The sequence below is a fragment of the Hemicordylus capensis genome, chromosome 2 (genome assembly GCF_027244095.1).
Source record: "Hemicordylus capensis ecotype Gifberg chromosome 2, rHemCap1.1.pri, whole genome shotgun sequence".
Lineage (NCBI taxonomy): Eukaryota > Metazoa > Chordata > Lepidosauria > Squamata > Cordylidae > Hemicordylus > Hemicordylus capensis.
The window spans coordinates 356,822,699-356,894,787 of NC_069658.1; positions in this window are offsets into that span (position 1 = coordinate 356,822,699).

Here is a 72,089-nt window from a genome sequence, read left to right on the forward strand (position 1 = left end):
ACTAATTGGGTTGGTGTGTCCACTATTCCAGCTAATTGTCTCAGTGATATGCAAAAGCCCATCAGGGCAAGCTTTACATCAGTCTAGATTACTGTCCTTAAAAATATTGTCCTGCTATAAGAATAACAGTAAACACATAGTAAGCTGCCTTACAATAAACACATCGAAAGTTAGACCACTGGTGCATCTAGCTCAGCATTGTCTCTAGACTGATTGGCAGAGACCTTTCCCAGGCTTACCTGGAGATGCCAAGGACTGAAACTGGGACCTTCTGCATGCCAAGCAGATGCTCTACCACTGAACACTACTACTGGTAGTTTCCTGGATTCCATCTGCCTAGAGCTGCCTGCTCAGGGCTATATGGGGTACTGCCAGTGACTTTAGGTCCATTCCCCAGAAGCCTGCAGGAGAGAGAAGAGGAGGGACACCACCATTTACCCCCAGGGAGAAGCCAGGGTGAGAGACTGGGTGCCTGCCTGTTTGCTTCTCCTGTTGCCCCCTGTTTGTTATCTGCCCCCCAGGACTGGCCTCTGTGCTGAGGTGAGGTCTTGCAGGATTGGGGCCCGGGGAGGAGGGTAACTTGGCAGTTTCCTGGATTCTATCTGCCTAGAGCTGCCTGCTCAGGGCTATATAGGGTGCTGCTAGTGGCGGCGGGCCTGCCACTGAAGGGGCAACACCAAAGGGGGTTGCCCTTTTGGGGGAGCCCCTTCGGAGGACAGCGAGGGTGAGGGCCATGGCTCCTGGCCCAGGTATTTGTATCTTGAGGGGGCATAATAGTTGGGCTTCTGTTTTAATTAGCCCTGGGTGAGATAGAATGCGTCTGGGCATATCTGGAGATGGGGAGACAGGGGGCATGTCCTCTGGCTGTGGGGTGGCCATTCCGGTGGTGGTGGGGAACAGAAGAAGTAATGTTCCCCACCACCACCAGAATGGCCACCGCACAGCCAGAGGACACGCCCCATCTCCCCATCTCACATGGGAAGTCAGTGGGCCATTACAGGGGAAGGGGACTTGGAAATCTAATAGCTGTTTCCCCTTCTGGGTGTCTTTCCAGCTCTTTGACCTTGGGGAGCAGTGCCGACCACCCTTGGAACCTCACCTTGTTCCTTTGTAATGCCAGGTCAGTCCAGAACAAATCAGAAACCATCCATGATTTGATTCTGGATGAAGGTGCCGACCAGGTATGTATTACAGAGACCTGGCTGGAGAAGGCTGGGGGCCCAGTGTGGTCCCAGCTTCTTCCTCCAGGGTACTCTGTTGAGGAGCAGGTGAGGGACCGTGGGCGGGGAGGTGGAGTGGTTGTGGTCTATAAGAATAACCTTTCCCTTACCAGGATCCCTATTAGAGTGTCGGACCATATCGAATGTGTATACTTACGTTTGGGGACCAGGGATAGACTGGGACTTCTGTTGGTGTACCGATCGCCCCGCTGCTCAACGGAGTCCCTAACTGAGCTGACGGACTTGGTCTCGGACTTGGTGTTGGAGTCACCCAGGCTTGTGGTGCTGGGGGACTTCAATGTTCACTTTGGGACCAATTTGTCCAGGGCAGCTCAGGAGTTCATAGCGGCCATGATGACTATGGGCCTATCTCAAGTAGTCTCAGGGCCGACACACATTGTTGGTTACATGCTTGATTTGGTCTTTCACTCTGATCAGGGTTGTGTTCCATGGGTGGGGAATCCTGTGATTTCCCCATTGTCATGGATGGACCACCATCTGGTTAAGGTTAGACTCACAGGCACACCCCACCTTTGCAGGGGTGAGGGGCGATAATGATGGTCCGCCCGAGAAGGTTATTGGATCCCATAGGATTTCAAGATGCCTTGGAGGGATTTAGTGTTGGCTCTGCTGGTGATCCTGTTGATGCCCTGGTGGAGAATTGGAACAATAAACTCACCAGGGCAGTAGACATGATTGCTCCTAAGCGTCCTCTCTGACCCGCTTCAACTCTGGCCCCTCGGTATACAGAAGAACTATGGGGGCTGAAGCGGCGAGGTAGATTATTTGAGCACAAGTGGAGAAAGACTTGGCTTGAATCCGACAGATTGCAACATAGAGCTCATTTGAAGACCTATGCTCAGGTGATACGTGCGGCAAAGGTGATACGTGATACTTTTCTGCCCGTATTCATCCACAAGTTCATGTCTGGCGGAGTTGTTCAGGGTTGTGAGAGGGCTAGTATGTGCCCCTCCTCCCTTGAATCAGAATATGGAACAATCAATTACCTGCTGTGATGTGTTTAATGAATTCTTTGTGGGGGGAAATCTCTCGTATTCAGGCCAACTTAGATTCCATCTCCACAATTACTTCAGTGCCTGATGTGGAGGTGTCCAATGACTCCTCTGGTGTGATTAGGTTGGATCAGTTCAAGTTTGTGACTCCTGAGGATGTGGACAAGCTGATTGGAACAGTGCGGCCTACCACATGTTCTCTTGACCCTTGCCCGACATGGCTTATATTATCTGGCAGGGAGGTTGTTGTAGAAGGCCTGGTAGAGATTATAAATGCGTCTCTGAGGGAAGGTAGGATGCCTCCTTAAGGAAGCAATTATTAGACTGCTTCTGTTCAGGGTGGTGTGAGCACTGTAAGATATTCCCCTTAGGGGATGGAGCCACTCTAGGAAGAGCAGAAGGTTCTGAGTTCCCTCCCTGGCTTCTCCAAGATAGGCTGAGAGAGATTCCTGCCTGCAACCTTGGAGAAGCCCCTGCCAGTCTGTGTAGACAATACTGAGCTAGATGGACCAAAGGTCTGACTCAGTATATGGCAGCTTCCTATGTTCCTAATTGGAAATGGACAAAGGAAGTGTGACTCTGTTGGTCCTTTTGGACCTCTCGGTGGCTTTCGATACTATCGGCCACAGTATCCTTCTGGAGCATTTGAGGGGGTTGGGAGTGGGAGGCACTGCTTTGTGGTGGTTCTGCTCCTTCCTCTCGGGCAGGTTCCAGATGGTATCCCTTGGAGACTGCTGTTCTTCAAAATCTGAACTTTTATATGGTGTGCCTCAGGGCTCCATATTGTCTCCAATGTTGTTTAACATATACATGAAGCCGCTGGGAGAGATCATCAGGAGATTTGGTGCAGGGTGCTATCAGTATGCTGATGACACCCAAATCTATTTCTCCATGTCAGCATCATCAGGAGAGGGCATAATCTCCCTAAATGCCTGCCTGGAGTCCGTGATGGGCTGGCTGAGGGATAACAAACTGAGACTGAATCCAGATAAGATGGAGGCATTCTTTGTGAGGAGTCTGAACTCGAGAGACTATTTTGATCAGCCTGTCCTGTTATGGGTCACACTTCCCCAGAAGGAACAGGTATGCAGTCTAGGGGTGCTTCTGGATCCAAGCCTCTCCCTGGTCTCACAGGCTGAGGCGGTGGCCAGAATTTCCTTCTATCAGCTTCAGCTGATATGCCAGCTGTGTCCATTTCTTGTGATGAATGACCCCAAAACAGTGGTACATCTGCTGGTAACCTCCAGACTGGATTACTGCAATGCGCTCTATGTGGGGCTGCCCTTGTATGTAGTCCGGAAACTACAGTTGGTCCAGAATGTAGCAGCCAGGATGGTCTCTGGGTCATCTCAGAGAGACCATATAACTCCTGTGTTGAAGGAGCTACACTGGCTGCCAATATGTTTCTGGGTAAAATACAAGGCGTTGGTTATAACATATAAAGCCCTAAACATCTTGGGCCCTGGGTATTTAAGAGAACGTCCTCTTCGTCATGAACCCTACCACCCACTGAGATCATCTGGAGAGGTCCGTCTGCATTTGACACCAGCTCCTCTGGTGGCGACTCAGAGACAGGCCTTCTCCGCTACTGCCCCAAGGCTTTGGAATGCGCTTCCTAGTAAAATAAGAGCCTCCCCATCTCTGACAGCTTTTAAAAAGTCTTTAAAGACACATCTGTTCACCCAGGCTTTTTAACTGATATTGTTTTAATGGTTTGAATGCTGTTTTAAAATATTGTTTTAAAATTTTTAAATTGTTGTAATGTTTTAAACTTTTTGTTTTTGTTTTAACTAATGTTTTACTTTCTGTTTTTATTTTGTTGTAAACCGCCCAGAAACGTAAGTTTTGGGCAGTATAAAAATATGTTTCATATATATATGAAAAAATATTGTAATTGAAGCTGTTGTACTAGAGGCTAAGTAGGAACCAAAGGAAACTGACAACACAAATCTAAAGTAGTGAATATCAAAAACAGTAAGTTTTAAAGCCACAAATAAACTTTTTGGAGCCAGCCATTAAAGGGCTTATTCAATGACAACTATATGAAATATTTTACAAATGGGATGGAAGCCAATATAAGAATAGCTGAACCAGATTGTGAGATCACTGGCAGGAAATCCCATCAGTTAGCTGAGTTCCATTTACATTATCAGCAATACTTAACATATGAATTTTTCATGATCCGTCTAAATTTCAGAGCTTAGCTTGCTTTCTCCCTCTCCCTCTGTAGTACTGGCACATTTATTTAATCAATACTCCTGTTAGAGATTTCATGCTCTCAGTCTGTGTGTGCAACTCCATCCACTTATCACTTGGGATCTTTTGAGCCATATCAACAGAAGTAACATGAGAGTCTGATTTAGTTCTTTGAAGCATTGCATCATCTGCCATATTTTGTTGTCAGAGACTGAAAAATATTTATCATCCCATTCTAGTGAATACAGGAAGACAGGCGGTTTTATAGACAAGGAGCATACTTTTTGTTTTAAATCTTGCTGACTGTTTCTGCTTTCTAGTCAAGTGGCTTTTAGAATTTTGTCTGTTCCCTTTATCTTCATTGTCAAATCAGGCATGTCACCAAACTGAATGAAAAGGAGAATGTCATTGCATAGCAAGAACCAACATCCCAGTATCCTGATATTTCCCTAGAGCTATAAACCAGAGAGCCATGACTCTCAGAAAGTCATTCATTCATATTGGAAGCTCCTGCCTTAAAGGGAAATGAGCATACTACGTAGCAGTAATTAAAATGGAGGGGCTCCTTAAAGGGCCTTCATAAATTACATACCTGTGGCCACCATTATTGACAGTGAAATTTATTGACATGCATGCATCATACAACAATAAATACATAATGCTTGGGGGCATGAAATTGTACACACTTGATAAATGTATACTATATTTCATTAAAATCATGGCAGTGATGGCTAGTAAAGAAGTCCATATTTCCCCTCCTCTCCACAGCAATTTGCTACAAAAGGCAGAGGCCTCAATGTGCTTGAACCAGGATGCCAAATGCTGCTTCCCTCCTTGTTGTGTGTGCTTCCTGTATTTGTTTGTGTCAGTGGCAATAGTTGCTGCTGTTTCACTAGATATATGCATGCACACCCATGTCACTGCTGCCTCCTCCTCCTCCACAGCAGTGACACCTGTCTCCACCTAACTCAGCAGTGTGCATCCTCCTAAGTTTTTTGCATGTTGCCATGAGAGTGGTAATGGAGAAGAGAAGAGAAGAGCAGTTGAGTACTGGAGACACTCTACAAAAAGGTCTTCTGTGCTCTGATGTTCTTTTCACAGAATACTGGAAATGCTGGACCAACTCCCCTTTGAAATGCTGAACCAATTCCCCTTTCCACCACCCCCCCCGCCCAAGTTAAGATATCTAAAGGATAGATATCTTAACTTGTCATTCCTTGAACTCTCTTGTTTTCACCCAATTGGCATCTGTTTCCACCAAATTTGGCACCCAAAAAATTGGGTACTGGTGTAGACATGCTTCTGTGATTCAGCAAAATAAACATCTTCTTCAGCTAACAATGCTTCTTCTGAAATATTTGTCTGAATTTGTCTGCTGTAAAACACTCTTGAATTTCTCGCACAAAGTGGTACAAGTGACATTAGGCCTGCAACTGACTGAAAAGGTTTGTCACAGCAAAGGGGAAATGCCAAGGATATAAAAACCATAACTGATGAGAGCATTCTATCTATCTATCTATCTATCTATCTATCTATCTATCTATCTATCTATCTATTTTATTTGTATGCCGCCCATCACCAAAGTCTCTAGGCAATTTACAGTAATAACAAACCCAGAAATTTTAACAATTAAAACATATAAAAATATCAAATTAAAATACCCATACAAACTAAAAAGCTAAAAAGCTTAGCTGAAGAGATGTGTCTGTAGCTGCTTCCTAAAAGGATATGTATGCAAATCCGCATGGTGCAAATACATGAACTAGGCCTTATTCAAGTCACTCTCTCTATATTACATGAATGTGGAAAAAGGGAGTTGAACCAGCCTACTGGTTCTGCCTGATCTGGACACATCCTCTGATTATTATTATGCCCCCCTCTCTGGCCACACGCTAAGCATACTTATGCAAGGGGGCATATGTGCATACACCATAGAAGGAGCAATGAACGTTTGAAAGACAGGCCTCAGTCCAAACATGCAGCCCTTATCCATTTCATATACTGGAAGAGAGATTTTTAAAACAGTCATATACTATAGACAAGGACTAATGCATTATTTAGAAAATGAGGCCATAGCACGAGGATCGCCGCTAAAGGAATTGGAGGCAGGGAACTTGCACTTGGTTGCACTAGCTTATCATGACCTTTGTTACTCTTGCTCCCAGCTATGTTCAGCCTTAACTCCTGAATTAATTTTAGACTAAGCCACTTAATTAAAGGTTAACACTGTGAATTCTAAATCTAATTGTTTGTGAAGCTGTGAATTATCTGGCATGTTATGAGACTGAGATGTTTATAATTTGCTTTCAACAAATCTACATTGATTTGTAGCTGGTTTTCCCCCTAGATGTTTATCAGCTCTATGTCTTACTATTTATTCTAACAACCTCACAAGGCTCAAATGACTATATTGTTGAAAATTCTTCTTGCCCCCTCTCCTTGTACAGATTGGAGGATCTCCCATTGGGCAACTGTGTGTAGTGAACATGGGCCTCCCAATGGGGCCAGAGGAACCACATGGCACCTGTCTCTGCAGCTGTCCACCCATCCCTCCCTCTCTCTCTCCCTCTGCCTTCATTGCTGGGGTGAAGAGCCAAGTGGCGAGGTCAGCCTGGGCACCAGCTTTTTGTTACCAGAAACAAGAGCTAATGATGTCACCACCTGGCAACACATGCCATGTGGTAACATCATTAGTCTGTGCACTGGCAATGATAAACAAAGGAGGTGGATGGGCAGGCAAGTGGGCAGGCGGCAGTGGTGGAACATAGGAAGCTGCCATATACTGAGTCATACCATAGGTCCATCTAGCTCAGTATTGTCTTCACAGACTGGCAGCGGCTTCTCCAAGGTTGCAGGCAGGAATCTCTCTCAGCCCTATCTTGGAGAAGCCAGGGAGGGAACCTTGAACCTTGATACTCTTTCCAGAGAACCTAGATACTCTTCCCAGAGCAGCTCCATCCCCTAAGGGGAATATCTTGTGGTGCTCACACTTCTAGTCTCCCATTCATATGTAACCAGAGTGGATCCTGCTTAGCTAAGGGGACAGGTCATGCTTGCTACCACAAGACCAGTTCTCCTCTCCAGGAAAGGATTTTATTGTGGCTTCCACAATAAAATCTAGCCAGAAAAGCACTGCCCATATTGCTATGCTAGTGCTTTATTTATTATTATTGTTGCTCTTATTATTATTGTTGTTGTTTACACAGTCAGACAGGTATTATTGACTGGTTTGTTTTATCCAGACATCGAGTCCTTCTCAAAGAAGGACTCTCACACAACACTAGAACCAGGGGTCACTCCATGAAATTGATTGCCAGGAGGTCTAGGGCCAATAAATGGAAGTACTTTTTCACACAACACGTGATCCACTTGTGGAACTCTCTGCCACAGGACGTGGTGACAGCCAACAACCTGGATGGCTTTAAGAGGAGCTTGGATGACTTCATGGTCTATCAATGGCTACTAGTCGGAGGGCTGTGGGCCACCTCCAGCATCAAGGGCAGGGTGCCTCTGAGTACCAGTTGAAGGGGAGTAATGGCAGGAGAGAGGGCACGCCCTCAACTCCTGTCTGTGGCTTCCAGCGGCATCTGGTGGGCCACTGTGCGAAACAGGATGCTGGACTAGATGGGCCTTGGGCCTGATCCAGCAGGGCTGTTCTTATGTTCTTAAAGACCTGGGATGGCTAAATTTTATTATCAATTTTGTTGCTGTTATTATTATAGATATCGCAGAATATAGGCTGTTCCCAGTAAAGTTGCTTTTTGTAATTGGCTGATGGTGATTTCTGTGGCCCCTATGGTGTTGAGGTGCTCTTCGAGGTGTTTTGGAATTGCACCTAGGGCGCCAATTACTATTGGGATTATTTTGGTCTTCTTCTGACACAGCCTTTCAATTTCAATTTGTAGTTCTTTGTATTTTGTGATTTTCTCTGTTTCTTTTTCTTCTATTCTGCTATCCCCTGGTATTGCTATGTCGATTATTTTAACTTGTTTTTCTTTCTCCTCAACTACAGTTATATCTGGTGTACTGTGTGGCAGATGTTTGTCTGTTTGTAGTCGGAAGTCCCATAATATTTTTGCATCTTCATTTTCTACAACTTTTTCAATTTTATGATCCCACCAATTTGTGGCTACAGGTAGCTTGTATTTTTGCAATGTGCCAGTGTATCATCCCTGCTACCTTGTCATGCCTTTGTTTGTAGTCAGTCTGTGTGATCTTTTTACAACAGCTGATTAGGTGGTGGTTGTTGTTGTTGTTATTTACACTTTTGTCCTGCTCTTCCTCCGAGGAGCTCAGAGGACATGGTTATTGTTATCCTCACAACAACCCTGTGAGGTAGGTTATGTTGAGAGATACATGACTAGCCCAGAGTCACCCAGTGAGTTTCACAGTTGAATGCAAATTTGAACTCAGCTCTTCCTGGTCCTCATCCAACACTCTAACCACTACACTATGCTGGTACTTTACAAATAGGTGCAATATTTACTTTTTTGTCTGATTGATGAAACGTCATCTGTTCTGCCGAATTTCTGAAAGAATCTTCAGCTTTGTCTCTTCAAATAGTTCCTTCAACATGTGTCGCTGTACTGGTTAATGAAGGCATGCTGCATTGGATTCAATCATAGAATTAGTCTAAATTCTTAAAACATAATGAAAGAACAATATTTTCTAAGCCAATTTGAGCCTCCCCATGCCCTCCCTTCTCCCCAACAGCCTTCCTCATCCCCAAGAGCATGTCTGACCAGTCTTACTGCCCAACACACACACACACACACACACCTCTTCCCTTTACTCACCAATCAAGTGATGCTTGTGGGAGCCACATAAGCAGGGAGAGGAGAGAATGAAAATTTGTCATCTCCCTGTCTACCATTCTGATGCACTGGTAGCTGCATACTGGGACAAAAGCCGGAGGATCATAGGAGCAGTAATTCCCCCAAAGGCTATTGCAGCTGCAACAGCCTTTGGGGAAGCTCCTCTCTCATGGTTCCTTGGTTCCATGTGCCCCTGTGCTTTGCTAACCAGTGCATCAGGGAATGGTGAGGGAGGCAGCGTGGGAAGGAATAAGGCCACTTTTGTCACCCCATGCCACTGCTAGTGCTTTCATCTGGGTTTGTAATTGTTTAATAAACTTGACTGACTAACTATTGCTTTCACCTGTTGCGTAGCAGGAACCTAAATTGAAGGAGTGGTTTTTTTTCATGCTTGCAGTGAAGACATTTGGAGAAGTAGAGGGGTGGAGGTTATGGGAGTAAGGATTTTGAGAATTCTTTTCCAGATTGGATGTTGATCCAAAATGGAGAAAATTTGGCTGCCTTAAAATTCACCTCTTATTTGAGGCTGGCTATTATAAGCACCCAAAGTTCTTCTCTGAGTCTGACCCTGAAGAAATTCACAAGCCAATCTAGTAATCAAGATAATATACTCACTATATGTACACACTATTATTAACTATGTATATATACATGCCAGTTCATGTACCAGTTCCCCAACTTATGTTCTTTTTAAGGAAATCAGCTTCTGAAGGAGGAATTCAGAGCAGAAGAGGGAGGTTCCCAAAGAGACTATTGTGAGTGAAATGACTTGGGAGCAGTTCTTAACTCTTTCTCCACTGACTGTTTTCTCACTTAATCCTGCCCCCCACCCGCCCCAGTTGCTCTCCCCTGATGTATGTTTATAGCACTCCTGTGAAAATACATTTAGAACTCTAGGGAAACGAGTTGGGGGGCCATCCACAATAGAAAAAGGATAAGCAAGGAAAAGTTTAAGCAACCTCTTCTGCTTCACTCAAAATTGCAGCCTTCCAAGCTGCTTTTCTTCACAAAACAACACAGAAGATTATCATATGCTCATCTATAATAAGTAGTTTGCCTTTTTAACAGATTATATAATTTGTTTTCACTCTGACAATACATTGTTTGTGTCATAAGAACAGCCCTGCTGGATCAAGCCCAAGGATCATCTAGTCCAGCATCCTGTTTCCAACAGTGGCCCACCAGATGCCTCTGGGAAGCCCACAGGCAAGAGGTGAGGACATGTGTTCTCTCTGTTGCTCCCCTGCAACTGGTATTCAGAGGCATCCTGCCTATGAGCCTGGAGGTGGCCTGTAGCCATTAAGACTAGTAGCCATTGATAAACCTTTCCTCCATGAATTTGTCTAAGCCCCTTTTAAAGCCATCCTAATGAGTATGAAACACCTTAATTCTACTGCTCTTGGGTGGTAGAAACAGGCTAAAGAAGGATCAGAGCTACTGCAGCCCATGAAATTAGCCTGCTAAGATATAGGTTTAAAGGACGGCAGTGTGGAAGTTTGTTCCACTACTGTATATGGAGAGTGCTTGGATTTGTCATTAATTATTAATTAAATCTGTTCTGCATTTATGGATAAACAGATCAATGTGGAAAATGATTTATGCATGGCCTTCAGAGTGCCCCACATAAAGCATGACAATGAAATACTAGTTTAATTTCTTTTAGAGTAGCTAGTAACCACTCATCATGCACAACATAGGCATTTATTTATTTCCAATGTGAATATAGCTTTTGGTTCCTGACAGCACCTTTTTTCACCGTGCTGGCAGCCTATTACATTTTCACTGTGCTGCCCATGTGGTTTCATATCTTCTCTTCTCAACAGCATGAGGGATTTTTTCCTTTTTCCAATGAATTATTTTGATGGTTCTGGTTCAACATCCTGTTTCTCACAGTGGCCAACAAATGCCTCTGGAAAGCAGGCAGGAAATGAAGACATACTCCCCTCCTGTCATTGTTCCCTTATAACGCTTCTCGAACATATTACTGAATGACTTTTTTTCCAGGGTGGTATCTGAATAACTACGTCAAGTAGAGGTGACAAGAAATTGAATTCTAGAACTAATTGACAAATTAAAGTTTAACAAGTCAACAGGTCCAGATGACATAACATCAGAATACTTAATGAACTCAGATATGAAATACATGTAGAGGTTATGCACACGACCATAAATTCTGGGATCAGGGAGGGTGAGGAGGGGAAGGCAAGAACATTCTTACTTCCCCGCACATGACCGGCTGTTTGACTCTCGCTGTACCACGTAGTCACACAATTGACACTTCAGCAAGCAGTGTAGCAAGAGGGAGGCCGGGGGAAGGATGCCTGGCATTCAGAAAGCCCACAATGCACCACACTGCTCGTGCAATGCACTGAAAGTCTAGAGGCTGGGATGGTCTATTTCCTGGCCTCTATGATAGGATGGGCTGCCAGCATCCCAAACAGGCCTGCAGGCAGTCCTTGCTGCCACACAACCAGGGACTGGGGTAAGGGGGTGCACAAGTACCCTCTTACCTCAATAAAAGGCCTGGCAAAAATCCTGGGCTACCCAGCAAGACAGTGCCAGAACTGGGCTCAATCCTGGCACTCCACATGAGTACCTCTACCCAGGTAGGGCTGTTTCAGCCCAAATATCTTCATTATTTATTTATTTAATTTATTTACTAGATTTTTATACTACCTCACCCAGATGGCCCTAGGCAGTTCACAAATATAAAGACAAATAAAGCACAAATAAATAACTCATTGAAAAATTAAAACCAGTTTAAAATCATTTCAATATTGATATTTTATTTATTTATTTGACAGGCTAGGGCTGCTTGTGTGAACAGCCCCATGATTTTTCACTAAAATAAGGTTCTTTACAGTAGTATTGAAAGGTAGAGAATATTACACCCATTTTTTAAAAAAAGGAATCTAAGAAATACAGGAAATCTAAAGACTAATTTGTTTGGCAACACCTGGGAACTTACTTTTCTCCTGCTTAGCTGGAAATGTAAAAACTCAGTTATAGCTCTCTTTATCAACAATTTCAAGGGGATGTGCAAAACTGTTTCCTCAAAAGATGTGCAACACTGCAAACATATTACTGTCAGGGCAATGGTACATATGTATAGTCTAGCGAAAATACTATTTCTGTTCCAATTAACTTCCTTTATACCTCTCAATAGAAATTTGCTAACTTTATTGGGTCAAGCCACAAATTCATGCTGGGCAACATCCAGAGCAGCATATTGTTGTGCTCCTAACATCTGATGGTATGTAGGGATGTGCGAACTGGTTCAAATTTGAACCAGTTTGAATTTGAACCAGGGTGGTTCGAAGGTTCGAATTTGAACCGAACCAGCCATCAAGTTCGAGCTGCAGGTTCGAATTCGAACCGTATCAGGGGGTGGTTTGATTCAGACCGGTTAGAACATGTTTGAACTGGTTAAGACATCCAAAAATTGGTAGGATGGTATCTGGCACCCAGGGGTACCTGCCACCCAAACCCCAAAGCAATTAGACACTCATACTATTTATTATGAATTTTTGAAAATTATTTTTATTTTTTTCTCATAGGGTATAATGGGACTCAAACCAGCCCATTATTCCCTATTGTGGAGCACCCATGGGTTCCAACAACCACGCAAACCCCGAAGCAATTGGACATCGCTATGATTTTTTATGAATATTTGAAATATTTTTAATTATTTTTCTCATAGGGTATAATGGGACCTGAACCAGCCCATATCCCCTATTGTGGAGCACCTAGGGGCACAAAAGTGGGGTGGGTGGTAGACAACCAGGGGTGCCTAATATCCACAAAGTTCCAAGGCAATCAGACACTCCTCTGATTATTGGTGAATTTTAAAATTATTTTGTAATTCCTCATAGAGATTAATGAGGATTGCAGCAAATGTATAGCTTCACGTCGGGGGCAAAGGGGTGGCCTAGAGCAAAGTGTGGTGGATGGTAGTTCCCAAGGGGGGCCAGGAAGCTATCAGAATTATTTGAAAGGAATTGGGCAAGGGGCTGATTTTTAAGTGATTTTTGAAGTTTGTGTGTCTTTAAGGTTAGCAGGTGAGAGTGGATTCATGGTTTGTCATTGAAAATCTTATATGCTACCAAAGAATCTACACTCAGAACACTTCAGAAACAATAAAACCCAGTACTCCATGGGTTAGCAACCCATGGGGGTGGTTGGCACCCTATTTGCACTAGAGCACCACTCACTCTGGGCCACCCCAGCACCCCACAAGTGGCTTTAAGGTTTTTCTCCATAGGGAAGAATGCAGGTTTCAGCAACCCCATAACTGCACTTGGGGGGTGCTGGGGTAGCCCAGAGAGAGGGTGCCAACCACCTCTATGGGTTGCTAACCCATGGGGTACTACACTCTACACTCAGAACACTTCAGAAACAACAAAACCCAGTACCCCATGGGTTAGCAACCCATGGGGGTGGTTGGCACCCTCTTTGCACTAGATGACCACTCACTCTGGGCCACCCCAGCACCCCACAAGTGGCTTTAAGGTTTTTCTCCATAGGGAAGAATGCAGGTTTCAGCAGCCCCATAACTGCACTTGGGGGGTGCTGGGGTGGCCCAGAGCGAGGGTGCCAACCACCTCTATGGGTTGCTAACGCATGGGGTACTGGGTTTTGTTGTTTCTGAAATGTTCTGAGTGTAGATTCTTTGGTAGCATATAAGATTTTCAATGACAAACCATGAATCCACTCTCATCTGCTAACCTTAAAGACACATAAACTTCAAAAATCACTTAAAAATCAGCCCTTTGCCCAATTCCTTTCAAATAATTCTGATAGCTTCCTTGCCCACCTTGGGAACTACCACCCACCACACTTCACTCTAGGACACCCCTTTTTCCCCAACGTGAAACAATACATTTGCTGCAATCCTCATTATTCTCTATGAGGAATTCCAGAATAATTTTAAAATTCACCAATAATCAGAGGAGTGTCTGATTGCCTTGGAACTTTGTGGCTAGTAGGCACCCCTGGTTGTCTACCACCCACCCCACCTTTGTGCCCCTAGGTGCTCCACAATAGGGGATATGGGCTGGTTCAGTTCCCATTATACCCTATGAGAAAAATAATTAAAAATATTTCAAATATTCATTAAAAAATCATTGGGGTGTCCAATTGCTTCGGGGTTTGTGTGGTTGTTGGCACCCATGGGTGCTCCACAATAGGGAATAATGGGCTGGTTCGAGTCCCATTATACCCTATGAGAAAAAAATAAAAATAATTTTCAAAAATTCATAAAAAATAGTACGAGTGTCCGATTGCTTTGGGGTTTGGGTGGCAGGTACCCCTGCATGCCAGCTACCATCCTCCCAATTTTTGGATGTCTGAACCAATTCAAACCACTTCAAAATGCTTCAAAACTGTTCAAATTTAAACCAAACCAGGGGGAGGTTCGACCAAAACCAAAACCGAACAACCCCTTCCTGTTTCTAACCTGGTTCGAATTTGAACCGAACCGGGCAAACCAGTTTTGTGCACATCCCTAATGGTATGTTCTGCCAGCCTCCACTCTGTAGTGCACTGCCCCCAAAGTGTGGATATCTTTGTAAAAGAGTGCAAATACTTTACAGAGTTTGCGCACACTCCTCCCGCCACTGATGGTCAAGCAACATTTTTTATTCTAAAAGAGAGTTCTTCTGGATCATAGGCAAGCTCTAGACAGAAGTTGTTTTCTTTCGCCAAAGTGCCAAAGCACCCACGCTTCAGGGAAAGTGTTAGGATTGCACTTGTGCAGAATGCTCCATGCTGCAAATACTGTACATGTGCAATGGGATTTTCACTGATCTCCCTTACCCTCTGAAGCCCACATTTCCTTCCAAAAATATGTCCCCAAGGATCCTGAAATCAGTGGGATGTAGAGGGAAGGGAAGATTGGTGGAAATTACTTCTTCCACATTGTGCACATGCAGTGTTTTTTGGTGCACATCATGTTAGTCTGGAATGGATGTAAGCCACCATTTTTTTCTACAAATCAACTGCCCTGTAGTGTGAGAAAAACAGACTACATCAATACAAGGTTTAGTGTCCTGTCCAATAATAAGCACTTAAAATTTTATTTTAAAAAATGACCACCACTGGTATTATTAACCTTATACTATATTCTTGAAAAATAATAATCCTCCTTGTTGCCTTTCCACCACATCTCATTTTTTTAAATAGGGCTTCTTCCATTGACGTCGTGTAGGAAGTCATCTAAATCTAAATGGCTTGTATAAGTGAAATACATTGTACAAGAAAAGCTGTAGTTTCCCCCCTATTCAGTGGAGCTGCCTGAAATGGATTGTATTAAATCTGCTTGTTGAAAATTCATTACCTTTCTACACGTGACCTTTTGTTCTAAAATCATAATCGGTCATAATGCATTATTAATTCAGACACACTCATCTTTAAAAGGTTGGTTTTGCTGGGGTGCTGCTGCATTTATGAGAGAGAGAGAGAGAGAGAGAGAGAGAGAGGTGATGTTTCCTAAGGGTTGGGCAGCAAGATAAGACGACTACCTGCATTACAAGAAATATTCACAGAGAAAGAAAACAATGTGTTTGACCTTTTGTCTGACTTCTTTTCAACAGACTAATTATAGACTTTTGCCATTTGATAAAAAAAGACATTGAAACCCTCCTTTTCTTCTCCCAACAGATGAAATGAGATATTGATTAAATTTTTAACCTTCCTTTATCCCTGATAATATTCATTTAGGTTTTCTATTTCATTTCACAAAAATGTGAAAGATTATTTCATGCAATGTGTTAACAAGCAAGTGAAGAATCATGAGAATGGAAGCCTTCACTCAATTAACCTTCAGTTTTGCACCTATAAATAGCAAATTATGTTTGCTTTATGTTGAGTTGATATGTGGAATTACCTCATGCTGCTAATAGATCACACAGACATCCATCACAGGAGCCTACAGGACATTTGTAGGAAATAAATGCAAAAGACTAGATGTAGCAATATGGCACTGCCATTGCTTGAAGGACAGAATCTTTGCCCATTTGGTAGACAGACCCTCTATCCTGGCTCCATAGTCCTTTTGAGCTAAGTAGAAAGTTAACTGTTTCACTAAGGCTTCTTCAGCACTGACTTCTACTTGCTTACTTACTTTTTTAAATTTATCTCTCACATTTGTAGACTGCCTCAAACTTCCATCTCTCGGTGGTTTACAACATTTTCATTGATTGATTAAGTACCATCAAGTCAGTGTTGACTCTTAGCGACCACACAGATAGATTCTCTCCAGGATGATCTGTCTTCAACTTGGCCTTTAAAGTCTCAGTGGTGCATTCATTGCTGTCGTAATTGAGTCCATCCACCTTGCTGCTGGTCATCCTCTTCTTCTCTTTCCTTCAACTTTCCCCAGCATTATAGACTTCTCAAGGGATCTGGGTCTTTGCATAATGTGTCTGAAGTATGATCTTTTGAGCCTGGTCATTTTTGCCTCAAGTGAAAATTCTGAATTAATTTGTTCTAGGATCTATTTGTCTGCTTTCCTGGCTGTCCATGATATCTGCAGCACCAAAGTTCATAAGCGTCAATGCTTTTTCTATCTTGCTTCTTCAAAGTCCAGCTTTAACATCCATAGAGCATCATGGAAAAAAACATTGTCTAAACTATTCTGATCTTGGTGTTGGAGACATGTCATGGTATCTAAATATCCTTTCCAAGGCCTTCATTGCAAGCATACCAAGTGCTAGTCTGTAGCATATTTCTTGACTGCTGGATCCTTTACTGTTGATGTTTGATCCTAAAAGGCAGAAGCTATCCACCACTTTAGTGTCTTCACTGTCAATTCTGAGGCTGGTTGCTGTACCCATTGTCATTAGTTTAGTCTTCTTTACATTTAATTGTAGTCCCATTTTTTCACTGTGCTCCTTAACGTTCATTACTAGAGCTTGCATATAATCCTCATTCTCAGCTATCAGAGTGGTGTCATCAGCGTAGCGTAGGTTATTGATGTTTCTTCCTCCAACTTTAAAACCACACTCATTTTCTTCCAATCCAGCTTCTCTCAGTATATGTTCAGCATATAAAATGAATAAATAAAGAGAAAGTATACAGCCTTGTCTTACTCCTTTGCCGATCTGGAACCAGTCTGTTTCACCATGTTCTGTCTGGACTGTGGCTTCCTGTCCTGTGTATAGGTTTCTCATGAGAAGAATGAGATGTTCTAGGACATCCAGAGGTGGGATGCTCAAGGTTTACAACATAAAACAAATTAAAAATGAAAACCTTAAAACAATTAAAACCACAGTCAAATTAAAAAGCTTGAGTGAACAAAAAAGAGTCTTTAGGGACATTTAAAAAGTTGCCAGAGATGGGGAGGCTCTTATTTCAGCAAGGAGCACATTCCAGTGTCTCGGGGTGGCAACAGAGAAGGCACGTCCCTGTGTAGCCACCAGACAAGCTGGTGGCAACTGCAGACAAACCCCTCTGGATGATCTCAGTGTGTGGTGGGACTCATGGCGAAGAAAGCATTCTCTTAAATACCCTGGGCCTAAGCTGTTTAGGGCTTTATAGGTTATAACCAGTAATTCGTATTTTGCCCAGAAACTTATTGGCAGACAGTATAGTCCTTATAGTATAGGAGTAATATGGCCTCTCCGAGATGACTGGAGACCAACCTAGCTGCTGCATTCTGGACAAACTGCAGTTTCTAGACTATGTACAACGGCAGTCACACATAAAATGCATTGCAGTAATCATGTCTGAAGGTTACCAGCATATGTACCACTGTTCTGAGATAGTTCATCTCAAGAAACTGATGCAGCTGGTGTATCAGCCAAAGCTGATAAAAAGCACCCCTAATCACCACCTCAACCTGGGACACCAGTGAGAGGTTTGGATCCAGAAGAACCCACAGACTGTGTACCTTTTTCTTCTGAGGAAGTGTGACCCCATCCAGAACTGTCAGATCATAATCTCCCAAGTTTGGGCCCTGCACAACAAATATCTCCATCTTATCTGGATTCAGTCTTAGTTTGTTATCCCTCATTCAACCCACCACTGCCTCCAGGCAGGCATTTAGAGAGGTTATGCCTTTTCCTGATGATGTTGACATGGAGAGATAGATTTGAGTTCATCGGCATACTGATAACACCCTACACCAAATCTCCTGATTATCTCTCCCAGCGTTTTCATGTACATGTTAAAAAAACATTGGGGACAGTATGAAGCCCTGGGGAACACCATATTAAAAAAAACAAACAGATTTTGAAGAGCAACAGTCTCCAAGGGACACCATCTGGAATCTGCCTGAGAGGCAGGAGTGGAACCACTGCAAAGCAGTGCCTCCAATCCCCTCAGATGCTCCAGAAGGATACTATGGTCAATAGTATCGAAAACCGCTGAGAAATCCAAAAGGACCAACAAAGTCACACTCCCTCTTAGTAAGTTCCTAACTGGAAATCATCCATCAGGCCAACCAAGGCAGGTCCCATGCTATAGCCTGCCCCAAAGCCAGTTTGAAATGTTTCTAGATAATCAGTTTCTTCCAAGATTGCCTGGAGCTATGAAGCTGCCACCCTCTCAATTACCTTGCCCAACTATGCAAGGTTGAGGTCAGGCCTATCGTTGTTTAATTCTGAGAGATCTAATGCAGGCTTCTTCAGAAGTGGTCTAATGATTGCCTCCTTATGACAGGAAGGCATCCTGCCCTTCCTCAGAGAAGCATTTATAATATCTGCCAGGTCTTCTAAAACAGTCCTCCTACTGGATATTATAAGTCATGTTGGATCAGGACGCACAAACTGAACCAGCCTAACCACATAAGAGGAATTGCTAGACACCTCTGCATCAGACAGTGCAGTAACTGTGGAGTCTGAGTCTACGTTGGCCTGAATACAGGATATTTTATCCACAAAGGACTCATTAAAAAGGTCATGAATGGTGATAAATGCAGTATCACTGCTTGCACAGCTGCCAGTGTTTAAAAACATCAGGTCTTCCTTCTGGCTCTGCTGTAGCCCTGACACGGAGCCTTCTGATTCCATTTGACTACACATCATCTCAGCCAATAAGAACATACACTGATTTTTGACAAAAGGTTATAAAAGCAGTTGACATAGCACAAGGAATAAGAAGATGGTTGCCTATCTCAAAGGGGTAACAACTGAAAAAGAAGCAGAAGACACACCAGCAAAATGTCACTGGAAGGCACACTATGCTGGGATGAATAGGGACAGTTTCTCTTCCCCTCCTAAAGAAAAGAGAACCACCACTTAAAAGGTGTCTCTTTGCCAAGGTAAGCTGTGGCAGCAGGACGGTGGAACCAGTGAGAGAAGAAGTGATCTGTGTGCACATGGACCTTCCCCATGTGATGTAAAAGGCAGCAAACATATGCTCCAAACTGACCTGCTGTTGGGCCGCTATAGCTATAGATTTAAATATAGATGCATGAGTATCATATAGAAAACATCTGCAACAGACCGTTGCAATATGGTCAAAGGCATGGTGGCTAAAGCCAGGCTCATGTTGCACTCATGCAAGAGGAGAGCAGCGATTTTCATCAGTATCCATTTCCCTCTGAAGCCAACTGTGCCTCCTGAAATATGTTCCTGAGGGTTCCACAACCCTCAAGGATATATTTTTGGGAGGCGCAGAGTGGGCTGCAGAAAAAGGGGAAGATCAGCTAAAAAAAGGAGAAGATCAGCTAAAATTGGCCCTCCACCATTGTGCATGCAGAAAGTTAGTTTGGATATCAGCCATTATTTAGTAGGAAAATCTGAAAATAATATCTCCATAAATTTCATGAATTCATTTTCATAATAGTGGCAATTGTGTCAGACCACATATTTGATGGGCTGGAGGAGTGTACTTTTTACCTTTTACATCCTTTAATAGTTGTTGAGTTGTGGAGATTTCCAGTGGCAGCTAGGAATGTACCAATGTTCTTATGATATGAGCTGCATTTACTAGTATTTTATTATTACTACGTAACTGAGACTAAATAATTACATTTTATCATAGAAAAAATGACGACTATTATGTGGCTCCGCTTTTTTGCCCCAGAATCCTTCTCCCTTGCCCTGCTCATGAAGTAATGAATAATGTCTTTCTCCTCCACCCCGCTCTGCCCCCACATAGGATCATGTCTGCTAACAATCAGTCTAATGACAGATGAATTCATGTCTGCTAACAATCAACCAAATGACAGATTAATTGGCAGGTACAATGTGAGACTGACAAATGCTGTTTTGGATTCTCTGTAGTGTACATTGTATATTGTGTACAATCCACATATACATTGTGGGGAGCTGTTGAGTGAATTGTCCTGCTTTAAGTAGAGGATTGAATTTGGTTGATGGTTTTCTGTTTTTGAGAGCTACAGATCATTTGCATGCTGGCAACTGTCATTGGAAGTGTTATTTCTGTCATTAGCTATCTTCTGACTAATCTGTGCCTGTATTTTTGAACATGTAGCTATCAAGGATTTCCCTTCTGATAAAGATTAAATCTACATATATTTCTGTGGACACATATTTGGCATCGTCTGGTACATTTAGCTGAAGGCAAATAAGAACATGTGTCCTAACCTCTTTACATTATTTCTGTAGGTCGTGACAGAATAAGGTCATTCACATGACCTTTCACTGGGCCAGGGAGGGTGGGCAGAGGGAAGGCAGGAGAGCACCTACCTTCCCTCCAGATGATCCAGAGGGGCTTCCAGCCATGTGGCTCGCACACCCACACAACTGGTATTGCTTGGGAAGTAATTCCCAAGCATTCTGGAGACTGGGAAAATGTGTCTCAGCATCCAAATAGTCCACAATGCACTGCACAAGAAGCATGGTGCATTGGGGGATTCCCCTGTGAGTCAGGTACTCTAGATGCCTGACTCTGTGTCTGCTCAGGCTGCGTACAGCCCAGACATCAACAAAACACTGTATATTGCTATGGTTAAGTAATATTCCTCGGCTACCCAGGGAGGCAGAGCCAGGATCAGCCTAGATCCTGGCACTTCACATGAGCCTCCTGACCCAGGTAGGGCTGCCTAAGCTTGGGTTGGGCTGTTCGTGTGAACAGCATCAGTGTCTCATTTCCTTTAAATAGAACAGACTTGGAAGACATGAAGATCTTTTCTAATCTTCATGAAATGAGTTTATGAGAAACATGAGGTTGGATGAGGACTGAATTATTTCCCAAGCAGCAAACCATAGAAAACATTCCTCCTAATTTTGTAAAACTAATTTTGAGGTCCCTTCAAGTCCTGCTATTCTGTCTCATTGTGGCAGGGGTGTGTGTGTGTTCCTGGGAGGGATGAGTGAAGTATGCCAGGAGGTACACCCAGTAGGGTCACGCAAAGCATGAAGGTCATCCCAGATGCCCAGCTAAAGCAAGAAGGCACCTATATTGAGCAGCAGCGATATAAGAAAGTGCTGGAGGTGGACGATCACTTCAGTGACAACGACAAAGGCATCATTTCATACTGTGTAGAAGGAGGCAATGCTAAACCTCTCTGGTATTTGACCAAGAAAACCACAGGGATAGACAAAATGGAATGATTGTTGATGTAGTGCTTGATGGTGGGCCCCTCAGGTCGGATGGTACTCAACATGCTACTGAGGAAGACCTGAGGATTTCTCAGAGTACCGATGGTGTTTATGACACGGTTAGACTAAAGCCTTTTGGACATCTAGCGGCTGATGTTGCCGTGCGGGAAAAGAAAATCCAAAGCTGCAAAGACAGAATTACAATGGGAACGTGGAATGTAAGAAGCATGAACATGGGAAAGCTCGACACAGTGAAAGATGAACGAATCAACTACAGATTCATATATTGGGCATCAGTGAATTAAAATGGACTGGAATGGGACACTTTCAGTCAGAAAATCATACTGTTTACTATTCAGGACATGAAAACCAAAGAAAGAACAGTGTTGCTTTCATAGTCAGGAAGGATATAGCGATGTCAGTACTTGGGTACAATGCGGTCAGTGACTTACTAATATCAATTAGATTTTGTGGACACCCCTTTAACATGACAGTTCTTCAAGTCTATGCCCCAACAACTAATGCAGAAGAAGAGGAAGTTGATGAGTGTTATGCTCAAGTTCAGTCTGAAATTGACAGGAAATGCAAGCAAGATGTGATGCTGGTGGTTGGAGACTGGAATGCCAAAGTTGGAAAAAGTAAGGAGGAAAACACAGTTGGCCTATATGGCCTAGGAAACAGAAACGAAGCAGGAGAATGACTTATTGGTTTCTGCCAAGCCAATGATCTTCTTCTGGATAAGAAGAAGATTTATTAAAATACTTTTATTACTCTTTAGTCAGTTAGTATTAAGAACATAAAAACTTATATAATATTTTTCATCATTGTTATAAATAATAAAAACAAAAAACAAGTCAGCAAAGAAAATAAAAGCCCGAAATTGACCCCAGTAAGAGAACCAAACAGGTACTTAATCACCACACAGGGTAAAAGTGCATTGAAATGACAGCATCTTGTCATCATGTATAAAGCCAAGATGTCAGGGAGCCAACTGGCTATTCTGGAATAAATAATTCCAAATAATCAACATTGCAAAGCCCATGTCCCAAGTATCCATCTTTTGTATCTTGGCTGGAGATGGGATACAGGCGGAGCCTCAGTTGAAGATCTGAGTATAGAGGGAAGAGGTGGTTTTTAAGTTATCCAAATCTTAAACCGTTTATAACTGGATACTTCTGAGTTTCTGTAATGTCTGTTGACATTCTTAGGAAAACAAAAGACATCTGTACATAAGACTGGCTGCTAAATGAATTATTTCAAAATCAGTTTTCTTAAGTGACTCTACTTTTCCCCATTTTAAGCGAATCTACCTTTTCCTATTGCAGATGTCCAAGATGTTCACATGCTGATCCGTTTATTAACTAATGTACACAGATTTAGAGTTTTGATGTCAATTAGGAACATAGGAACATAGGAAGCTACCATATACTGAGTCACATAATATACTTAGAGGCTATTCCCATGATCAGGAGAAATTGGGCTAGGGGAGCCTAGCCTGATTTCTCCTAACCTGGGAACCACTGGGCTCGCAGGTGAGCCCGTTGGCCTCCAGGCGATTAACCCGCCAAAGTAACACCCCTGTCCAAACATCTGACACCCATCTTTAAGATAACTTTACCAGCTCAATATCAGCTCAAAAATAAAAGTCAAGCTCATTAATCTTTTAATATTTCAAAAACGATTTAGCAGTGGACATAGGCAGACCCCCCTCCCCCAAAAAATGCTGAGAAATGACAAATTTCAGTATGCTGGGGCTCATGAAATACCCAAATATTATCTGGAGGTGTACTTGGAAAACTAAACAGAAGTGCCTGTCTAGTTCTCTACTATGCATTGTAGCATCACTATTACATAAGTTTTAAAAATAAATGGAGAATTTTACTTTTCCCAGATACTCTGAAAACAATTAAAGGATATGCAGAGTAAACTGTGTCACTGCTTGGAATTGGTCTATAATTAAAGGGATCATCCCTTCTGCCTTTCTTATGGATGGGGACCATGATCGCCGTTCCCCAATCCTGTGGGAATTGTGCGGTTTGATCAATATATGTGAAGAGAGCAGCCAGCACAGGAGCCCACCAATCTTTGTAGAGCTTCAGGAGTTCCGGCGGGATACCATCGTTTCCAGGTGCTTTCCCGCATTTCAGTTGCATAATTAACTGCTCTATCTCATATGTGGAGACCGGAGACCAATGTGGTAATGAACCTATTTGAAGGGCGCCTTGGGAAGAGATATCATTGTAAAGTGCCCGAAAATGAGTTTCCCATAATTCTGGGGTTATTGGGCAGACCTGAAAGGAACGTGTCTTATTATTTGATATTGAAATTAGTTTCCAAAAGCTCAACGAATCGTTGTTCTTCACTGCACTTATTAGAAGTGACCACTTCTTTTGTGTATCAGCCCTTTTTTTTGATCTAAGAAGGGCTTTATATTCCTTTGTCTTTTTCGATATTTCTATAACCAGGTCTGCAGAGGGATTAGAACTAGCGTACTTTGAAAGAGTAACGAGATGTTTTTTAGCCCTAATACACTCATAATCGAACCATTTTTTAGGGCGGTAAGATTTTAGTTCTGAACTGGCGTGATCCGATTTGGTTATTAAAGCTTTAATTGAGCAAATGAAGATCTCATAGTTCTCAATGACACAATGGTCTCTATCCTGATCTATTAAAATACCAAGTAGATTCCTCCTAGCCACTTCACCAGTCTCTGAGTTGATCCAAAAAGAAAAAAGTTGATCCAGTTTGTGATTCCACCTAACTCTGCCACCCCGCAATTCCTTAGATTGAGTTAAACCTACATTCCTACAGATCTTAGGTTGTCCGTCATAAATATAGGTTAAAGTTAAGGGATTATGGTCACTTTCGGGTCTAGCACTAATTTTAAAGTTGTCTATTGCATCAAATATGTCTCTCGTGACAAGCACATAGTCAATTGTAGATAAACTTTCCCCTCAATGAAAAGTGTATTGACCCGGGCAGTCACCTGGAGCAACTCCATTTAGCAGGAATAGATCCAGGTTATTAGCCATACGGGCTAGACACAGTCCTGCAAAATTGCTCGTGGTATCCAGAAAGACACGATTTGTAGAACTAAGCTCCGTGTCGTTCAATGGGGGCCACTGGGGAAATTTGCCATAAAGAGAAACATCATCATACCCCAATCTTGCATTACAGTCACCGGCTATAATTACCGGAACATTGGGGTATTCATCAATTAACCTTGAGATATACGACTCAATCTCTTCCCATAATACCTTTGTTTGGAGATGGCGGCTCTGGGTGGGGAAATATAGACCAACACAGAGAAATTTACTGTTATGAGAAGTGACCAACACTGACAAAGCCCAATCTACCGGGTAGGATAGCATTACAACCTGCCCTTTCAATTTGGCAGTTATAAGAATTGTAAGACCTCCAAGTGGTCTGCCAGCTTTCTGACTCGCCACGGCAGGCACCGTAAAGGGAGAGTAATCCAGAAATCTTATCTCACCCATCCACCAAGTCTCTTGCATGATTATAATATCAAATGACAAAATGAAGTTTAAGAAATCACAGTCCAGCAACTTTGAACCCCAGCCATGGATGTTCCAGGAGATTATAGAAGCAGATTGTTGATGTGGATCAGGGGCAACATATCAATCCTCCACAGGTCTATGAGGTAGCTTCAGTATATCACGGTTATTATGTTGATTCTGCAAACCCGAACCATCATCGTCTCTATAGGAAGTCTCTATTCGATTAAAGTTAATAGGTGTCAATATTGAGAAGAAGTCGTCTAAATGTGGGTCAGCTGTCAGCGGCAATCTTGGAACAGATTTATTATAGTTCGGAAAATTAGTAGCAACGGTTGCCACGTTGCAATTCCCGCTATAAATCTCGACAGTCTCAACAGATTGGTTATTCCCAATTCCTGTAGATATCTGTGATTGTTTGGCGCCATGGGATGAAGAACAGTGTGCAGATCGCACACTTTTTCCCGAACCCTTCGCCTTCTCGCGATTCTCTTTAGAAGTTGTGCTATTAATCTCGGTTGAAGCATCATGCATATCCAACAACGATGAAGCTAAAGAATCGATGGTCTCCAGAGAGCTCTCTATCTGGGACAGCATAACTAGATGTAAGTCTTCTAAGTCTGCCAGATGCTGGTCAAAATCTGCTGTTTCAGAGATCTTCCCATTTGTTGATTTTGATTTGGTATTTGGTGATTTTTTCTATTTATTTTTCTTCTATTCTGCTATCCCCTGGTATTGCTATGTCGATTATTTTGACTTGTTTTTCTTTCTTCTCGACTACAGTTATATCTGGTGTATTGTGAGGCAGATGTTTATCTGTTTGTAGTCGGAAGTCCCATAATATTTTTACATCTTCATTTTCTTCAACTTTTTCAATTTTATGGTCCCACCAATTCTTGGCTACAGGTAGCTTGTATTTTTTGCAGATGTTCCAGTGTATCATCTCTGCTACCTTGTCATGCCTTTGTTTGTAGTCAGTCTGTGCGATCTTCTTACAACAGCTGATCAGGTGGTCCACTGTTTCATCTGCTTCTTTACAAAGGCGGCACTTGCTGTTTGTTGTGGATTTTTCGACTTTTGCTCTTATTGCATTTGTTCTTAGTGCCTGTTCTTGTGCAGCCAGTATTAAACCCTCTGTTTCTTTCTTCAAGTTGCCATTCTTAAGCCATTGCCAGGTCTTGGTGATGTCTGATTTTCCACTTATATTGTGCAAATATTGACCATGCAGGGGCTTATTTCTCCATTTTTCTGCTCGGTTCTTGACTTGTTCTTTCTTGTAGGCCTGCTTTGTTTCATTGGTGTTGAATAGTTTCTCGTTATTGACCATTTTAAGTGCATCTTCTTCACTGTCCTTGATATATTCTTCAAGGCCTCTTTTCTCCTCCTCTACTGTTTGATGGACTTGCAGCATTCCTCTTCCACCTGAGCTGTGAGGGAGGTAGAGCCTATCGACATCACTGCAGGGGTGCAGAGCATGATTGATGGTCATTATTTTCCTGGTCTTACGATCTAGCGTCTCTAGCTCTGCCTGGTTCCAGTCTATTATTCCTGCACTGTATCTGATAACGGGTCTAGCCCAGGTGTTTATGGCTTGTATGGTGTTCCCGCCATTGAGTTTGGACTTTAGGATTTTTCTAACTCTCCTGATGTATTCACTTCCCATTTTTCTTTTAACTTCAGTGTGTGCGATGTTATCAGCCTGGAGAATTCCCAAGTATTTGTAACATTCTTTCTCTTCCAGGTTCTTGATCTTGCTTCCATTGGGCAGTTCTATTCCTTCTGTTTTTGTTATTTTTCCTCTTTTCATTATTAATGCAGCACACTTGTCTAGTCCAAAATCCATTGCTATATCGCTACTGAATATACGGACAGTGTTTAGCAGTGATTTGATTTCTGACTGGGACTTTCCATACAACTTCAGATCGTCCATGTACAGCAGATGGTTGATTTTACTTGATGTTTTAGATGTTTGGTATCCGAGGCCTGTTTTGTTGAGTATTTGTGAAAGTGGGGCCATGGCGATTACAAACAATAGAGGGGATAGTGAGTCCCCTTGGAAAATACCTCTTCTAATGCTAACCTGTCCAAGTGCCTCACCATTGATTATTAACTGTGACCTCCACCTGCTCATTGCTTTTTAAATAAATATCTGAATGTTTTTGCTGACACCAGTTGTTTCTAAACATTTTAGTATCCATGTGTGAGGCAATGAATCAAAGGCTTTCTTGTAGTCAATCCATGCAACACTTAGATTTGTTTTTCTTCTCTTGCAGTTTTCTAAAATCATTTTGTCAATCAGCAGCTGGTCCTTTCTGGCTCTGGTGTTCGGGCAATTTCCTTTCTGTTCAACTGGAAGCTGTTTGTTAGTTAATAAGTGTTGCATCATTTCATCTGCTATTATTCCAGTTAATAATTTGAACATGGTTGGCAGGCAGGTTATCGGTCTATAATTACTTGGAACTGCACCTTTTGCTGGGTCTTTCATGATGAGATGAGTTTTCCCAGTTGTTAGCCATTGTTCAATATCACTGCCTTTCATAATGTGATTGAACTGTTTTGATAGTTGTTTATGAAGGCTTGTTAGGTGTTTAAGCCAAAAGCCATGCAGTTCATTGTCACCTGGCGCAGTCCAATTTTTAATTTTCTTTGCTCTTTCACTTATTAATTCTGGTGTTATTATTAGATCTTGCATTTGTTGGTTACATTTTTGACCTCTTTCATCCAGCCTGCTTTTTGATTATAATCTATTGGACTGTCCCATAATTTCCCCCGGAATTGCACTGTTTCTTCTTTATTTGGTGTTTCTACGTTTCTTGCAGTTTCTCCTTCTATGCTTTGGTAGAAACGTCTCTGATTTGACTGGAATTGGAGATTCTGCCTGTGTTGTGTAATTCTGGCTTCATATCTGCTAATCTTCTGTGACACTGCTGTTATTTGCTGCTTTATTATTTCCAGGACTTCTCTAATTTTCCTTGAATCTAGGTGGTATTTTTGGATCAGATACTGTTTGGTGTTTTCATTCTTCAGCTTCTTGTCTTTCAGATCTTTCAATTTACTAGCATCTGATCTAAGCCTGGAGATTTTATTTTCTAATCGACTCTTCCATTTAGGTGATGTACTGCTTTCTTTTTTGACAGGTCCACTGATCTTATATCCGAGCTCTTGTGTTGTTCTTGTTGCTGCACTGTACATTAGTTGGTTTGTTTCTTGCAAATTCTTGGTTGTTATTTCTACAAGTGCAGCATTGACATCTTTTAATGCCTGAGCAAGTTGTTTTTTGGCAACTGTTTTTAGAGCTGGAAGTCGAACCCTGGTGGTTGTTTGGTTCATGTGCTCAGTTAATTTTTGCTTTAGTTCTTGTTGCTTTTCTGTTAAACGGCATTCGGGTTTTTGAGGTGAAGGCAAAGGGGAGGTTGCCTGGTTTTGATTTTGAAACAGTTCAGCAACAGTGGCATCCTCGATTTCCAACACCTCCTCCACCTGTGCCTGAGCAACTGCTTCAGTTGGTGGTAATTCTTCTTCCATATCTTGAGCCTGTGTTGCTCTTTGCAGTTCTTCCAGCTCAACTCCTGTGAATACTTTATTTCTTATTATGAATCTTCTCTGGTCTGCTAGCCTTTGTTCTGTTATTTCTGTGTCTGGATGCTTCTCTTTCCAAATTTGGTACATTCTTTTTAAATAACCTCTTCTAGTTGGACTAGACTTGTAATAGCAGATCATTATTTCCTTGTTGGCATTTTTCGTATTTTTTTCCAGTTAAGCGATGTTTCTTCCAGTAACTTTGCTGTCTCCAGCCCTGGTTGCTCAACTGAAGATCCTGAGTCCTGTTGCCCACTTGCCACCAGATGTCCAGGGACTATAGCATCTGGCGTGGTCCTTATTGACCCGGGTGACGACCGATCCGGTATAGATTTATTAAAGTTATGTCTCACCATATTGTTGACGGGAGAGGCACTCTTTGTCTGGCTCCTCTGGTGAGACCTCTCCAGTATGGTTGGACCTCTGGCATAGCTCTCACCTTCATCAGAGCACACAAGCCCCACAACCACGCCAAGGTAGTGCCTCATAATAAAATAATAATAATAATAATAATAATAATAATAATAATAATAATAATAATAATTATTATTATTATTATTATTATTATTATTATTATTATTATTTTATAACAATTGTTTTATAATAATAATTATTATTATGGAGAAGAGAGCTGGTCTTGTGGAAGCAAGCATGACTTGTCCCCTTAGTTAAGCAGTGTTCGCACCAGTTACATATGAATGGGAGACCTGATGTGTGAGCACTGTAAGATATTCCCCTCAGGGGAGGAAGCTGCTCTGGGAAGAGCAGAAGGTTTCAAGTTCCCTCACTGGCATCTCCAAGATAGGGCTGAGAGATATTCCTGCCTGCAATCTTGGAGAAGCTGCTGTCAATACTGAGCTAGATAGACCAATGGTCTGACTCAGTATATGGCAGTTTCCTATGTACCTATGTTCCCTATGTCCCTACTATTTGTAATAATTATTTTTTAATTCCATCACTCCCATATTGTACTATATCTTCGTTCTTTGAAATGGTTAAATTTGATCTGATCACTCAAACTGAATCCATTGTTTATCCACCAGGTACAGTAACTCTGCAGCTCCTCATAACTGTACTAGTATCTGTAGGTCTTCATGTACACTTGTTCTGGCATATAAAACCTATAAATACTCGTTGCTATGGGTTGGTGTGCACATAGTTTATAAAATCATTACAATTAGCTTGCATGATTGTAGTGGGACATGCAGGGCAATGCCACCTACTTCTGCACCACTTATCAGACATCCAATACAGATCCTGTCTGGAAAGAAGGCTGGAATTACCATTTATAGTCTTTTTTTTCAGTCCAACATGGTTCATGGACCAAGCCACAGAAGCAAGAAGGGATGAGGAGGGCACGGCCTCAAGGGGAAAGGGAGGAATTTTTATCCTATGTACATCTGTTCTGCCTGCACAGCTGCCTGTGGAGCACAGTGGGAGGAGGTGCAAGTACACTTTTAAATGATTCCCCCCTTCCTCACCAAATATCCCTTTACATGCATAGCCCTTGAAATGGGTCGAACCAGGTCGAACCAATCTATATCGGACTGGCTCAGTCCAGTTTGAACTCAGACCGGCCAACTTTTTGAGGCAGTTTGCATTTGAATCCAATTTGAACTGGTTCTGCACACCCCTAGGAGTGAGAGGGAACTGGAGAGAAGGTTCTCTGAAGGCAAACAAGATGCAGAAAAAAGATCTGAGTGGAGGAAATGTAAGCTTGCCTCAGGGGTGCACCTAGGTAATTCTGGTGCCTGGACCTGAAGGGCTTTAGAGGGTCCCCTGCTGTGAGTTTAAAAAAAGTTTTTAAAGGGTTTTAAAGGTGTTTTTTAAAACAAGTGAACCTGTTATTTATCAAAGGCCTCCTGTGGAGAGCCTCCCCAAAAGCATGCCACTGCTGCCCCGTGGCGCCAGACTGTACCGCCGAAAACCTCAATAAATCTAGCCATCATGCGTGTGGCCAGGGGGTGGGGGGGTGGGGGGGTGCGTCGAGCAGGCCTCCCCCACCCCCATGGTGGCAGCAGCGGCAGGCAGAGCAGGAGTGGCTACTGGGCCTGACTTTTTAGCCCAGCGGCCCTTGAGAACTGTGAGGCGTTCCAGCATGCCTGCGCAATTAGAATAGAGCCTCGCAAACCCATGATGTGGGGGCTTGCAGCACTCTATTCTAACTGCGCAGGCACACTGGAGCGCCTCACAATCCTCAAGGGCTGCTGGGCCGAATGGTCAAGCCCAGTGGCCGCTCCCACGCTGCCTGCTGCTGCTGCCACCACCACAGGGGTGGAGGAGGCCTGCTCGGATCACCCCCCATCCCCCACCCCACCCCGGCCACGCACATGGTGGCCAGAATTATTGAACTTTTCGGCACTGCAGGGCAGCAGCGGGGTGGGTCGTGGCAGGGGGCCCCCTTGGGCCTTTGGAGGCCCCCCCTGGACCTTGGAGGCCACAGATAGGAGCCCCAGGCTCTGGGGGTAAGAGCGCCTCTGGCTTGCCTTTCCTGCTTGTGTGTTGCTTGTGTTTTCCTCTTTGTTTATTAAAGCAGAGACATCACTCTATTTATGGGAAAGGCACAGATTTCATCTCATCCCCAGTATTACAAGATACAGATAATTGTCCCATCATGTCAGCCCTGTAAAAATGATAATTTCTAGTGCAGCCAAAGCAGGAGAGTTGTCACTTAGCCGAAGAGTCCAGGTGGTTTCCCTGCATTTTGGCTATCTGCAGAAAGTAGATGGTTGCTCTTGTATAGATCATCAGGTGCTTCATAAGAACTGATATCTATTTAAATTTAAATTATATTTCCAACTACACACATAATATGCTTTGTGCTGACACATTAATGATTTCAGAGCTACTATCGTTATTCCAGAGGGCTGAAACCTATCCAACTCCCCTAGTTCTGTAGAATTGCTGGAAGACAATTATCTGTTTTATTGATTATAAAAATATATGAATGCAATCACAGATGGGGAAAATATGACACAAAAAACAAGAAAAACAAAAATTTTCCACTTGGAAGACAATTGCATATGTGTCATATTTGTTTAATAAAGAAAGTTTCCTTATTCATAGCAATATTTAAACTAAATCAAATCCAGCTTTTAAAAGATTCTATCTGATCATGAAAGTTAATTAATGGACACAGCATGACTCCAAAGTTCCCCCGGTGACAAAAAACCAACTGTTGCTCTTCCATAAGTTGTTAATTATACAGGATGTATTAAATACTACATTTTTGGCAACCAGATTTTGTTAGCACAGTTTGAGCCTTTGGATGCCTAATATGTCAGTCTTGTTGCAAGTAATGAATCAGTTTTAAATTCTGGAAAAGTTTTTAAAAATTCAGAAGACTTTCCAATAGAAGTTGTAATTTAATACTTCTCAGATCATCTTTGCTACCATTCTCTAAAAATCAGTAGTTCTTACAGAGAACTGCCATAAATTATAAAAGTGATCCATAGCTTGATAAAAATACCATGGTTCCCTACTGGATTTTCCATGAGGCTGAACACTAGTGATTAAACTAAATGCGAGCAAAATGGGGGGAAGCTCTCTCCCCACAAAGACTTTCCTTGCTTACCCTGGCATGTGATGATGGCTGGCCAATGGGAGCGGGGGAGCGGCTGGATTAGCGGCCGGCTCCCTTCACTCAGGCTTAGTTGCTCAGGGGCAAAGCACCAGCCTGCCCATCCCATTTCAGTGAGGGTTATCTGGTCGCCTTTTGGGGGGCAAGTAGGGATTTTTTTGGGTCATACCTGACTGGCTTTGGCGGTAGCCTTTTCTTTTTTTTTTTGCTTACTTCTCACTGATTCTCTTGGTATGGTTTCATTGTTTAGGATGTTCAGCCACTTTGCAGGTGAGTGTGGATTGGGGTAAGTTGTCTTGTATTGGTGTTTGACTGGAGGATCCATTAAGGCAGGGGTGTCAAACTGTGGCCCTCCAGCTGTTGTTGGCCTACAACTCCCATCATCCCCAGTCACCATGGCCAGTAGCCAGGGATGATCGAAGTTGTAGGCCAGCAACATCTGGCAGGCCTCAGTTTGACACCCCTGCATTAAGGTGAGCAGGAAGCTGAGGAACAGACCTTGCAGGTTTTTCAGCTCGTGGGCTGGGATCTACCCCTCCTCGGAGGCTGGCTGGGCCCACCACTCAGTACGCCTATCTGTCTGCCTGCCCCTGTACATCTCTCTCTCTCTCTCTCTCTCTGAAATCATCTGTTTGTTTAGTCAGTGATATGTTATCCTTAAGTTACTTGTCTTTTTCACTTGTGCCATTGCTTTCTGGCAGGGCATATAATCAAATCAAAAGTATAAATTGCATTAAGAGAACATGTGACATTTATCTTTGTTCAGAATCTATTTGCTCCATTCTGGTGGCGACTCCAATTCTTCTCTTTATGACTTGCACTATATTGGTCACAACACCCACTGAGGAACAAACATTCTGAAAGCTTTTCCTTCCATGCTGGAAAACATTTCTCAAAGACATTTAATCAGTTTTAATCACTTTCTATGCCTTACATTCCCATCTACATGCCATTATATTACTTATATTTTCTCTAAGTAAAGGGGGAATTTAAAGCTATACAATTATGTACCTGAGCAGCCTAAGAGGAGGCTTGAAATATAGTAAAGGACAAGATGTTTAGGGAATTTCAAAACGTTCATAAAGCATTTGGGTTTGAATATCGGAAGCATATATTCAAGCCCCCAAACAAAAAGGGCCACATGTTATGCATATGTGTGTACATTGCTGTTATTGGCAGTAAACATGTAAAGTGTGGATGACAGACACACAACTTTAAATATCCACGCATATATGGCTGAACACAATTTGGGCTCCCAAGGTATTATCCTGCTCACGGCGATGTTAGGGATCTGCGAGCAGATTTGGAACCAAACTTGTTTGAAGTTGAACCAGTTCAGTTCAAAGGCTCAGGGTCGAGCTGAACTACCCCTGGTCGGGCTTGACCCTGGACTGAACCCCTCCCCCCACTTGTTCGGGAACTTTCACAAAAATTTTTTTACAATTAAAAAAAAACTTACCCCTTCTGGTGGGACTTCTCCAAGGCATGGGGGGGGGACCACAGAGGTTACCCCTCCCCTCTGCTGGCCTTGCCTCTTTCAAAAATAAATCGTTCAGCCATTCTGTGGCTTGTTCAGGCCTTTCCCCTGGTGCGGTAGCCATTTTGGAAGCTGCTGCACCTGCACAATGGGCCAGCGTGCCTGCACGGTTAGCACAGAGTGTTGCAAGTCCCGACGTTGTTAATAATAATAATAATAATAATAATAATAATAATAATAATAATAAACAACTGTGAAGTTTTATAATATTATAAAATTATTAATTTAATGTAATCCCCCACCCCCGCTGCCATGGAGAAGGGTTTTTTTAAACGTTAAAAAAAATAATCTCATAAGGTCCACAATCCCGCCCTCTGGACTGAACTGAACTGGGGGGGGGGGTGTTCGAGGGGGTGCCAGACCAAAATGGCCCTGTCTGGTTCAGGTCCACTTTGGACTCGAACCAGACCAGCTGGTTCCATGCACACCCCTAGGTGATGCCACATTCTGTTCTGAGACAAGGACCAGGAATAACCCAGGTCCTGGACAGTTCCCAGGGCCAGGACCATGGTTAGAGATGAGAATGCAAAAGCTGAGTATTGCAACAGAAGGGAATGTGCTCCAGCAATATCTGTCACCAAATTTCTGGGTTTTGTAGCTTGCTGCTCTGTACGGGGTAACTTGGCCCTGCCCCTTCCATAAGCATTCTTATTTTATTCTATTTTTTTAAATGGGCCTTGCTTGGTTTTGCAGACACTCTTTCTGGTGGCACTGGGGGACCTCCATCATGGCTGGAACGTTCTCAGGTCTAGAAGCATGTACTGATTGGGGTCTTCTGGTTCACCAGATGTGGAGGAGGTTCCAATAGCATTGGTCCACCAGTTACCTGAGTCAGTGGTGCTTCCTAGTCGGTCTCTTCTCCCTGACCTTCTGTACCATCCCTACCACTCCATGGTCTGGGGTCACAACAGGCATGTACATGAGTGTACATGTAATGAGTGTTCAAGAATGCACATCTGCCTCCTTAGTTTACATGTTTGCTACAGAAAACACTGGTGTAACGCAAAGATGATTGCCTCATAAAGGCGGTTCAGCTGTACAGTTTAACTGTAGTTAACACTGACCAGAATTAAAATCCCTCATTCCAATTTGCACTGCAGACGTACAACTAGCCGCTGTTAGCCTAACAGGAGCAGAGGGAGAGGGGAGCTGCTCCCTGCCACTCGGCCTCCCAGCCACCTCCTAGCCAGCTCCACAGTGGGCAAAGTGACACTGCGTAACCCATTCAGCTGCAATTGGCTACCATCTCCAGTGGGGCATGATGAACACGATCGTGCATTTATGGAGCATCCCACCTACCTTCAGCAGAGGAAGCCCACCGGAGGCCCTTTAAATGCCCTGCAATGCCAGCATCGCGCCTGCCAGCTAGGGCACCACTATCCCCAGCAAGTGGCCCTACACCTTGAAAGCACCATGCAAACTCCGATTCCTGGTGTGATCAGGGGCACAGGGGTGAGTGGAACCCCGCTTTCTTTGTGGGATGGGAGAACCCACATTAATCATAACAGGATATGCAGATGGAGCAGGGCAAAGAATGCCAGGGGGTTTGTCCCACCATGACCAGGGGAGATATTGTGAGGGGAGACCCCAGCAGAGCACTCTGGCCTGTCATCCCAAAGCCTCTGCAAGCAGCTTGCTGCCCAGTGGGTTGACAATCTCATGACAGGCGATATGCCTGAGCCTACTGGGGATATGCCTGAGCCTATTAAGGTGTTATCCCCACCTGCAGACTGTGAGCTCATGAGCTGAGCCAGCCACTTAACCACCAGGGAATCCAAGGGCACCCTGCTCTAGTGGGGCCCCCCACTATCCTTGTTGAAAAATAGAAGAAGAAAACTTCCTTCTCCCCTAATCCCTCTTCTGCATTGCAAGCACCCTGGAGGACATCCCCACACCCCATGTTCCACAGCCTGGCTGTGCACATGGCCGCAGGGTGGGCCAACAGGACAGCACATCCACTTAAGTGTTCTGGGTCTGGTCCTTCTGAGTGCAATATGTCGATGAGTGGGCATGAGGAATCTAGGGAGAGGGCACTTTCCTCTGCTCCCTGGCCCAAGGGCAGATTGGTCGACTGCAGTTACTGCTTGCAATGGCACACCTGTGTACAGGTGCTAATGGCCAGGCAGGGGGTTGGTTTCCCAGGCACCTTGTCCACCATACTCGGTAGCAGAAAAGCAGTCTCTGGGATACCCTTGCCCATCACTTCCCAGCATAGCTCTACTTTTAGCACCCATGGACTGACACTCGTGTGAGTGGTCATAGTACGTGTGGCCTTTTTGTCGCCACACTCATCATCATGTTTTGTTGTAACCAAGGCCTTGCTCATGAGTAGACAGGGGTTGTAAACCCCGCCCCCACCCGCCAAGAAGTGGCTGGGCCCCACTTCCCGACCTTTCTTTGTAAACATATAGAGTGTATCCTCCCTGCCAAGCTCCCCACACTGTTACTCTGTGCATGCCAGAAAGCACCCAGAGGGCACCTAGATGTCCTCTTTCCCCTTGCCCTGATGCATGTGCGTTGTTGGTGGAGGGCTGAGCACAGACCAGTCCACCCATTCATGGCTCCTGGTTCCCAGTCTACCCTCCCACCGTATGCAGATCTTCAGGTGCAGGGATGGACAGAAGAGGGGAACACCCATGCTCTAGAGACAACTCTGGAGAGTGGGATGGTTGTTTTGGAGTGCTGGAAAGGGTGCACTTGTGCCTATGTCCATGCAGGTGGTCAGGGGGCACAGGATTGCAGCACCTTGCCCATGATTCCCAAGTCTAGGGATGCATGCCCTAGGATAGCACTCCCCAGTGCTGCAAGCCAGAACCCATCCTAGTTCTTTTCAGAGCACCCATGGCCTGATGCTCTCATGAGGGAGGTGTTAGGTGGAGAAGGGGATGTTTTCTCACCCCCTTCCCCACCCTTTCTGTGTGAAAAATAGAACTTGGCTGGTCTGGAATCCCTTCTGGGGGTCTGCCTTTCAGACCCCGCCGATAGCAACCCCACAAACAACAATTGGCATTAAGCTGTGGAGCGGACCCTTCCAACCATTTGAAATTCCTGTGTCAGTGACATTGTTGTTTCATATGTAGATGAGTCACCATGGGGCACTTCGGGTGAGAGGAGATCGCATTTTCAGTGGTCCCTGCCTTGCTGCGTAGGCATGGTGGGCAGAAAAATCCATGCATGTGTGTTGTGGGGCAACCTGGCTGCCAGGCAAGTGGTTGTGACCTGCTGTCAGCCATCCTCCGAGATTGGGAAAGGGGTTGCTGGCGTTCCCTTCCTCAGGGCTTTCAGGGCATAGCATCCTGGTTGGGCATCCATATCCCTCTGGCCCGCATGTGTGCCAACATGGCCTGTCACTCACATGAGAGAGCAGTCCTGGTCTGTAAAGGCAGGGCACTATCAGGATGTCACATGTGCATCACATGAGAATCCTGATTGCGTTCCTGTATTATTATTCTCATGAATATGACTTAGGAAGCAAACTTTCCCCTTCCAGGAAAGGGCTGGGGCCCCCTTACCCACCTTTTCTGTGTGAAGACAAGAACTTGGCTGCTGTAGCTTCACTGCTTGGGTCTGCCTTTGGGCTCCCTCCTCCCGGTGCCGTGATGGGGTGCCCTGCTTGTGCCTCCATTTGAGATGTTTGTGCTTGTGGACATTTTAGTCTGTTGCCCTCCAGTGGCTGAGCAGCTTGACAGGCTGGCCAGTCTAGGATGGAGTGTGTTAACGTCCTTGTAGCCTGGCAACTCCATAGCTGCATGGATGACAGGTAGATCAGAGCTAGTTATCCAAGTGGCTGCTAGTGCAAAGTGCTGAAAGCCTGGAGCAGCCATAAGAACATAAGAACAGCCCCTCTGGATCAGGCCCAAGGCCCATCTAGTCCAGCATCCTGTTTTGCACAGTGGCCCACCAGATGCCGCTGGAAGCCACAGGCAGGAGTTGAGGGCATGTCCTCTCTCCTGCTATTACTCCCCCTGCAACTGGTACTCAGAGGCATCCTGCCTTTGAGGCTGGAGGTAGCCCACAGCCCTCCGACTAGTAGCCATTGATAGACCTCTCCTCCATGAAGTTATCCAAACCCTCTCCTCCATGAAGTTATCCAAACCCAGGTTGTTGGCTGTCACCACATCTTGTGGCAGAGAATTCCACAAATGTGTTGTGTGAAAAAGTACTTCCGTTTGTTGGTCCCAGATTTCCCAGCAATCAATTTCATGATTGATTGGAGTTAGGAAATGGGTGCTTAACTGGCTTCAGGCATAATGCTTCAGAAAAACCACAGTTATTGGCAAAACTGCTTCAGAAAAACCTCATTTATTGCGGCAAAACTGCAGTTATCAGCTGCAAACCATTGAGAAAAGCTCAGGTCCCAATTGGAGTTTGTTGGGGCAAACTGGAGTTAACTTTTGAGGCTTAACGGGGGGTTGCACATTAGGGAGTAATGCAGTTACAACTGTAGTTTTACTGCAGTTAAACTGTACATCTGAACCAGCCCATTGTGTGAAGCCATGCTCCACTATGAAGCACAATGGGTGACTTTGGGCAAATAGTATGTCTTGGCCCAATTTACCTCCCAGGATTGTTGTGATAGTATAACATTGCTTGAGCACCTTGGAGAACACCCCCAAAATAACAAATACATACAATTGTTAGAAAAGAAATAATGGGACATTGTCCTTTATGTTAGGGATGTGTGAAACATTTCGGCTACAAAACGTTTTGTACTCGAAATGGGCCATATTGGGCCAAACAAAACACCCATTTTCCAGAACCGAGAGTTTTGTATACAAAACAAAACGTCCCTGTTTTGGCTACAAAACGTTTTGTTGTTTCGGACCTCCATTTTGTGGTGATCTCTGAGTCAGTCTCCATTTTGTGTTTAACATCTCTTTGAATTTCCCGTCCTTCCAGCCTTCCGCTCAGTGACCTAAAGCATGGGCTGACCTGCTGACGATTCCCTCCTTGTTCCCCACTGGCTCTTTTGCCTCTTGCCGTTCTTTACTGGCCCCACGTTGGCCAGGGGAAGGGTTGAAGAAGGGGCAAGGATCGGGAGGGGGGAGTTCAAGGAGGGGTTTTCAATTCATTCAACCAGTTAGTTATTCATTCACCATTCTGCCTTTCTTCCTCATTGAAGAGAGAGAGAGAGAGAACTAGTTTGCATTGCATGGCATGCCTCAAGTTGCCATGACGATGCCATGCCATTGCCTATGCCTATGCCTGCCTGCCTTGTTGCCAACATGACCCCAGCCGGCCAGCCTGCTATGGCTACTGCATGCCAGCCTGGGAATGGATTTATCTGCTGCATTTATTTTTTGTTCCAGAAGAATTTTTTTCACCCCCTTTAGAGATGCCATGCCATTCCCTATGCCTGCCTTGTTGTCAGCCTGAGCCCAGTCTATAGAGTCCCTAGTAGCATATGAGATTTTCAGTGACAAACCATGAATCCACTCTCATATGCTACCAGAGAATCTACACTCAAAACATCTCAGAAACAACAGGACCCAGTACCCCATGGGTTAGCAACCCATAGGGGTGGTTGGCACCCTATGTGCTCTACACCACCGCTTTCTCTGGGCCACCCCGGTGCTCCCTAAGTGCAGTTATGGGGCTGCTGAAACCGCCATCATTCCCTATGGGGAAGAACTTTAAAGACGCGTAAACTCCATTAGATCTTTAAACATCAGCCCTCTGCCCAATTCCTTTGAAATAATTCTGGAAGCTTCCTTGCCCCCACTGGACACTAACACCCACCCTACTCTGCTCTGGGCCACCCCCTTTTCCCCGACATGAAGCTATACTTTTGCTGAAACCTCCATTATTCCCTATGGGGAAAATCTTAAACTTCAAAAATTCACCAAAAATCAGCTCTTTGCCCAATTCCTCTGAAATTTGGGTGGTAGCTTCTACCCATTGGGCACTACCACCTCTACCCACTAGTTTTGCCCCAGGGCTGTGTTTTTTTTAAATCCAAAACATTTTGGATTCAGATTTTGCAATTTTGAACAAAGAACAAAACTGTGGTGTTTCAGATTGGCTGATTTCAAACAAAGATCAAAATGGGGGTGTTTTGGATTTGGGCCAAAAACAAAACAGAAAACAAAATGCACAACCCTACTTTCTGTAATACTCTGGTCTTTACACAAAAATTAACAGAATCACATTATGAAAAGAATCTAAAGGGGGAAAGTAGATTGGATTAGGCAGTCATATTTGCATAAATAACATGCCAATATACCTATTTTTGGAGAAAGGCTGCACCATTGAATAAAGCTGGACATTTTTAAAATCTCTCAATGCACCATTCTAACTCATTAATTGCCTCATTTTAATGCTTTTCAAAAACCTTCCATTTTCAACAAGTTATTTTTTTAATCACATGAGAAATGCCACATCAGCATAAAGGCTGCAGATTAATCACCTTTGGAGGGGAGAGAGTAAGGGGCCAAAATGCCCCCATGTGGAGCACAAATAGTGTTCCATGGGAAATGGAAAGGTGGGGGACACATGCAAACCCACAGCCAGGAAGGCCCAACTACACTATTGCAGCTACTTTTCCACAGCCTTTGTTCCTTCCAGGCCCTCTCGACCATGTGGAGCCTATTGTTGGTTGGAGGGTCCTGCTGAACTGCTGCTGCACCGCCTTCCCTCGCACCTTAATTCTGACATAAAGGCCACATCGACCTAAAGGCCACAGGTGCCTTAAAGTAAATTTTAAAAATATATGTGCCATGGCCTTTCTATCAGAAAATATGGTACCATTTCTAAGTAATAAAAGTATTCGGACAGTTATATACACTTCCTTTTCTTTTTAGAACAGCTACTTAATTGTTCATTGGCATTTGCTTAAGGAGTAGATGAAATAATCAACAAGTGAATTAATCATATTACTTCCTAGCTAAAAAGAAAAGTTGTTACATTCTCTAGTAAGTTAATTAACTTTTGCTATTTTGGATTCCTTTGCTTACTCCAAGACTTGAATCACAGCTAAACAATGTAATTAGCTAATTAAAATCAAAGTCAATTTAAGTCTGAGCTTCTGGTCTGAAATAAATATTGGCCAACATGATGTGCAGACTACTACCTCCATAATGGTCCATCCCAGGCGTATTGTGGACTTCAAAGACAGCCCTAACATTGTTTTGAAAAAGTGATCACAGAACCTGCATTTCTAGAGGTTTCCCCATTCACAATAAAGGGGAAACCTGTAAAAATGCTGTTTCCACAATAGGTGCTTCAGAACAGTATTAGGGCTGTCTTTGAAGTCCGCAATAGGCCCCGGTGGGCCATTATGGTGGTGGTGGGCTGCACATCATGAGCCACAATCTCCCCAGAAAAGTTAGTTTAAAATGTAGACCTGCATCTAAATTATTAACGTAACAGAATATGACAAACAAAAGTTGCTGGCTAAGAGATGGTGTGATGACCTGGCATTGGAGGGGCTAATGTCCTGTACTTTTACACAAATGTGGTTGGAACCTTGCTGAGGTGTAAACCAAAAGAATCTGTTGGTGGGGCAGGGTGGAGTGGACAGAGGAAACAAGTCAGTTAAGAGTTAGTTGTCAGTTTGGGTCTTCTTAGGGACAGTCTCAAAGAGATGTTCAGTGACTCAAAGAGGCTGTTCTCATGTGTGCAGGCAAAACTGATTCTAAAGTATTATGGAGGCTTAATAATGTACTTTTTCCGGGTGACAGTGTGTCTAAAAGCTCAATAAAGTCTAAGAAACTCCAAAAGTTCAATTATCCTCTAAATGCTGCATAGTAAAATTCCACAGATGGCAAAGGTGTGTGTGTTTTGCCCTAATCATGGCATATTGGGCAGCATTATAATTAATTAATAATATTGACTGACATTTACCACAGCATTAGTTGGGCAGAACGTGAGCAGCATCCTCACAGTAAGGGCTGCTCTGAGTTCACTAGCAAGTTGCTGAGTAGGTGATCATGCACATGGTGGGAGAGGGGAACAATTTTTGCTTTTTTCTCCTTACTCCAAAAGTATGTTTTGGCTTCAGAAATTTGCCCCTGGAGGTTGCAAAGCCCTCAGGGATATATTTCTGAAGCTAAAAAGTACTTTTGGCAGGAGGGGAGAGGGGAGAAGAATCCCTCCTGCTTCCCCTGCGCATGTGACCAGCTACTCAGCAACATGGTAGCTGAACTTGGAGCAGTCCTTGATGTGAGGATCTATATATTTAATTCTGTTAAATGTACTCGTCACTAATCCCATGTATGGCAGCTCTCACTAGAGTTCGTGAGCAGCTGCCAGATAGGATAGGGACGGGGGAGAAAATAGCGATGTTGACTGGCAGCTGGAGGAGGTGGTGGTGGGCCAGTGGAAGCAGGAGGCGGTAGTACCGGTCCCGCCACCAGGAGCAGGAGGTGGTGGCAGGCTGGCCTGGCTGCAGGGAGCAGGAGACAGCCGCTGCTGGGAGTTGGCGGTCAGTCAGGAGGAGGTGGTGGGCCGGCTTCCCAGAGGGAGAAGCTTTCCAGGGGAGAAGCAGGTTGGGGGAGAGGAGAAGCAGGCTGGCTGGCTGGCCAGAAAGCTGAGCAAGCTGGCGGCGGGGGTGGGGGGAGAAAAAGGCAGTGGCAGTGGGTTGGCCGGCCGGAGGCGCAGATGTTCTGCACCTGGCCCAGCTAGTATTGCTTAAATTCTGCCCTACTAACGCTGTGGAACATGCCAGCATTACATGATGCAGGATTCAATGCCTTATGCTTTGTGAGAATAAAATTGACTGTTGTAAAGCAATGCAGTACAATGCTATATTTAAATTATAGTGTAATTACCATGCTGAACAACTCCTATAATTTTATAATCACAACAAATTTCCTAATCTGAATTTTCCCCTAGACATACTTCTTGATGTTTAACTGAGAGCTGGTTCAGAGTTATTTTGATGAAATCAGCAGCTCCGCTTGTATGATGATGCACTCCAAGAATGGAATCGTGCTCATGGACTCAATGAAGTTCAGATTCAAGGCCATTATATTGCTCATGTGAGTTTGTTTGTTTGTTTGATTGATTGATTTAATTAATTTAGTTTAATTTAATTTATATGTCGCCTGACTCCAGAGGCTCCAGGCGGTTCACAAAAACAAAGACAAACAAGACCAGCTATTAAAACAAGAGTTAAAAAATCTAACACATTCAGAAATTACAGCAATTTTTAAAAAAATCTAAACAGCAATTAAAAATTTAAAACTCATAAATTACTAAAAGCCTGGCTTAAAAAATGTGATTTAAATGCTCTTCTGAATGCTGGTAAAGATGTTAAACAACAAATGTCTAAAGGAATTGCATTCCACAGCCTAGGAGCGACTACAGAGAAGGCCCATTCCCGAGTCACCGCCAGACAAGCTGGCGGTATATGGAGATGGACTTCTCTTGATGTTCTTAAAGTGCGGTGGGGATCATGTAGAAGGAGGCGCTCTTTCAGGTAACCTGGTCCTAAGCCATTTAGAGCTTTAAAGGTAATTACCAGCACTTTGTATTTTTCTTGGAAACCTGTTGGCAGACAATGCAACAGCTTTAAAACAGGCATAACATGGTCTCTCCAAGACACCCCGGAGACCAATCTAGTCACTGCATTTTGAACCAACTGAAGTTTCGGAACTACATACAAAGGCAGCCCCATGTAGAGTGTATTGCAGTACTCAGGCCTAGAGATTACCAGAGAGTGCACCACAGTTCTGAGATCATTATCCTCAAGGAATGGACACAGCTGTTGTATCAACTGAAGTTATAACTGAAGAAATAACTTCAATAAGTTAACTGAAGAAATAGTAGCTGGCACAGTGCTTTATTATTTTAAAGGTGCTAAATGTACAAAATTTAAAACTCACCTAATACACTGGGAAGGAGGTAGCGACCTCTCAATAAACTCCATCTAATTATTTATTATTATTTATTAGATTTGTATACCACCCTTCCAAAATGGCTCAGGGCGGTTCACAACATGATAAAAACAATTAAAACAAATTAAAAATTAAAATCAAACTATTAAAACACAATAAAACCAATAAAACAGCTAAAAGCCCTGAAAATCAGGGCAACAGTTTAAAACAGTTTAAAACAATTAATCATTTAAAACTCTGGAAGGCCAGGCCAAATAAGTATGTTTTAAGGGCTCTCTTGAAGGACAGCAATGATCTCAAATTACGAATTTCTGCCAGGAGTGCATTCCATAGCCCAGGAGCAGCTACATAGAAGGCCCGCCTTTGCGTCCCACCAGACGAACTGGTGGCAACTGGAGACGGACCTCCTCAGATGACCTTAACGTGTGGTGGGGATCATGTAAAATGAATAAACATATGACTAAACAATGAATAAACATCTAATGTAAATGAATAAACATAGCCAGGAGATGAATTGAAAGAGTCTTTCCAACTGCTGGCTAGAGTACAACTTATATATCTCCCAGTCAGGGGTGTATCTAGGCTAGGACAGGCAGGGCACGTGCCCCAGGCGCCACTTGAAGGGGACGCCATTTTAATTTTTTTTTAAATGGCTGCCGAAAACAAAATGGCCACCACACATGCTCAAATGGCCTCTGTGAGGCCCTAGGCCATGCCAGGCCTCTCAGAGGTCATTTGAGCATGTGCGGTGGCCATTTTGTTTTCAGCGGCCATTTTAAAAAAATAATATTTTTTTAAAATGGCCACTGCACATGCTCAAATGGTCCTTGCGAGGCCCTAGAGGCCAGTGGGGGGAGGGGGAATCTTTGCAGATCCCTGCCCACAGCCTTTAGGAAGCCCCTCAAAGGGGCTACAGGTTAAAAAAATAATTTAATATAATATAAGTCACTGTGCACATATTCAGTTTGGCACTATGTACAAAGAATTGGGGCTTGTGAATACTGAGCTGAAGCTTATGAGCTAGGGTTGTATTCATTTGCTCTTACTTTGCTTCTTGTGATGAGTGTGTTAAATGTGATGTCTTAATAATATGGCTATTAATGGTGAGTTTGTCTTTGAATCAGTTTGAAATCCTTAATATTAAGGCCCACTGGGAGTTTCTTGCTCTCTTTCTCTCATTTTCACTGTCTTTCTGAAATACTAGAATATATTCCAAGCAGTGACACAGTTTACTCTGCATATCCTTTAATTATTTTCAGAGTATCTGGGAAAAGTCAAATTCTCCATTTATTTTTAAAACTTATGTAATAGTGATGCTACAGTGCATAGTAGAGAATTAGACAGGCACTTCTGTTTAGTTTTCCAAGTACACCTCCACATAGTATTTGGATATTTCATGAGCCCCAGCATACTGAAATTTGTAGTTTTCCAGCATTTTTTGGTCTGGCTACGTCCACTGCTAAATAGTTTTTGAAAGATGAAAAGATTAATGAGCTTGACTTGTATTTTGAGCTGATATTATGGTAAAGTTATCTGAAAGATGGGTGTCAGATGTTTGGACAGGGGGAGCAATTTCAGTGCTTGCCCTAGGTGCTATTTTCCCTAGATACGCCTCTGCTCCCCGTCATTAAAAACATATGCATTTTGCTAATAAATTAAAAGAATATTTTCAAGGTTGGTAGACTTGAAAATTTACCATCACTTTGGCAAGTATTCCTGATATAGAAAACTAAACAAGGTAATTAGTTTGGGGCAGTTCACACAATCTCCTTCTGCTGCTTCCTGTCAGTTTTTCTCTTGCCACAGTCCAAATGGGCCGTCTATGGACCATTTGACATATTCAATAAGCATGCTGCTGCAAGCCATCTCTGTGTTGTGCTCATAAGCTCTATTGAGTATGCCGTTTTTGAGTTATCTCTCTATGCACCACAAGCATGCTGACATCTTAAGACTTCAGGAGGTCTGGGCAGAGTGTTCATTTGAGATTATCCCACCTTTGAATTCTCTATTCTATTTTTTTCTCAGTTGGAATGACAATTTAGATATACACATAATCATTTTGAAATCACCCATCAGAATTAATACAATAATGTTAAGAGTTTATGTCTTGAAACTGGAAGACAAAAATATTAAATTGCATTCACCTGCAAAGTACAGGACTCCTTTATATGGGATTATCTTTTCATGTTTCATAAACTAACATAAATGTCAAATACAAAGTTTATACATAATAACAAATGATATCTAGTTTATTCTAAAAGTTATATATTCTTTTCACTACTTTTCTTGGCAGCAAATTCAGATATGAGATCATCAAAAGACATTCCTCTCAAAAGAGGAATCCATTAATCCACATATAGAAAGAATAGATAATGATGACAGTCTTGATTGCAGCATTGTTGACTGTAATTCATTTTTAATTAAGGGTAGTTTGGAGAAAATTTCATATTGTAAAGTGGCAGAGTTAGATTGGGGCAGGAACCTATAATAACATTTGTAAAAGCTTCAACTAATTCCTTATGAGAACTTGTATTCAAAATACCATTCAAATACCATTTGATCCATCATCACATCCATCTTGTATTATCTAAGAAGTGAATGAAATATCCTCTTTCAGAAGAAAGTTTTGAAGATCCTTTGTTTACCTGTATTCTTATTAAATTTCTGCCTCCCTTTCCAGAGTACCCTGACTTTTGAAAGCCTCATCCATTCTTCAGAAAACGAAATGAATTTGCAACTCCTGCATAAGCACAGGAACACTTCTTCAGTTCCAGTAGAAGTTTATCTGAGATAGTACCGTATATTTCCACTCTCAGTTTGTTTCTTCAAGTTAGTTTTTTTTCCATCTAGGAAAGCTGATTTGAATTTCCTTGGCACTCAGGGGCGCAACAAGGTTGGAGTGGGCCCAGAGACAAGATTTTAAAATGCCCCCCCCGTTACCGCCTACCTCTCCTTCCCCTGGCCCAATGTCTCTGATAACTATACCAACTAGTTGCAAGGTATATATAACTGCACAGCAGAACCAGCTAATACAACAGAACAAGAACTTTAATCATTGCACATATCCCAGTTACAAGGTGTGCATAACAACAGGATGATAAGTTAAGTGTACTGGGATCCAAGAGATCAAATTGGACACATGCATATCTACCACCTATTATTCTAGTAGAATAATAGCAATCCAATTTCAAGTTTCTTGGGGAGGAATATCTTCAGAGCAGATGGTATTTCTTGCCAAACTGGGACAGAACAAACTGGGCAATAATTTCCATCTCTTTGATCTCAAAATGTAGCTGTCACTATCAAATGGAAGTCTACAAGAAACTTTTAACAGTATCTTCAGGATGTCTTTCCAATATCTGCCTTAAAAAAAAAAATGACTGTTAAAAGGTTACTCTATTGTACTTGCTTTGTTCTTCTATAAAAGCCAGGTCATAACATATTTCTGGTGTTGAATTTTTATATTTCTTGGATTTTTCTCAGATTTTTTCCAGTTTGAGAAACCCTTTCTACAAAAGTATTTTTCATTTCTGTGGGTAGGTGAAAGAGTTTGCAGGCAAAAATTTCCTGCTGAGACAAAGTATCACAGCCACTTCCAACAATCTCTTTCTCCATTTTCTAAATTTGAACAAATTCAGAGATTGACAAATAGCACATTAACTTTGGATATTCCTGTGGATTTTCCATCACCATTCTGAAATTACTGAAATTGCTGGACTGAAATTATTGGACTGAAAGTACTAAAATTACTCCTGGTTCTACTGTTACGTTTTCACTGACTAGTGTTGCTGCCTCAAAGGGGAAAAATGTAATTCTTTCAATAAATTAAATGTATTTTGTCATTGTTGATAGGCCCCCTCCATGTGTGAAGCTTGTGCCAAAGCACACATGTCCAAACACCTTGCTTTTTGCTTATGTGAAAGAATGAGGCCTGAAACTCCTCTTTTTGTATATAAGATTGTATGTTGCAATTGCCTTGCTTATTCTCTGTGTCAAGAAAGCTGTGCAGGGGTCTAATGTTCACAGTTTCTCTACAGTTTGGTTTTGGAGGGAGATTAAATTATACTGGTTTGATTTTGGAGAGAAGAGAGGGTTTGATTTTATTGGGTATGTTTGAAAAAATATGTTGAGTTGTGTTGATTGGATAGTTTGGAAAAATGGGAGGGACGTTAGAGAATATAAGAAGGCTGCCCTCAGCAGAGTTTAGTGCAATTCAAGTTGGAAAACTGAAGAAGCAGAGTCAGAAGGAATCAGAGTGAAGATCAAGTGGACATCAGAACTGGAAAGAGTTGCAGCTCTGGAGTGGGAAAGAACTGAAAAGAGTTGCTGAGAATAAGGGCTGAAAAATCACTAGGAGAGAGACAATCTTTTTGGAGAGCTGAATCACTCACCAGCAGTTTGAGATTAAAATCCCAGAACTGTGGAGAGCAGGACCTAAGGTTAATAAAGGACAAACCAGGTTTGCTGGAAAAGCTGAGGGGATTGCAGACTCTGGGTAAGGACTCTGAAGTTAGGGCCCAGTGTTAGACAGGTCAGTTTGGATGCATTTTGACCACATTTTATTTCTTCCTTGTGCTCATTTGGTTGCTGACCCCCACAAACTATCGTGTTAAATTGAACTGTTTCCAAAGTAAAAATTTTTGTTTGTATTTAAAAAGCTGTAGCTTCTATCTGTGTTCTCCACCCCACACCTAAAGCCTTTACCACACTACTTAATTATTAATAGAATAGAAGTTGGAAGGCTGGTTTCATTAGATTCAGCCAGGGAAAACCTACAATTCTACTTGGTGGCCGTCGTTAAATTTAAAAATCATGGGGCTGGTTGAGACTGGGCCGTGACACATGGTGGCAGCATTGGTGCGATCTATGACAGCTTGTACTGTATTCCCCATAAATGATTGTGTTTAGGAACATAATTGGTTTAAATGGCTTTCTAGTTCTTGCCACCTCTCAAGTTCTGAATCAGAATGAGTCCCATTCAGATATATTAAATCTCTAAGTTGAGGCTGCTGATCACAGAAATGGCAACTATCATTGTTATGGCACTGCCCTTTCCACACAAATGCTGCTGTAACAATGAGTGACTAGAGAGAAGGGGTGAGTAACAGCAGAGGTCCTCTTACCTTTGGACTTCCAGGCTGACGTCCAGGGCCTCCAAAGTCCCTGCCCCCCCCAAATCCATTATAGTCTGTCCTGGATAGTGTGCTCACCCAGCCGAGCATGATGGTGTTTAATTTTCAGGGGATGGGGGCCTCCAAAGTCCTCTAGGTCCAGGCAAATTTACCTAGGTGCACCTCTGAGTGACAGCACTGGGGCAGGACTTCCATGAACAGCACATTATTTTAAAAAATGTCTGAATGGGGATATAGTGTAACCATGACTGAAGGGAGGTAGGAAAGGCAGATGGTGGGAGGGGTCCAAGAGACACATGGTATCAGCCCAGAATAGCTTCAGAAAGAAATGTTGAGACACAGTTAATGTCCAGTTTTGTGATGAAAGGGTAGGGTCTACAGTTACCACATGAACACAGTTTAGAAAATGACACAGCTTATTGTGCTGATGTAACTATGTCGGTTGGAACTATAGTGCTGCAGCATCATTGCCAGATACGGCACTACACTCAAGAGCACTTTTCAGAGGTTCAGACATGCATATAGCCAGCATGTGCAGGAGGAGTGGGATGGCAAGCCCTGCACGCACCATTTGTGTCTGCATTTGTATGTCTGCAACATGCAATCATGTTTGTATGTTGCAGGGGTGTAGCAGTAGGGGAGAGTGCATGCCCTCACCTCTTGCCTGTGGGCTAGCCAGAGGCATCTTGTTACTAGCTTGTCAGCAGTGAACACGTGGCAACTCCAGTCTCATGTGGCAAGCTGGAAAAGACACCTTCACCTGAAATACTTGAGAGCCAATGGACCGGGTCTCACGATCAGTGAGACCCGGTTTTTACTGGTGAGCGGGAAGAGCGGGCTAAGTCTGCTTTCCCTGCTCACGAGCGGGCAGGGAGCCCTGGGCGGCCAGATCGGCCGCCCACACAATAGGTGGCTCCATGACAGAGCTGGCAGGGGGTGGGGGGAGTGGGGGCCATGTGTTCCCCGCAAGCCCCAGTATGCCCTGCACGAGCACACAGGGCATACTGGCGAGACCCCCGAGCCGGGAGATGGCTTTTTGCCTCCTGGCCAGGGGTCTACTCATGAGTAGGCATGGCGTGAAGCCGCGCTGCGGCTACTCACGAGCCTAAAAAGCAGGTTTGCTGGAGCACTTGCTCCGCAAACCTGCTTTTTAGCAGGGGTTCTCGAGCGGGTTACCTGCTCAAAAATCACCGGGCTTGGCTGCGAGCCCGGTGGTTCTTATGACCAACAAAAATCGGGCTAGGCTCTCCTAGCCCGACTTTTGTTGGTCGTGAGAATCGCCCCATTGTCTCTTAGAGCAGACAGGGCTGGGCTAGATGGCCCAATAGTCTGATTCATTTTAATGCAGCTAAGTGAGTGAGTGAACCAATTTTATGTTTATTAGTGAATGGGAAAAAGAACTTGTCTTGAAAAAGAACACTGAATGCAAACACACACATTGCAAACAAACATCTGATCAGGTTAACTACATACTACTGACAGTTGAAGTATTAATAACCCAGAAAAGAAATACAAAAGCCACCCCTTTCTTGGGAACGTCTAGCATTCTCACCAGGTTACTTGATACTGTGCTGTTAAGTTTCAAAACCTCTGTTGCTAAATCCTGCATTTCAAGTGATCTGAATTGAATTTCCTAATGGTGTAATGCTATGCCAATTTCTAGGGTAAGTTTACACTGCAGATCCTCACCATGAATAAAGAGCATTTTAAAAGCACTCAATAAGTAAGAAAAATAACAGGACAAACTACAGTGATTCTCCAAGTTGAAGCACATATATTTTATTTGGTGTGGCAGAGGAGTTCGGCAAGTGATGAATGTCTTTTAATAAAAACCAATGAAACTACTGACAAAGAGAACACATTTAGATATGGAAATGTCTTCCCATTTCTCTTAGATTGCCTGGGCAGTCTTTGTGAGAAAGGGGAGAGAGAGAGAGAGAGAGAGAGAGAGAGAGAGAAACCTGAATGGAGATTGCAAGTCTGGCATGGTGCCATTGTGCTTTTCTTTTAAATCTAAATGAGTAAATGGCTTGGCTAGAGTTTTTAAAATCCTGCACAAAAATGGCAATGAAAGTCAGATACCTTAGGTTCCAAAATTAAAGCTGTGGGAGCCCCAGTTGTTTTTCTGTACAGGAGTATTTTGGAGTGGAAACTGTAGAGATAATCAGTACAGCACCACCTAACACTTGCCTTAAAGAAAGAGAGGAACAAAAGGGAGAAAGTAAAGAAGGAATCTCAGATCTCCACCTTTAAACTGAGATCTATGTACTTCTGAAAGACCAGAAAGTGGATAACATTATTCATGTTTATGCAACTGAATTTCTAACTTAAAATACTTGATTGCAGTTTTTCATTGAACTTCCGTACATCCCATATTGTTGCACATAAAACAGAATATCACAAAATGGCAGTCAGGAAATTGCTTTTGCATGACCTCCCCCCATTTTATAAACCATTGTTAATATGTACTCAAATAAGATTAGATAGACAAAACTATAAATAAAACAATAGAATTGCAGCAGTATGCACATCAATAATTTAAAGGCAGAGCAAATGATCAAATACTGAAAGCTTGTTCAAGTGAACAAGTTGCCAATAAAATGCATACAAATCACACAGAAATGGAGCTGGTTGGATTTCCAGAGGGAGGACATTCCAGAGTCTTGGGACCATCACTGTTAAGGCCTTGCTTGTCTCCCTCATGTGATGACAGGACAGAGAGAGTAGGACTTCTGACACTGATCTTGAAGTCTGGGTAGATTTGTATGGGAGAAAGCAGTTCTTGGGGCAACCTGGTCTTAGGTTAAATCACCAGCTTAGATTGAATCAGAAAGCTGGAAAAGGATAGGAGTTGCATGATCCAAAACCACAAACAGCAATTCTGGCCACCTCCTTGCATCCAGGAACAAGTCCACATCAAGAAGTACCCTTACCTGTCATACCTACTCCTTTAGGGAGCATGTGATCCCACTCCTGCATCCTCCTGTATCACCCTACTCTGCATATCTTTCATTACATCCTTTCCACTGCCCCCTTAAACCATGATCTGTTTTGTCCAGTTCAGCCATACCATTTGTTTATTTGTTCCATATCCTTGACAAGCCACCTGATGACCTGGAACAGACCCTGGCTTAGATCTGACAAATCCCAACAAATATATAGAAATTATTTTTCTTCAGTATCCTGGAGTACCATTTTGATTGATTGATTGATTAAGTGCCATCGAGACAGTGTGGACTCTTAGCGACCACATAGATCGATTTCCTCCAGGAAGATCTGTCTTCAACTTGGCCTTTTAGGTCTCTCAGTGGTGCCTTAATTGCTGTCATAATCGAGTCAATCCACCTTGCTGCTGGTCGTCCTCTTCTTCTCTTCCCTTCAACTTTTCGCAGCATTATAGACTTATCAAGGGAGCTGGGTCTTCACTTAATGTGCTCAAAATATGATAGTTTGAGCCTGATCATTTTTGTTGTGAGTGAAAATTCTGGATTGATTTGTTCTATGATCCATTTGTTTGTTTTCCTGGCTGTCCATGGTATCCTCAAAAGTCTTCTCCAGCACCAAAGTTCAAAAGTATCAATGCCTTTTCTATCTTGCTTCTTCAAAGTCCAGCTTTCACATCCATAGAGTCACAGGAAAAACCATTGTCCAAAGGACATCAATTACTAGAACAATAATATCAAACAATGCTATCCCAAAGACAGCTTGGTCAACAATATGAAATGCACCACCACAGGACAATATTGGATGAGTTCTAGGACACATTTGTGGTATTTAGTGAGTGATGGTAACCCAAACTGTGCCTTGCATTGAGAATGTACCCTAAAACATTTATTTAAATCAAGTTGGACATGATTTTAGGTACATATGCTTTGCTTATTGTGCATATAATTAGGAAATATTGTCATCTTAAGAAAGAGAAATGCTGTGCACAATAATGCAGCATATGATGTTCAGTCTCAAAGGAATCAAATTGTTCCATTAAAATGCTAATACATGCAGAATATCCTCTTTCATACTTGATTGCTTAAATAAATGGCGAGGCAGAGTAAAATACATTCATAATTATTTTAAACAAACAAAAACACCCAAGAAATTTGAATAACTATACCACTATTACGATTCTATAAATAATATTTGAGGTCTAATTGCTACTAATAAAAATTGCATTAGCTTTCAGGGAAAATCCACTTTACTTTATCTCATGGGCTGGCCTTCATGTTGAAATAATGTAACAGTTGCTACTGAATACCAACATCTAGTCTAGCAACAGTATATGTGCAAGAAAAACTACATAAAAATGTGTATGGCTAAATGAGCTAAGTAATATGGAGTTCCGATCTTGAAAACATCAAGATTCAAAGCAAAATTATATTTTTATTTTATTTAAAATATTCATAATGTGCTCCTCCAGTTCACTGCTGCTCCATACATAATGTTATGGTAAATGTATATCTATTCTGTATTGGGCTGAGCTAGTGTATCCCTGAATGCAAGGATCTGGCACTTCAGGCAGCTTCATGGGGAGTAGTCAGGATCTCGGATATCTCCAAGGAGGAACTCAAGAGAACTGGGTATGATCACCAAAGATGGATGTTGCTCCAGCAGAAGCTTGGAGCAGACTGTCAGATTTAAGTCTGCTCCCAGATAAAGATCAGCCGCCTTGCTACTTTCCTGGGTAAGGCTCTGTTGTTTCAGGGGCCTTGTTTGACTTTTTCTAATTGCTGACTCCAGTGGCACAGAGAGACTTCTGCCTGAGCTAGCAGGTCATTGAGGGACTCTTTGAAGTCAGAAGATGAAAGCACTACACCCATTGTAGTGGGTGTGCTGGCTCTGGTTCTCCTGGTTTCGGGTGTGTGTGTCCCAATGGCATGGGGTCACCTGAGTTTTGTATTGTAGTCTTTTCACCTCCCCTGAACTGTCTGTCTTGTTCCCCAATGGAGGGAACTTGGATCTATGGTCATAACAGTATTCACTGCTGAAAGTGAATGCTAAGATCTGCTTCCCCCTTTCACTATTGCCTTGCAACATCTAGAACTTAAATTCATGTCAGAATATATCACTGTCATCTGAATTTCCCTGACCTACTGTCATCAACATCCAATGCAGAATATGACAATAATAGGTAATTTTCACTAGACATTGCAGAGAAGGGGAAAGTGGACACATAGTAGCTGTTTTCAGGGGGAGCTGCGTAGTTATTATAATGTCTAGCTTGGGCCCCCCTGAGTCTTCTCCACTTCCAGTCATAATTTCAAGGGGCAAAAATGTTTACCCACACAAAATGAAGAGAGCAATAATTGTCTTCACTTTGCCTTTGTTAAGTCATTGCAGAACTGATTATAAATACAACTAGTTATGGGGGACTGTCAAGAATTCTACATAGAGTGAAGGATTTGCCTTTTCCCGATTTGGCTTTGTGATACTGTCACATGTTCACAGCTTGATTGGCTGACTGGCTGCACAATTATGTGATATCAGCCTATTCGTGTTGCCTATATAATCCCTGATTGGGCTCATTTTAAGAAGACTCTCATTTGTTTGTAGGGCACTACGGCTTCAGTTTGGGGGAAGGAAGCTGCTGTAGACAAGTAGTGAAGAGCATGTGACAAAGATAGTAGGGGGCAGGAGTGTAGCTATAATTGAGTGGATGGGTTCAAAGAAGCTCCTGAGAGCCACCTGGCTTTCCCCACCCTTCATTCTCTCTGTCGCTCCAAGGGGCCACCGGGGAGAGGGTTGAACATGAGCTCTCTCTCTCCCCTAGCTATGTCCCTGGTAGGGGGCGCCATGAAATGCCCCCCTTCCCAGCCCCAGATCAGACACTCTTCTTGTAGATCCAATGAACAGCTGTTTGATCATAAAAAACACTTTAGTACTTCCTTCCTACAAACTTGCATTTGCAACTTTCAAAGTCTCACTGACTTCAAAATAAAAGCATGTAGTCAATGTATGCTGTTTTACATAGTTCGTGGTTCTCATGGGTTAACTTTGGGGTGTATATTTTTAAATGGCAGAAGTGAGATATATTTAACTCATGTACATTAGATTTAGTTGGCAGGTTAGACTAAATGCATGTGCTTGATTTCCAACACTGATGCCTTGCATGAAAAATTCAAATTGGCCAAATTCTTAGTCAGCAGGCGAAGTTCACATCCTTAAATACAAGTTAACATGCCATTTGAAATATCAGCTTATGTCATACTTATTCATATATTATTCATCAAGACTTTAAGCACACTTCACATTAGAATTATTTTCAAATTATTCTTTGTCCCAACAACCTTGTTGAGGCAGAAATAGTATTAACCACATTTCTTTTTTGAAAAAAGGGCTGATTTAGTAGCAAGAGGGTCTTACCCAGTTGCTAAGTATTTTCCTTCTTTAATATCATCAGGATTGCATTTTTGTCACATATCCTTATTTGACCAAAGCTTCCTAAAACACATTTAAAGCAGATATTAAATGCGACAGAATATTAAAGTCATAAAATCTGAGCAAGAGCAATAAAATGATTCAGTAAGCTCAGAGGAAATCTGCAGGATTTTTAAATGCAAACAACAAAGAACACCTTGCTATAAAGCAGGGCTGCTCAACTTCGGCCCTCCTGCAGATGTTGGCCTACAATTCCCATAATCCCAGGCTATTGGCCACTGTGGCTGGGGATTATGGGAGTTGTAGTTCAAAAACAGCTGGAGGGCCTAAGTTGAGCAGGCCTGCTATAAAGACACCCCACATAAAGACTGTTGTGTCAGTGATTTCTGAATTACTGGAAGCCATATGCTAGGTCTGTAAAGCCCAGTTTATGAAACAAAGCACGGGTCATGTTCTCAAAGCATTTGGACTATGGAATATATATCAATATCACTCCTACCCTATTCTGCAGTAATGTGAAGTGTCACCCAAATACTGATCCTTGGTGCCTTTTTAAAACACTTCTGAGGAATTATCAGCCTTGATATCTGTCAAATTAATTTTTAGGGATGTTGGCAAAGTTATCTGAGTTTGGATTCAGGGAAGAGATCCTGCAGTTTCTAAAAGGGTTGAATTTCTTGAGACCTGAGAGCTCTTCCGAGCTTGAAGAAGTTCTCTGTTCCTTCCCACCAACCTCCCCATAAGCCCCAGCTTTTCTTTAATCAATCTTGGCACAGTGGGGAAGTGAGAAAAACAGCAGCTCTGGCCCCACACAAGAAGAAAGAGAGCATTTCCCCTCTCCTTTGCAGTGCACCAGCAAAGTCAAACTGACCAAGGTTTACTGCAATATAGTTGAATTGCAGTAGCCCATGGGAAGATTCCAGATACCACCACACCTTTGCTTTAGGAAATGCAACGCAGGGGCATAGCTAAAATTGAGTGGATGGGTTCAAAGAACCCGGGACCCCAAGCTCCAGAGGGCCCCCCTAGCTCAACCCCTCCCTATTTTCTTTATTATCTCCCTCACTCTGAGGGGCCACCAGGGAGAGGGGTGAACATGGGCCCCCTCTCCCCTAGCTACGCCCCTGCTGCAGTGTGACACACCAGAGCAACAGCAAGGAGAGGAAAAGAACATTTCAGTCCCTATGTGTCAGTGTGGTGGCAGCACGGACTTCCTCTTATGCACTGTGGGGTGGCGGAGGAGGAAAAATGGGCTTCTTCTCTCACTGCTACATTTCCACAGAGGCTGGTAAGGAAATGGTGGGGGCTGGGAGACTGGCAGGAAATGGATGGAAAATGTCTTGGATTTGAGGCGGAGGGGGGACCTATATGATTTCTGGACTAGTCCAAGATGAGATCTCTAATTATTTTGCTTCCTGTTTCATACCCGACGGTAATTATTTCATTTCATGTTTAGCCAATCATTTAGGTTGACTATAGTTATTTTGTTTGCTGCACTTGAATCGATTTCATGAATGGAAGGCAAAACATTTCCTTTTAATCCTCATCCTGTGCGACCATTAAGATTCACTGGCAACAGCTTTAGAGCTTGTAAGAAGCATTTGTTAATGTCAGATCTCAAAGGGCTATTAGAGTGGATAAAGAAATGCTACTTGTGACCCAGTTCTCTACCCTTGCCAGGGCTCCTGTGATGGGGATACAGAGTATTTCCTTGCAAGGCAAATGATGTTGTTCTGGTAATCAGAGCAGACCTGGACGTCAATATATAGTGACTCTCCTCCCTCTGCCTCAGGGCCCATTATTGATATTTTGCTGACTTGTAGACTAGCTCAGTAATACTGACCTACAGCTGTATCATTATAGCTGTAGTCCCTTTCTAGTTTGATTTTCAGAAGTTTCTCCCTAGAGGGCCCTGCAGAAAGGGAGAGAAAAGGAAGCTAAAGATAGCTAGATAGATAGACAGACAGACAGAGGGGAAGAATGGAAGGAAGGAAAGAGACAGAAGGCAACAGCCAGTGCTTTTAACCGTGTAAGAGTTTAAGATAGTGATCTTCACTACTTTTCAAGTGGGGGCCACTTTGGCAAACAACCTTTAGTGTGAGAGCCATTTCACACTGTGCTGAACTCTGAACTGTACTGTGCTTTTCTTAGAGCTGGGAGGGTCCTTTAAGAGACAGAGTCCTTAGGTCTATGGGGGAAGTGCTGGGAAGGACTACTCTTCCCAGCACTCAGCGCATGCCTTCCCATATGGGGTAGGGGCTCAAGAGGGATGGCGCTGGGCAAAGCGCATATGGGAACAGTCACCTCTGCATGGTGCCAAGGGCAGTGTGTAGAGTATATAGCTCCGGATGAAGCTACACACTGGCTAAATAAAAAAATTAGTCAAGGAGCCACACTTAGGGTTGATGGGTGCTGCCACTGGCTCCTGGGCCTTACAATGAAGAGCACTGGTCTAAGGATACAGAAACCGCTTGTTGGCAACACTGTAAAGCATTAGATGTATGCTACGTATTCTTATTTTCAAACTGCTGCAAAGGAAGGATAACATTCCCACTATGGGTTGATGGATGCTACCAACTTCCTATCTTCTCCTGCCATTCTTTGAAGTCATTCAGTGGTACAGGGTATAGGCATTCACAATCCACAAAGCCTCCTGTATGCCTCCTGTTAATGTGCAAGTATCATTGCTGAAATTGTCCCTATGTCATCTAATTACTCTGCAGGCTAATTTGGCAAGTGTCACCAATCAAGATTATTCACTTTAAATAGTTAAAAGCACCGTGTCTAGAGATCATGCAGCTTAAGGATAATGATGATGCAACAACATGAGTGCTCCAGTAATCAGAGGCGTATCTAGGGAAAATAGCGCCTAGGGCAAGCATTGAAATTGCGCACCCTGTCCAAACATCTGACACCCATCTTTCAGATAACTTTACCATAATATCAGCGGAAAAATACAAGTCTGAAGGTCACATACAAGTCACATATCTGAATATGTATACAGTGACATATATTATTTTATTTTTTTTAAAAAAATTACCTGTAGCCCCTTTGGGGGGCTTCCTAAAGGCTGGGGGGGGGGGTCTGCAAAGGTTCCCCTTCCCCTCCTGCTGGCCTCTAGGGACTCACAGGGACCATTTAAATGTGCAGTGGCCATTTTTAAAAATAATTTCCCCCCAAAAAAATTGCAGCTGAAAACAAAATGGCCACCACGAATGCTCAAATGGCCTCTGTGAGGCCTGGTATGGCCTAGGGCCTCACAGAGGCCATTTGAGCATGCATGATGGTCATTTTGTTTTCGGCAGCCTTTTAAAAAAAATTAATTTTAAGAAATGGCACCCCCCTTCAAGTAGCGCCCGGGGCATATGCCCTGCCTGCCCCACCCTAGATACGCCCCTGCCAGTAATGCAGAAACCTGTATGTCCTTTAAAATAATGGAGGTTAGTATCTAAAGGAGATTTGGGGGCATTACTTTATATTTGGCTCCTTGTTTTTGATCCTTTCATATTTTTGCATTTGCACTGTCAACTGTGCTTCTTCAACTGAGAATGCTAGAACCTTTGTTCTTGGATGAAAGCTTTTGTTCCCAGGACTCCACTAAGAATCCATAAAATATAGATCTGTGCCCCTTGCTGAGGTACACTAATGCAGAATAGCTACCCCAGATTATTATTCTGATTCAGAAAGTTTAATTATTCATTTAGAAGCAAATCTATGTCCTTCAATGAGTCACAATACAAATTGTACTTCTAGACTATACCTCCATTAGGAAAAGAGGTGTATTCTAGAAGTACCATGACAAATTCTCTTGGTTTCCTCAAACTCATTTCCGAACTCCCATCCAAAAAAAGACTCCTCAAATGCTGCATTCATCTTTTCTTCTGTGACTGCATTCTCACACTTGAGTGGCCTCCTAGTTATCTATCCTGGTTAAATGCTGGTTAACCAGAGCAGTTGGCTCATTGTGGTTCAACTTGGGCACAGCAGTGGCAGCCCGGCAGCCCCTTTCCTGGCTATTTATCTTGGTTAAATGCTGGTTAAATGCAGCAGTATTGCCCTGAAACCATGCATTCTCACAATCAGATCCATGGGGCTCAATGATCCTGATTAGCTTTTTTACAAGGAAGCTTGTGATTGTGAGAATGCAGTCTGGGCTTGCTTTGCTTTTCAGTCACTTCTGTATTTGTATATCCAATTTTGTGTTTCCTGTATGTGAAATAAGAGGTTGGCATTTTGATCACACTGTTCCCCCCAAAAAAATTATTTTTGCACAGTTTTAAGTCTAGGACACTAACATTTTATACTGATGTTGTTTGACGTGTTTTGATGTTAATGACATTTCCTCTCAATATGCCAAAGCAGCTTTGTTAGGTAGCTTTGTCTACCAGAACTCATCCAGCAATTGATTTCCTTCAGAATCAGATCGGTAAAGTCGGAATTAATTCTCAAATATCAAAATTAATTTTGGAAATATTTCAGAATTTTGAAACTAGCAAAATAGTATATGATTTCTCTATAGAGTTGAATGGGGAAACTGGGGGTGAGGGGGAGGGGAAATAACTGGTTTGATGCTATAATCTTGCCTCATAAGGAAGGTGTTCCAAATTCCTAGTCATCTTGGTTGCCCTCTTCTGCACCTTTTCCAGTTCTACAATGTCCTTAAGATACGGTAACCAAAACTGTACACAATACTCCAAATGTGGCCACACCATAGATTTGTATAAGTGAATACTTTCAACTAGCTGTCAACCACAACACCAAGATCTCTCTCCTGGTCCATCACCAACAGTGCAGACCCCATCAGCGTATATGTTAAGTTGGGTTTTTTGCCCAACTAAAGTGATATGCATCATTTTACAGTTTCTAACAGTGAACTGCATTTGCCATTTTGTCACCCACTCACCCTGTTTTGAAAGATCCTTTTGGAGCTCCTCAGGATCTGTTTTGGATTTCACTACCCTAAATTAAACTATTTAGGTTAGTGAAATCCAAAACAGATCCTGAGGAGCTCCAGAAGGATCTTGCAAAACAGGGTGAGTGGGTGACAAAATGGCAAATGCAGTTCACTGTTAGAAACTGTAAAGTGATGCATATTGGTGTCATCTGCAAATTCACTGCACTTCACTGCTTACCCCAACTTCTAGATCATTTATGAACAAGTTAAAGACTACTGGTTCCAGAACATGGGATTTTATTGTACACTAGTGTTTTCAGGCCCGTTGTAATTACGGGCGCTAGTAGGGGAGAGTTTTTCCCCTCTGCCCCATTCCCTCTCGCCTTTGCCTGCCCTCCCGCCCTCCCAGCTGCCCGAGCCCTCCTTACCCAATCCATCCCGCGGCAGTTGGGCAAAGTAAAAGCATATTTTGCAAAGAAGAAGAGAGGAGCTCGTGAACAGAGCTCCTCTCTGTGCTAAGCCACTGCCCAAACTGCCGCTATGGACACAAAGGACGCAGTAGGCGTCCATTTTGGCCCTTAATCATTGGGGGGGGTGCGGGGAAGGAGAATTCGGCCAGCTGGGAGGGCGGGAGAGCGGTCGGCGGGAAACATTTGGGGCTAGGTCAAAGGCAATGTTGGGGCCGGGCAAGGGCCCCAAAGTCTCCCAGCTGCCCGTCCTTGTTGGCGCCGCCAGGCCTCGGCGGCGGCTCCACCGCCACCTTGGCCAGGCTTCACCGGCTTCTTCACGGCAGCCGCTTCTGGCCACCCAACATGGCCGCCTGTTCCCTTTGTCCATTTCTGTCTCGGCAGCTCTGCGCATGCGCTCTGCGCATGCGCAGAACAGCCGAAGGAGGCACGGACAGACACTTGGTTGTCCACGGACAGACACCAAGCCTTTTATTAGAGAGGATTGATTTAATCCTGGTTAGCAATCCCAGTTAAATGCTGATTAACCGCAGTAATATAGCTGAAATTGACCAGAAATTCCAGATTCTCATGACACTCTCCATGCAAGCATGCCAGGCTGGCTGTTTGTGGTTATGTTTTTACATGTGATTGTTCTAGTCATGAGAACATAGCCGATCCATCCTGGTTTTCTGTCACTGCTGAAAACGTTTCTGTTTTGACAGGCTTCAATCTGTCTGGTTTTTGTTGCTTAACTACAAGATATTTATTGTTTTATTTATTAACTGCCTAGAGTCATTAGTTCGGTGGGGGGAGGGTAAACCAATATGCTAAACAAAATATGACTGCTGCTGCTGATACTGGCTGACATCCAAGCTAAGGAAGCACCAGTGCAGTGAATGTGCAGCATGCACTCCAGGGCGCAGAAGATTTTCATTGATCTCCCCTTCACTCTGCATTCCACTGCAGCCCCTGAAAATATGTCCCTGAGGACTGTGCAGGGACATATTTTTGGCAGGCACAGGCACTTCAGAGTGAAAGGGAGATCAATAAAAATCAACCTCACCTAACTGAATGTCATACATTTGCTGACAAGCGTTGCCTTAGACTGCATGTCGGCCACTGAGATTTTGTTCTTTGATTGTAAATTATTGTTTGGCTGTTGTTTTAACTTTTTATTGTTAGCTAATTTGGATGTCTCAGTAGTTAAAATAAATAAATAAAATAGCTCACATACTGCACAATGCAACACAGGCAGTTAGAGCACCACCCATCTGCTGTGTGTATGTAAACACTGTTGACGGCTTTGCACCCCAGGGCAGCTGAGCTCTGCTCTAGTATAAAACTGCACCAATGTGGAGGCATAATACCATTGCATGTGCCCAGCTGCACAGGCAATGCTCCTCTGCCCATGTTGCACGGTGTGGTATGTGAGCCAATATTGTTGTTTTGGTTTTTGAGACTAATCTCTTAAGAATGAAAGGGAGAACCCCCCAGCACTTGAAGAACAATATGTTTAAATGCTAATATTTCAGATGAAAAGAAATAGAAAGCTACCTGCTTTTAACGGATAATCTTTTCCTGTTCACATTGATTTTATAAACAGAATAACCATGCAAAGATGGAAGTTAAAAACTGTCAGCTCTGTCTAGTCTATATGTTGGCACTGGTGTCCTTTTGAATGCTATTAAATGTCCCAGACTTATCTCTAGGCAGAACAAAGTCATTTTTAGATGTTCAGTAAGACCTACATAATTAAAAGAAGGAAACTCACATTCATTGCATCCCTGTGCAGAAATAATAGGCCAGATTGACTGGTACTGTAGTAGGAAAGCACAGAGATGATCTCTCTTCACCTTAGATTGTATTGGGAGACAAGAAGGCCACACATTGTCTCACAAGGCTGTCTTCCAATCTTTTAATCCATCACACTCCTGAAGGTGTGCCACTTCAGGTGGCACACCTGAAGTTCTGCTTATTCACACAGGTAGAAGAGGGAGGAGGTGACTGCAGCGCATTGGCACAGGGGGCTAAGGCATGGCTAAGCTATTCTGTTCTCACTCCCCCACCATAATTCATAGGAAGATAACTTAGGAAGCTGCCTTATCCTGAATCAGACCATGGTCTATCTAGGTCAGTATTGTACATACTGACTGGCAGCAGCTCTTGGTGGTCAATGGGGAAATAAAAAATAACCCCCCCTCAAAGCCATTGGTTTGCCCTAGAGTCTTGAACCTTGCCAAAAATATGTGGAAGGAGGCTAGGGTCCACTATATTTTGTTTTAAGAGAATTGGGCAATCCATTGATTTTTGGTGAATTTTGAATTTTTTAAAAAAAAATTGCTAAAAATGGTGAAATCTGTCTTTGTTTCAAGCCAGAACTTTACAAAAATTGTGATCAATTTTATTTATCCAAGAATTGCCTCTGAGGAAGAGTATTTTTGGCTCAAAACACATAAGGCAATACTGAGTAAACCTATTGAAAATGTACTAACAAAAAGACATACTGAATAAATCCATTGGAATTCACCAGACCTTTTGGGAGTTCCTCCCTCTCTTTTTTCTATTTCTGATTTGCCAGTTCTGCATTATTTCTCTCCCCCCTCTCTTTATTTCTAATATTATAATGCCGTTCTACAAATCTATGGTGCAGCCACCAGTAAAGGCAATAGTTTACGATACTCACATTGACAAAAACAGGCTGGAAGCTAGAAAATTCCAGTATACTGAGGGTTAACAAAAAGCTTCAAAACTGTTGCAGGTAGACTGTAGCCCAGTTAGATCATTTCCAGTAAAATGCAGACTCTGCACATTTGTTAGGCTACACCCAATGACATTCAGCTACTTACTGAATGTCCTTACCTCACCCTGTTGTTAAGAAATTGTTTCATGACCAGCAGGATCAGCTTGCTTTAGAAAATTATGACAAAAACATTATCTCCTTTTTTAAAAAAAGGCTTTATGATGTGGTTAACATTCCAAATAATGTTTAACTTCATTGCAGGATGGCCTTGTTAAACTTTATTACATTACTTCACACACACTTAAAATAAATATTGATTCAGATATCTCTTGGTGTACTGATCTTTGACAGCATACTTGAAAGATGGTGCCATTTCTTGGGTGCTTCTAAATCCCGTCCTGCATTTCATGATCTTACCTTACTGAGAATGGGTTCATACCCTGACACTCAAAGGAAAGTTGCAATAAACACACAAACAACTCCTTTTGGGCAAAAGGACCACAAGTTGTTAAACATTATCAAATAATGTGAGTGCAACAGGTCTAACACTTCACCTGCACAGGCCTACACTCAGTCTGGAGATCAGACAATCGTGTCCTTCGCTCAGATCTTAAGGGCGATCACGTCCCGGCTTCAGTGGTATCACAAGCAACCATTAGATAAGGTGGGAGTGGGGCAAATGTCCCTGGACTTCTGGGGGCTGGGATGCCCCCCCTTGCCTCTCCCCTAAAGCAACCCCTCAATCCCTTCTGCACTCAGCCAGTAAACAAAGTGCTTGCTAGCTAGGCACACACACAGGCAGCACCCTGCCTGGCATTAGGGATGTGCACGAACTGGTCCGGAGGCCATGTAAGACAGACTCTGAGGAGGAGGAAGAGACGGAGGGGATGGCAGCAGAGGTGGGAGTGCAAGGCCCATAACTTGCAGAGGAGAGCAGGACCAGCCCACGGGAGGCTGGAGAAGAGTTAGAGCCTGTCGTGGCAGCTCCTGTGGAAAAAGGACGGCCAGTCTCAGCAGTGGAGCGGTGTCGCTCAAAGAAACAGCAGGAGATTAAGAACCGCATGAGCAGAATGGCTAGACTAACAAGCAAGGCTGCTGAGTCTGGGAACCATGATTAACAGCACTTAGTTTCAGCCTATATTAGCCGGCTTTGCCACAGCTACTGTGCTGGTATCAACGTTGAGACACAGTATGAAGTGGGCATCCACCAATGTGGCTTTTCCCTTTTATCTACCCATTCTTTGAAGCTTGGGACATGGCAACATTATGTCCCTGCTGCTGGGCATCAGCTGGAGAAGTGCAGAGACAGTGGGGGCAGGGCAAGTGCTCGGAGAGGCAGCCAGCGAGAAGTGCAGCAGGCATAGATCCGGCATGTTTGAGGGTTGGTCTGAGCCACCCTCTCTATGGTTTTGACAGCAACCACAGCACAAAACCCAGGTTACGGCTGCGGCAGAATTTGGATGACACAATGCCACCTTCAAATCTCAGGTAGGAGTAGCGAAACTCACTACAAACCGAAGGTTCAGATTACGGTTTCAGCTTGAAAACATTTTGCCAATTTTGTGATGAAACCATAGTTTCACACATTTGGATGACCATGAAATGGATCCTCTTGCTCATTTGCCTCCAGTTTGGCATTATGTGCAAAGGCAGCCTATGTTTTCTGTGAACTGAATATAGGGGGAGGAGAAAGGAGTGCCTACTAGTCTCACTGGTGATGTTGCAGACACTATCAATAGATTCCCAACCACATTCCCAATTACAGTAAACACACTAGCTGGCCAGTGGGAGGAATATTTTCCCAGTGACACAGGATTGTGATTTAAGTGTATGGAGAATAGGTTGACCCCACAAAAGAAATGCTAAGATGCTGGAATCTTCCACAACAAAAGAGTCCTTTGTGGTTCTCAAATATTTTGATGGGACATGAGACTGAGGAGGCAGTCTCTGAAGTATGTTGGTGTAATTAGTTTAATTCTGCCAGTATTAAAATGTGTTCATGTGGAATTGTTTTCTTTGAACAGAATCATTAGCTTTAAAAGTCTTACAATCTGAAAAAAGACATACTCATTATTCACTCCTGTGGCATTTATTGTAATAATATTAATCATAAAGAACTCATTAGACTTCATGTAACTAGCTAACACCGGATTTCTATAAAACTCCACTGCATTAATTAAATAGGCAATGGCTTTTATTTACCTTCTCCCCCCAAAAAAGTTAACTTGACGTATTTGAAGAGTTGAATCTGAAGAGTAGAAACTTAAAGTTACATAGGAATCAAATACACATCACCTCCTTGGAATGTAAAGGTGTTTAAAAGGTTTGAGAGGCCACTACTATAAGAACTATCTAGATAAGCAGTACATTATCATGATGAAAAACTCATATTGAGCCAATAACAGTAAACAAAAATTCAAATCAGTACAAACATATTTTAAAGAGATCTCTATTGAAATACAGGATAATGTAATGAAAAGCTAGGTGTCTTAAAAATGACCTTAATATGAAATAAGGCTTTCATATTACATGAAGAAGTTGTTCTCACAGCACGAGCTGCCTGGTAAGCCAGGGGTAGACTGGCAGCCTATGTGGTCTGGAGCACTGGGAGCCCTCCGGTCCCAGCTGCTCCAGATCTGGATAGCCCAGCTCCTGTACCCAGGCTTTTAACAACATAAATTTTGTGCTACCTTGGTAGGCGATCTTGTGTGAAATCTCCCCAGGTAGCTGGGCTCCCAACTGACCTGCCATCATTTTAGGGGACACTGCTCCAATGTTCACACATTGCACTCTGGGTCCCTGGAGGACTCAGTGCGAGTTCCCCAACTTGGGTAGGAGCTCCAGGCTCCACTGCCTTGCCAGTCGTTTGGGCATGTGAGCAGCAGAGCCCGGAGAGGGCAGCCATCATCTGTCCTGCCCCTGCACAAACCTGGCCTTGGGTTCTCCCTAGCCGAGGACTATCATGTCAACAGTCTCAAAGTCTACTGGAGAGGAATAGAAGAATACTGAGAAGGGGTAGAAAGTCTTCTTGTTACATCTTTTGGCTGATAATGAGGCTGATAATTAGCTGCAGAACCTTGCGTGTTTTATAAAGGCTATCCTTTGTGCCCATTTTCTCACCAATTATGTCATCCACCTCTATCACTCATTTCTTCTGCAACACACCAAGAGACCTGCTAACATGCCATTGTTATTGGGATCCCGATAATGATTGAATCATGTGTTTGACTGATTGGGTAGCCTGGATCACATTGAGCAGAAGCATCAAACTGATACTGATGTTTTGGGGTGGGGGTGGGGAGCATTACTGGGAAATAACTATAGTTACAGGATGCAGCCATCAGGAAAAGGATGTATTGAGCTGATACCATTGTATCAACTTGATTCATCATGGTGAGGGTTGAGGAGATTACTGGGAAACAACATTAATTACAGGACACCACCTTTCCTCCCTCAGTCATACATCAGCTGATTTCTTCAAAGAATCCAGATCTTAACAAAAGGTAAGCCCCACCACCACATCTGATATTATTTGATACAGTGCCAATATAATGTATCAAATGGTTTACCGATACTGAAAGAATTTTTCGTTGGAATCATTTCTGGTGAAAACCCTCCAATAGTTCTTGCTTTGCCTCAGACCCGATTATCAGGCCAAAGTGATGCACAGCCCTACTGCTCACTACAGCATGTCGGGGAGGATGAGATAGTGGGAGCAGCAAAAGACAGGAGGAGCCACAACCAGCTTATCTCCCCACTGTGGAAATGAAAGTATGTATCTGCATGATGGCAACTCTAATATACCCTGATGTGTACCAAAAAAGTCTTGTATCACTCTACTACAAAATTAGGAATCTTTTCCATCAAAAGGGCATTCCTAAAACACAAAAATTATGCTATTTCAATATGGTTGGACATGCAATCAATGAAATGAAATGAAATGAAGGCCACCTCCAGCCTCAAAGGCAGGATGCCTCTGAGTACCAATTGCAGGGGAGTAACAGCAGAAGGGAGGGCATGCCCTCAATTCCTGCCTGTAGGCTTCCAGTGGCATCTGGTGGGCTACTGTATAAAACAGGATGCTGGACTAGATGCACCTTGGGCCTGATCCAGCAGGGCTGTTCTTATGAAAACAAACCACCTTCTCAAGAAAAATACGTACCATTGACATTAAAATAAAAGGCACCAACTATTTCAGTATGCCCCCCCATCTGTAAACTCTTTTACAATCCTATCACCCATCTCCACCTTGCAGATTTCCTGCATATACCATCTAGCTTTTTCAAAATGTACTTAATTTAAGAGAAAAACTCAGTGTTATCCAATTAATCCCCTTTAAAATATTGAAGGAGAAAAAAACCCCACTATGATCTTCTTTTACTCAGAGTTCCTGGAGATGGGACAAATAGCACTTGTACAGATGACTGACTGAGCATAAGACTGTGCTTTTTCAAGAATGTTTGCTGGATCAATTTCTTAAGGCAAGTATCATATAAGATGTCTTGAGGTCACCTTGACATGAAAACATTCTAGCATTCTTGTCACTCAGTTCTAATAAAGATGAAGTCCATGATCATATACATCAGAGGCCAGATGCACTAGTCAGAAGTACTCAGAAAAGAGGTCTTCTGGGGATGTGTACAATAAAAAGTTTGGAAGCATTCCCTGTTTGGGCCATCATTTCCGGCACAGTCAGCTTATAATGCCAAGCAAGAGTATCTCTCTTTTTAAAAAATTGTCACTAGATTAGAGGCAATATGAAGCTGTAGTGTAATCAAAATCTGTTCTTGGAGTAGAGACAATTGCATGGAAAGATAAGGCAGCCAGTGGAATTTTTAGTATGAGCATAATGCTAACTTAGAGGAAAAATGCAGGAAATGTTTACACGGCTTCTAGAATATGTTTAGAGGACCTTAGCAGCTGCTGTTCTTGGAATCAATCATGCACAAATAAAGCTTGCTCTGCATTTTACCTTACCCTGTTCAGTAATTTCCAGCTCTAGACAGAAAAAGAAATTTCCAGTATGATACAGTCATAAAGCTCATTTGGCTCTAAAAATTATTCAAAGGCAATCCTGCAATAAGGTATTCTATTCATATCTTCTGTTTTTTAAAAAAGCACAGTCCATTTCCTGTCCTTTTCTTTCTGCGTGTAAAGTGGAAAATTGCTCAAAAATTAACCATTCTTTTTTTTTTGCTTGGCTTTGATGTTTTTATATGCATTCTGTAAAGCACCGCCCACTTATATCTTATGCTGAGCCATGATCAGTGTTGGTTTCCCTTCCTCAAATACAAAGTCAATAAAACTAGTTTATTTATGAGGGTAAATGTCAAGAACATTTACTCTGTACTTTCAGTTGAATTTCAGTAAGGAATAATGTCAAGGGGTCAACCATAACAGAAAATATGCCTGTGCTGTACTGAATGTATAGAATGGAGGGTGGGGGGCAAATAGAGGATAGAAATTGATTTTCTCTCTCTCAGTGCAATGTTTCTTAATCAAAAGCAAGCCTATTGTTTGTGCCAAAATGCAGGGAATATGCCAAAGGGATAATAAATTCTTCCTTTTAAAAAAAAAATTGCTTGATTAACCTTCTACTAGAGAACACTGTACATGAGAGTGAGTCATGTGAGTCACTCTCATGTCCAGTTTTCTCTAGTAGCAAGTTGATCACGCAATTTTTTTTAAATGGAAGGAGACAATCAGCTGAGTGACAAGCTGAAATCTGCTGATATGAGAAAAGCTCATAGCTACATGCAATAACAATGTATAGGTACACTAACAGAAACAGCAAGCAGCATCCAAGCTAAGTACCTGGAAGTACCTGGTGTGCGTGTGCATGCCAGAGTGTGAGCATATACGTTGTGCTCACTCGCTTACATGTTGGGCGTGCACATGCTCAAGTGAGCGCAACATGTGTACACACATCAGGTTCTTCTGGGTACTTCTGGCCGAGGAGGACACCGGGGCAGCAGGGAGATACACTGCCACCCCGGGGACACTTTTTTAATGGAGCACTGGCGGGGGAAACATGGCAGGAGGGGTAAGGGCACTGTTTCTCACCCTTAAATATATGCCCCTCGCCTTCAAACCTGCCAAACCACCAGTCATCTGCGCACATCCCTATTTCAAAGAGACATTTCTGAAATAAAACTATCCTTCTACAGATCTCCATTTTTAACAAGGGTTCCTTGAATGTAGAATCTGCAATTACTTGCCATGTGTTTTCTCTCTCCTTATTTTATTATTCTAAGCAGAACAGTTCTTTTTAAAAAGAAAAAAAAGTTTATAATGATACCAAAGCCTCAAGCAGTTTTAAAATGTTAAATCTTAAACTTTGAAACTGAGCACACTGTTAACTATCTTGAACTCTTCCATGGATGTACATAGAAGCTGAAATATATTTATTTAGAACTTCATCAATATGTTGCCCTCTGCTGATGGGATGGAAGTGATACCATTTCAAAATTAGATCAACACCATATATTTTAGTTCTCAGATTACAGCATTTAAGTAATCACAGGACAGAGATGCTAGTATTGCTGTATATCTGATCTGAAATCTTCTGTACATGCAGAAATACAAAATCTGTTTAATTTATTCCACTGAAAGGAGTTGGCTAATATAGACAAAGCTTGAGTCATGTGGCAATATACAGCCTGTTATATGATAATGAGTTGGAGAATAAAGCATATATTTTTCCCTTTCATGCGATAAGAATCTCCTGGGCAGGGTGATCACATGCCAGAAATAACAGGATTTCTATGCCTTTCAGATTTCTGATGAAAAGAGAAATACTGTGCATGCAGTTTTTCACTACGATATTGTGATCACAGGAAAACCACACTAACACGAATGTGGCTTGGCTTTCTAGTTCTTAAAGGGACAAAAGCCCTATTTTGGTCACTCCAGCTAGAAATAGTCCTGTTGTGTGACCTCACATTAGACCTTAACATGCCATTCTTAAAAATGAGTCTGTGGATGGAATGCCAAGTTTGGATGAAGTTCCCTGAACTTCAAGTTCTACTCAGCCATGACATTTTCCAGCTGTAGGTTTGCCAAGCCCAGGCCTTAGAAGGCATTGTACCTTTAGGAGCTTCATCAAGAGCAGTTTTCACTGCATAGTGCTATCTGTATATTGCAGATGTTTCCCTTCAGTGCAGCTTGCTTGCTTGATTTCTACACCACCCTTCCAAAAATGGCTCATGGCGGTTTACACAGAGGAATAATAAATAAATAAATAAAGAAGATGGATCCCTGTCCCCAAAGGGCTCACAATCTGAAAAGAAAGATAAGTTAGACACCAGCAACAGTCACTGGAGGTGCTGTGCTGTGGGTGGATTGGGCCAGTTACTCTCCCCCTGCTAAATAAAGAGAATCACCACATTAAAAGGTGCCTCTTTGCCAAGTTAGCAGAGTTATGAAGAGGTTATGGGAGTCTTGGCCAGGTTAGATTAACTGGGAAGTTAATGGGTAAATCACTGTGTGTACCTGAGAGAGAGGAGTAGTGAGGATATCAGATGACAGAAAGATATATTGAAATGACAGAAAGATATATTGGCCAGGAACAAAGCAGTGCACATGAGTGCTCTGCTCATGCCTGGTGGCTGTTAATCTCTCCCTTAGGTCCACCCTAAAGTCAGGGGGCCACCTGAACAAAGAGTGGAATGGGAGCTTGAATCTCGCCCAGTGTTATCAAACTTTGGTTTATATGCCAATATAATGAAACTGTCTGATACACCAGCCAATATCAGTGACATTCAAATTGTGATGAGTGTCTTTAGCAATGCTATCAGCATTGGGATGTCACCTCTGGCTATATACCTACATCCTATAACATGATGAATCAGCTTGGCTTCATTGCTTCCAGATCAAACCCTTTTGTAACATTTATATCTTCCTCAAGGAAGGATGGTGCCTCATTTCTGTTCCTAATCTCACTCCATTTCCTCATTTAACTTTTGGGTGCTTATTTTGCTCATAGATATTCAGGATTCTTGACCGTTGAAATATCTGGTCCATCATTCCCACCATCCTCACGTGACATTTCAAACATTCTGTGATCACAGCTGCTGTGTCCCTTCTTAGTACACAAAGAGTGGAGAGTTGCTACCCTATTTTAGGCTTTTAGAATTCTTTGTAATGGGTGGAACTAACCAAGCCTGAATATGCAGTGTGATGATTACACAGTTCAAGTGAAACAATATTTAAGCAGATAGATCAACAAAAACCCAAAGGTCAACTGAGTTAAAGAGCACAAATGTTCCACTGATATAGTAACAAGCTCCCTGCACTAACAATCTCCTCTCTGTCCTTATTCAGTGGTCCACAGAAATCTAGTTCATCAGGACCTGGTACAAATCTCATTGGTCAGGAACTAATTAAGCTAGTCAAGATTAAACACCATTGAAATCAATGAGACAAATTAGTCATGGCTAATGTGTCTTCTAGAGAGCTAGTCTTGTGGTGGCAAGCATGAATTGTCCCCTTTGCTAAGCAGGGTCTGCCCTGGTTTGCATTTGAATGGGAGATTACATGTGTGCACTGTAAGATTTTCCCCTTAGGGGGTGGGGCTGCTCTGGGAAGAGTACATGCATGCTTGCATGCAGAAGGTTCCAAGTTTCTTTCCTCCCAGCTACAGATAGGTCCAAGAGAGACTCCTGCCTGTAACCCTGGAGAAGCCGCTGCCAGTCTGTGTAGATAATA